The 59,827-nt window shown below is 45.4% G+C and overlaps 1 protein-coding gene across 5 annotated transcripts; it reads right to left on the reverse strand.

The window, feature by feature from the left end:
- Positions 1–302: 302 nt before the first annotated feature.
- On the reverse strand, positions 303–45,426 carry dhx40 (DEAH (Asp-Glu-Ala-His) box polypeptide 40). Of its 5 annotated transcripts, XM_072242879.1 has the most exons (18): positions 45,225–45,426; positions 40,578–40,723; positions 38,852–38,971; positions 35,678–35,911; positions 33,805–33,871; positions 32,193–32,324; positions 31,856–31,955; positions 28,108–28,194; positions 20,312–20,494; positions 18,402–18,482; positions 15,291–15,448; positions 12,412–12,526; positions 11,048–11,156; positions 10,802–10,896; positions 4,568–4,637; positions 2,296–2,512; positions 1,294–1,406; positions 303–601 (listed from the first exon to the last, which is right to left on the reverse strand). In XM_072242879.1, the coding sequence occupies exons 1-17, from the start codon at positions 45,400–45,402 to the stop codon at positions 1,294–1,296; spliced, it is 2,205 nt and encodes a 734-aa protein (XP_072098980.1). In that variant the 5' UTR covers positions 45,403–45,426; the 3' UTR covers positions 303–601. The 5 variants fall into 5 exon arrangements, with proteins under 5 accessions (XP_072098980.1, XP_072098979.1, XP_072098981.1 ...); XM_072242878.1 differs by having other exon boundaries at positions 303–1,406; XM_072242880.1 differs by lacking the exon at positions 45,225–45,426 and adding an exon at positions 42,941–44,407 and having other exon boundaries at positions 303–1,406.
- Between the last annotated feature and the right edge of the window lie 14,401 nt (positions 45,427–59,827).

The following is a 59,827-nucleotide window of genomic DNA, read 5'->3' on the forward strand; positions in this document are numbered from 1 at the left end:
ATTTAGTGAACTTAGTCAAAAGTTCATGAATGTGAATGTTGGCAGAGATCAGAGCGGGGCCTTGCTGATAGAATTCCCAGTCAAGGTCAGGCGTTATAGATCAAGGAAGGATCCATTATCCGGTTGTGCTACAGAACCCATATCCTTGACCGGCACAAGTGAATTAAGAAATTTATGAAGTATTTTATAATAAACCACACAAAAATCATACATTGTATCCTCAGTGGTATCAGGCCTGCTTGCTCCAGTGGTGAAAGGGACAGTTCCAAGTTTAAAACTCCAATAATTTCAACTGTTGCGGATTAAGGGTTGCATCTCATTTTATTGAAAATAAAACATTACAAAAGTTACCTTAAAGTATATTTTTTCATAATTTATAAAAAGTTATACAAATAAATCAGACAAAAGTGATTCATTTAACACAGCATCTATTCATACACCACACTGAATGGCTCCGTATTTCATCACTCCTCTTTCTCCCACTTCCCCGGAGTCCGACAGGACGGTGCACCATCGAACATGTAGTTCCGATCACCAAACCATGACACCAACAGTAAAGGTAGGTCAGTTGTGAAGTACCTCTGTGCAGTGTTTCTCTAACCTGGTTAAAGTATTCAGATGGTAACAGGGTCACATTTCATGAGCCATAACAATGGGGCCTTTAGGTAACAACATCCAATATTATTAATTTGTAAGTTCTGGAGCTTTAAGATGGTTTTCATCTGCGGAAAAGGATTTAAGATTCAGCTCATATTTCTCGATAAAAGGGCTACAACATTTGCATGTGGTCTGTCAATATTTGCTGAAGTAACCGAGTCACAGAACACTACAGCACAGAAACAGGCCCTTTGGCCCATCTAGTCCATGCCAAACTATTCATCTGCCCACTCACCTGCACCCAGACCATAACCCCTCTATGTCATGTGTATTCCCTGACACAGCGACAGCAGTATAATCACAGTGTGATGAATTGACAAATGTGCATTATGATTGTAAATACTAGTCCTTGAGATAGGTTGGTGGGGGATAATTGGATCCTCAGACTGACAGGTAAATCCTGTGCCAGTGTCTGATAGTCGCTCCCCCACATTCCAACACCACCACATGCAAAGTATTCATATTCTCAACTCCACAATGCTTCAAGAGATTTGCCTTTAGCCCCTGCGGAAATGTAATCCCCCCTCTACCAAGACCGTAGAAGGGTCTGAACTTGCACCCCATGCGCCTCCCGGTCCAGGATTGGGGTCATGGTGCCTGTCCAGTGACAACCTTGCTCCAGCCTCACTGCCCCACCTAGTTCTGTGCCTTGTCCAGCTTGCGCTGAAGGTATCGAGCCCGAGCATCTGATATGGACTTCTCATCGTTCCTCTTTTCCAGCTTCCTCAGAACTTCTTCCAGAGCTTCCTCTGCAAGAGGGGGAGAGAAGGAGGGAAGGTCAAATACCCTTATTTAAAACCAGAAAGCAGCAGAGAGCTCAAATGGGAAATAACTCCTTCAGTTCTGATGCTTGTAAACCATACAAGGTCAATACCTAAGGATTTGCAGGGGTTAGCACATCACCTTACAAGGCCAGCTGTAAGACTGGGGTTCGATTCCTGCTGTAGTCTGTACATCAGATAATGAAAGAGCAGTGGGTGCCTGGAATGCACACTGCCTGTGATGGTGGTGTGGGCCTCTTCAAGAGGCTCATAGATAAGAAGATGACGACGTACAAAATGGAAGGAATGGACCTTTATGTAGGCAGAAGTGATTACTTTGGTTGTAGGCAGAAGGGATTAGTTTAGGTCAGCATTGGGTGGGGCAACACAGTAGCGTAGTGGTTAGTGCAACATGATTACAGCGCTAGTAAACTGGGTTCAATTCTGCTGTCGTTTGTAAGAAGCTTGCACGTTCTCCCCGTGACTACATGGGTTTCCTCCCAAATTCCAAAGACATATGGGTTGGTAGGTTAGTTGGTCCACGGGTGTAATTGGGTGGTACAGGCTTGTTGGGCTGAAAGGACCTGTTAATGTGCTGTATCTCTAAATAATTTAAAAATGATTAAATGATCTGATTTGTCTGGCCACAGGCTTGTACTGTTTGATGTTCCATGTTTAAGAAGGCAACTCATTTTCTCGAGAGTAACCATGGCAACCAATACTGGCCCTGCCAGTAGCACCCACGATGTGAGAAATATCACCAAAGGCTCAGGGACGTTGAACACGCTCTGCATTGATGGCGATGAGAGATCATAACTCAACGAAGGTCACTCTCCCCAAGTGAAGACAGGAGGAGATGGTGGTGGCAGATGCTCACCTGATGTTCTTTTGCTCTGCTGCTGTCGGCCCACATCTCTGGGCCCCTCATCCCTCGCCACCCTGCTCAGCTGGTACACATCCACTTCATGCAGCTTGGGCAGCAGATCCTTCACCCACTCGTAACGAATGGGGCACAGAGTCCGCATGTAGATCTTGGACGTGACCATGACATCGTGAAAAATAACCCAATCAAGTTGGTTCTCCTGGTCAAACAGCTGAAAACAGAATACAAGGGTGAGGCTTCATTTTCAATCATGTTCGACTTTGCCCCTTAGTATAACGTAACATCCTCAGGGAGAACCAACTGGTTGCCTCATTGTAGGAAGGATGCAGAGGTTTATCAGGACGCTATCTGGATTAGAGAGCATGTCGTATGAGGAAAGGCTGAGGAACTAGGGCTTTTCTTTTTGGAGTGAAGGAGGATGAGGTGACTGGATAGAGGTGTATAAGATGGTAAGAGGCATAGACAGAATGGATAGCCAGAGACATTTTCCCAGGGCGGATATGGTTCATACAAGAGAATGTCATTTTAAGAGGGTGGTGAGAGTGTGGAACGAGCTGCCAGTGCAAGTGGTGCATGTGAGCTCGATTTCAACACAAGAGAAGTTTGGATAGGTATGTGGATGGTAGGGGTATGGAGGGTTATGGTCCGAATGCAGGTAGATGGGGGTAGGTTTAGAACGGACAAGATGGGCTGAGGGGCCTGTCTCCGTGCCGTACTTTTCTATGACTCTATGATTGGAGGGAAGTATAGTGGGGATGTCAGAAGTAGTTTTTTTTTTACACAGAGCGTAGTGGATATGTGAATTGCGCTGCTGGGGTGATGGTAGAGGGAGATACATTAGGGACATTCATAAAAAACTCTTGGAGAAGCACATGGATGAAAGAAAAATTGAGGGCTATGTGGGAGGAAAGGTAGGATTAACCTTGGAGTAGGTTAAAAAGTTGACATTTTTGAGGCCGAAGGGCCTGTACTGTGCTCTACTGTTCTATGTTATATGTTCTACTGTCCTAGAAATGGACTCTTCCCATCTTTAAACTACCCCAATCTGTCACGCCCTCCAGTCTGGTCTTCAATAATTCCCCAGTTCTTTTGCTCCATCACTGCCTGCTGTGCTTCAGTGGTCTGTTCCGTCTCTCCACCACCAGGACTCAGGGGGTGAGGGCAAGGGGTGGGATTCATTGTGTTTAATTCAACAAACACAATTCAGAAGATGCAGACAAGCATATGGTGTTGCAATTTGGGAGGACAAACCAGGGTAGGACTTACTCCGAGGAGTACCATAGAACAGAGGGATCTGGGAATATAGACCCATAATTCCTTGAACGTGGCATCACAGGTAGAAGAGAGTCATAAAGCGAGCTTCTGGCACGTTGGTCTTCATAAATCAATGCACTGAGTACAAAAATTGGGATGTTATGTTGAAATTGTATGAGACGTCGGAGAGGTATAATTTGGAGTATTATTTCTGGTCACCAACATACAAGAAAGATATCAATCAGATTGAAAGAGTACAGAGAAGATTTACAAGGACATTGCCAGGACTGGAGGTCCTGAGTTATAAGGAAAGGTTGAATAGGTTCGGACTATTCACTGGAGTGTAGGAGAATGAGGGGAGATTTGATAGAGGTATACAAAATTATGAGGGGAAATGCAAGCAGGCTTTTCTACTGAGGTTGGGTGAGACCAGGACTAGAGATCATAGGTTAAGGGTGAAAGGTGAAATGTTTAACGGGAACATGGGGGGGAGCTTCTTCACTCAGACGGTGGTGAGAGTGTGGAACGAGCTGCCACCGGAAGTGGTTGATGCGGGTTTGATTTCAATATTTAAGAGGAGTTTGAATGCGCATATGGATGAGAAGTGTGTTGTTCAATTACACGTTGATGGGACCAGGCAGAATAATAGTATAAAAGTTTGGCACAGACTAGATGGGCCAAAGGGTCTGTTTCTGCGCTGTAGTGTTTGACAATGCTCTAGAAGTACCATGGCTTTACTCTATTGAGGGATGGGCGGTGTGCAGCATTGTTGTTCGGTTGCCTGATTACTCAGTGGGTGAAGACACCCATAGGCAGAGGAGATGTCAGCCAAGAGGGTCTAGGCATCAGCTGAGCCAGGGAGATGCAATAATCAACAGGTTCCTGTCTACGTTCACTCCCAGTGGGACAAGCTCGGGTTCAGCTGTCAATATCAACCGCCTGTGTCCCACCTGCTGGAAAACATGCAGGCAGAATTAAACTGTAGACATAAACACTATAAACAGCTACATACGACAGAGGAAGGGTGGATGTGGACAACCGATCCATGACCATCCATCGTGTGAAAGGCTTTACCGACAGACCTGCAAAGAAATAGGACACATTACTTTACGTGACCATATGAGGTCCATCAGTGAAAAGTATCCAGGCACCGGGAAGCCCGAATCAATGTTAGGACTCGTGGAGATTATTCCATGTCTTCCACCCCACTGGACTAATCAGCTCCCATACTGTAAACAGACGCCAGATTTCTCTACACAACCAAATGTCTCTGCTGACAAATTACTCCCCGTAGCAACACAAGTCAAGGTGCTACTGAGTGACGAGGGCGTTTGGTCCTGTTCCTGCACCAATGTTCAGATGTTTAGCTGCTGAGATTAAACAAGCCCAGGGCTTGCTGGCAGCAAAAATCCTTCATGAAATACAAGTAGTTCTGCTAGAACCATATCGTTGCATTCCTCAGAAACCTTAGAATTGGGTTTCAAAAACAATTGTGACAATGGGAAAATGGGGGGGGGGCTAATTCATGCAGAATTTTCATGTACCTTTCAAGAGTCTCTTAAAACACCCTATTGTATCCGCGTGTAGAGGTTCAGAGGGATCTTGGAGTCCGAGTTCATAGGACACTCAAAGCTACTGCACAGGTTGACTGTGTGGTTAAGAAGGCATACAGTGTATTGGCCTTCAGCAACCGTGGGATTGAGTTCAAGAGCTAATGCTACAGCTATATAGGACCCTGGTCAGACCCAACTTGGAGTACTGTGCTCAGTTCTGGTCGCCTCACTACAGGAAGCATGTGGAAACTATTGAAAGGGTGCAGAGGAGATTTACAAGGCATCTGCCACTTCTCAGCCCAGTTTTGCATCCTATCGATGTCCCGCTGTAACCTTTGACAGCCCTCCACAATATCCCCAACACCTCCAACATCTGCGTCACCAGCAAATTTACTAACACATCCCTTCACTTCCTCATCCAGGTCATTTATAAAAATCATGAAGAGAAGGGATCCCAGAACAGATCCCTGAGGCACACCACTGGTCACCGACCTCCATGCAAGTATGACCCATCTACAACCACACTTTGCCTTCTGTGGGCAAGACAATTCTGGATCCCATGCCTTACTTCCTCAATAAACCTTGTATGGGGTACCTTATCAAATGCCTTGCTGAAATCCATATATATCTACTGCTTGACCTTCATCAATGTGTTTAGTCACATCCTCAAAAAATTCCATTAGGCTCGTAAGGCACGACCTGCCTTTGACAAAGCCATGCTGACTATTCCTAATCATATTGTGCCTCTGCAAATGTTCATAAATCCTGCCTCTCAGGATCTCCTCCATCAACTTACCAACCACTGAAGTAAGATCTCACTGGTCAATAATTTCCAGGGGTATCTCTACTCCCTTTCTTAAATAAGGGAACAACATTCGCACCCTCCAGTCCTCCGAAATCTCTCTGCCCCCATTGATGTTGATGCAAGGATCATCGCCAGAAGCTCAGCAATCTCCTCCCTTGCCTCCCACAGTAGCCTGGGGTATATTCCGTCCGGTCCCGGTGACTTATCCAACCTGATGCTTTCCAAAAGCTCCAGCACATCCTCTTTCTTAATGACTATATGCTCAAGCTTTTCAGTCCGCTGTATGTCATCCCTACAATTGCTAAGGTACTTTTCCATAGTGAATACTGAAGCAAAGTATTCATTAAGTACCTCCGCTACCTCCTCTGATCCATACACACTTTCCCACTGTCACACTTGATAGGTCTTATTCTCTCACGTCTTATCCTCTTGCTCTTCACATACTTGTAGAATGCCTTGGGGTTTTCCTTAATCCTGTCCACCAAGACCTTCTCATAGCCCCTTCTGGCTCTCCTAATTTCATTCTTAAGCTCTTTCCTGCTAGCCTTATAATTTTCTAGATCTCTATCATTATCTAGTTTTTTGAACCTTTTGTAAGCTTTTCTTTTCTCCTTGACTTGATTCTCAACAGTCTTTGTACACCACGGTTCCTGTACCCTACCATCCTTTCCCTGTCTCATTGGAACATACCTATGCAGAACGACATACAAATATCCCCTGAACATTTGCCACATTTCTGCAGTACATTTCCCTGAGAACATCTGCTCCCAGTTTATACTTCCAAGTTCCTGCCTGATGGCTTCATATTTCCCCTTACTCCAATTAAGTGTTTTCCTAACTTGTCTTCTCCTATCTCTTTCCAATGCTATGGTAAAGGAGATAGAATTGTGATCACTATCTCCAAAATGCTCTTCAGAGACCTGACACCTGACCAGGTTCACTTCCCAATACCAGATCAAGTACAGCCTCTGCTCTTGTAGGCCTATCTACACACTGTGTCAAGAAACCTTCCACCCCCACTAAACCCCTTGGCTCTAGGGAGATACCAATCAATATTGGGGAAATTAAAATCTCCCATCACAACAACCCCATTATTATTGCACTATTCCAGAATCTGTCTCCCTACCTGCTCCTCGATGCCCCTGTTACTATCAGGTGGTCTATAAAAAACACGCAGTAGAGTTATTGACTGTTTCTAATTTCCACCCGCAGAGACTCTGTAGACAATCCCTTCATGACCTCTTCCTTTTCTGCAGCCATGACACTATCTCTGATCAACAGTGCCAAGCCTCCATCTCTTTTGTCCCCCTCTCTGTCCTTTCTGAAACATCTAAACCCTGGCCCTCTAAGTAGCCATTCCTGCCCTGAGTCATCCAAGTCTCTGTAATGGCCACAACATCGTAGCTCCAAGTATTGATCCACCCTCTGAGCTCATCCGCTTTGTTCATGATGCTTCTTGCATTAAAACAGACACATCTCAAGCCATCGGTCTGAGCACATCCCTTCTCTATCAACTGCCTACCCTCCCTCTCACACTGCCTACAAGCTTTCTTCATTTGTGAGCCAACCGCCCCTTCCTCCATCTCTTCAGTTCGGTTCCCACCCCCCCAGCAATTCTAGTTTAAACCCTCTCCAACAGCATTAGCAAACCTCCCTGCCAGGATATTGGCTATAATTTTTTTTCAATGTATTTTGTTACTCCAAGATAAAAATGCTTAAGGCTATATATGCTTCAGTCCTGATGAAGGGTTTCAGCCTGAAATGTCAACTGGTTATTCTCCTCTACAGTCTTTGCCAGTCCTGCTCTGTTCCTCCAGCATTTTGTATGTATTGCTCAAGTTTTCCAGCGTTTGCAGAACCTTTTGTGTTTAAGGCTACATATTACGTTGTTTGATAGAGATTAGTTCTGATTTCTTAAGGTTGTTATAGCCGAGCCTGGTAATAGGAACAAGCTCCCACTACCTATTAAATGCTCCCAATAACATGGATCTCAAATAGCCTCTGATAACCAAGTCCAGCTCCTGGCCTTCATGCGTGACTTGGCTACTAAGCCAGGTGGAACCATTTCTACTGACAGGAGAAGGGGAAAAGGTGGGTTACCGGTGCCTTGCTTTGGGCAGATGGGGCTTGTCAGCTGTGGTTCACTGCTCATTTAGGAGAAGGAAAACTGTGATGTCAAACCTCCACTGCCTTGCAGCTAAACCCACTCATGCAGAAGGCTTTGGGAGTAAATCCCCACGGGAAGAATCTGCAGCTGCAGTCCCTAAGGCAGTCCTGCACTGCACTCAGTGCTGACTGGCAACTCCTGCCACGCTGCTGCTACCAGACTGTATCGGTCTCTGCCCTTTCTTTGGATTCATCAGGTGCGTGGAGCAGAGGAGACTGCCACATGGGCAACAGCTTGCTCTCCATATTGTACTGCCCAGGCTTGAGTATCCCGACAGTTAGGACGCAATATCCGTGGTCAACTATGAACGACGGAGGCCTTAGAGATGGGTTCCACAAGTGTCAATGGAAGTAATTGCTTGGCAATTTCCAAAGAAATTCTCTAGAGTCGCCTCCAGCAGTGAAACTGGTAGCCTGTGTACTTAAGAGACAATGACGTCTGATTACTACGGGGCTATGTCCTGATCAAAAATGTGTATTTGTAATAACCAATTTGCCTGCATAATACAAACAGTGTTCTCTAATCCATCAATCAGTTTATATGCAATTCACGTTTTAAATGTTCTAGCAGAATTTTCTGTGAGTTAGGTGATCAGTAAGAGCAGAGTGGGACCATACAGAAAAGCCCAAAACATGCCAAAATTTTTGCACCAGGATTCAGACAGACCACTGCTAACGACAGGGCTTTCCACCAACACCTGCTACTCATACCAACTACCACACTTGAGCTAAAGTAACTGGGGTGGACAATAACCAGATAAAATGCGGAAGTCATACAAGTGAGCAGATTTGGGCCCCTAATCTTAGAAAGGATGTGCTGAAACTGGAGAGGGTTCAAAGGAAGTTCACAAAAATGATTCCAGGATTGAACAGCTTGTCATATGAAGAGCGTTTGATGCCTCTGGGCCTGTATTCACTAGAATTCAGAAGAATGAGGGATGACCTCATTGAAACCAATTAAATGTTGTTTCCTATGGCGGGAGAGTCTAAGACCAGAGGGCACAGCCTCAGAATAGAGGGGCTTCCTTTTAGAATGGAGATGAGGAGGAATTTCGTTAGCCAGAGAGTGATGAATCGGTGGAATCCATTGCCACAGGCAGCTGTGGAGGCCAACTCTGTATGTATATTAAGGCAGAGGTTGATAGGTTCTTGATTGGGCAGGGTAGGAAGGGGTACAGGGAGAAGACAGCAGAGTGGGATTGAGAAGAACAATGGATTTGCCATGATAAAACTGCAGATGGACCTAACGGCCTAATTCTGCTCCTATATCTTGTGGTCTAAGTGATCAATTACCCCTGCGGGTTCTTTTACCTTAAGCTCTCTGATCAATTCTGGCTCATTGCAAAACACCCAATCAGAATAGCTGATCCCTGAGTGGGCTCAACCATGAGCTGCTCTAAAAAGCCATCTTGTAGGCAATCTAGAAATTTCACATCCTGGAATCCAGCACTAACCCGATTTTCCCAATCTACCCACATACTGAAGTCCCCAATGACTATTGTAACATTGCCCTTTTAGCATGCATATTTTTAATCTCCTGTTGTTATTTGTAGGCCACACCCTTGCTACTGTTTGGGGGGGTCTGTATACAACTCCCATCAGAGTCTTTTTACCTTTGTAGTTCCTTAGCTCGGTCCACAATAATTCAAAACATTCCGACCCTATGTCACCTCTTTCTAATGATTTGATTTCAGTTTTACCGACAGAGCACCACCGCTCTGCCTTCCTGCCTGTCCTTTCAATAAAATGTGTATCCCTGGTCATTAAGCTCCCAGCTATGATTCTGTGATATCTACAACATCATGCGCTAATGCCGGCCGGTTTAGCCAGCAGAGCGGCGGACACCCCCGCTGAAATCTGGAGGAAAACACACAGAGGATGCAGAGAGGGATCACAAAGTCGAGGAAAGAGGACCGGGTCGAGACGACAGAGACTTATGGAGAAGAGGAGTTCGGTAGGTAATAAAATGGACGAGATCACGGCGCTAGCCAGGTGTTTGAGAACATTTCGGGAGTGCAGTGTTATGTGCTTCACTGGAACAGGGCTGCACGAGGACATTCCCGATCAAAACTTCTCCATGGACGGCTTCCAGACCGTTCCGGCTGACTGGAAGTGCACTGAGAGTGGTAAGTGTAAAGGAATTGGGTGCTTACTGTTCTGGTTAACAACAGATGGTACAATCCGGGTCATATTACGATCGAGGAAAGTGTTTGTAGACCGGATATTGAACTTCTTACTGTTGGACTTTGGCCATATTCCACTGAGATACAATACTGGGCGGCACGGGAGGTCGTTCCTGCCTGTGGCCATCGAACTTGCAGCTCCTCCCGTGGAGGGTCAGACACCCTGAGCCAATAGACTGGTCCTGGACTTATTTTCCATCTGGCATAGTTTGCATTTTGTTGTTTGATTGTTTGTGGTTTTTGTATTGCTATATTTACGCTCTATTCTTTGTTGGTGCGGCTGTAACGAAACCAAATTTCCCTCGGGATTAATAAAGTATATCTCTCTATCTAGACCTGCCAATCTGTAACTGTGCTGCAAGTTATTTTACCTTATTCCGTATACTGCACGCATTCAAATGCAACACCTTCAGTCCTGTATCCACCCTTTTTGATATTGTGCACCTTTTACCCTGAAGGTATATATGACAAATAAAGCTAATCTTTACAAAGATTCCCCAGACAAGAGACAAAGGGACTAGGGCTGAAACACTAATTACCTTCTGGCAACATTGGAGAAATATCCAACACACAAACATCTCCTCAGCAGCTCATTCTTGGAGCCACTGTACGTCTCTGAGGGAAAGTCCTTTCTCTGTAAATAACAACAGGGACGTCATTCTGGAGTTGCGCCCAAAAGGATGGGAGAGCAAGGCGAGCGAGAGATGCAGTGGGAAAAGGTGAAGGAGAAAGCAAAAGCATTTTAAATTGAAATTCAAGAAATGTAAACTCTTGGGCACACGAACCTGTTTCATTTTCCTGAGTATCTCCTGGAGTTGGGTCTCCACACTAAACGCAGTCTTCATCGCTCGCCAGTGGAGCCAGTATTTTCGGCACCAGGAAGATGGGGAGTCACTGCGGGGGGGGGATATAACACGTGAGTGACGGGAAATATGCGCCAGAAGTGAAAGAAGTGTCCCCAACTTTCATAGGATGACAGCAGTAAACCAGAAGTCATCCATTTCATCAAAGTCATTTGGAGACGATTCTGCTCAATTGTTCACACTTGTGACCCCAGACACTAAGCACTGCGTCTACTCACGAGCTACGTCACCCACTTCAGAGATATAAGTGTATAATTTAACCAGCTACTACCAATGCAGGACTGAGGAAGTGTTATGCTATCAGAGGTGCAATAGTCATAGAGATACAGCAGAGAAACAGGCCCTTCTGCCCACTGTTTCCCTGCTGTCCATCAACCACTCACTTACAATAACACTATTTTTTATTTATTTTACCTTGTGCTCATCAACTCCCCCAGATTCTCGCTCACCTACAAATTCAGGATAACTTACAGTGACCAACTAACCAATGAATGTGGCGTGGCAAAGTAGCGGTTAGAGTAACTCTTTACAGAGAGGTATGTACAAGATGTTAAGGGACAGCCAGCTCCATTTCCCCAGGGCTCAAAGTCCCCGTCGTGGGAAGTGGAAACGGGCTGAGGCCGGCCAACAAGGTTCTGGTGAAGCTGTATAGGGCAATCTCCTGTACAGCATGATAGTGTAGTGGTTAGCACAATACTTACAGTACAGGGGAACCGGGTTTAATTCCCGCTGCTGCCTGTAAGGAGTTTGTACCTTCTTCCTGTGATGGCATCAGTTTCCCCCGGGTGCTCCAGTTTCCTTCCACAGTCCAAAGACTTGCTGGACGGTAGGTTAATTGTCATTGTAAATTGCCCCGTGATTAGGCTCGGGTTAAATTGGAGGATTGCTGGACGGCGTGTTTCAAAGGGCTGCAAGGGCCTATTCTGCACTTTATCTCAATAAGTAGATAACTTGTAGGAACGTTGATGAACTCCAACCTTACCATCGACTTTTGGACAATGGAGACAGGAGGTCACCAATGGCCTATGCTACACTGGCAACTTAGGGCCAAGAAGAAGAGGAAGAAATAGGTAATGCAAGAGGGCTTAATTTTAAGGTGATTGGAGAAAAGTATAGGGTAAGATTGATTTTGGAGTAGGTTAAAACATTGGCACAACATCATGGGCCAAATGACCTGGACTAACAGGCCCCCTAACTTTTACATCTCCCAGTCCCAAGCTCTTCAAGAAGACCAAGCTGACCCACACTGCTGAGACCCTCTCCTCAACTTCCCACGTTGGCCATACCTTGCCTTGCATGTCTTGAAGATGTTGAGTAATGTTAAGAAGTCATTACTGCCGCCAGCCTCCTGAGCCAGCTGCTGGTGCCTCAGCTCAGCCTCCTTCTGCTTGTCTGGGTTCCCTGTTGGGTCAAAGCACTGAACCTCAGTAGCTGTCAGCTCTGCAGCTCAATAAGCCGCCCCACATTTTACAACACTGTGCAAAAGACTTAGATATATACACATACACAGACACACACAGACATATCTAGGGTGCTTGGGACCTTCGCATAGTACTGCAGTAATTTGATGTACTTTAAATAAATTTATATAATTTTATGTATTACACTGCACTACTGCCACAAAAAAAAACTAAACAAATTTCATAACATATGTGAGTGATGATAAACCTGATTCTGATATGGGTCTCTATTGTGGACTGAGAGTAGAAAGGGGACAGGGACTCATGGTTGGGAAAAGGGGAAGGGAGCGGGAAGCACCCAGGAGACATTCTGTAATGATCAATAAACCAATTGTTTCGAATGAAATGACTTTGCCTGGTGTCTCAGGACTGGGTGTGTCTGCACCCACACCACTTCCTGCCCCAGCATTCCTCTGCCACCTGTCCCACACCCCTCCCACGGCACTCCACCCTCACCATTCTCAACATCCTTTACTCCTGCCACAATTACAAACTTGCTCTCTACTCCATGTTGACAGATACCGCACTGTTACTGTTACAAATACTGTACTGCTCTGTGCTCAATGTTCCAACTGGTCAAGCCCCACAAGACTTCAGGGTCCCTTCATTGGCTATTTCTTGGGTTAATACCAAAGATCAGAATCTGAAGGTACATCAGAAGTCCAGAAGTTGAAGCCTGATGGCCCAAACCCTGGATCTACAAGTTTGAAGTCTACTTGAGAAGTTACGAGTCCTGATGACCATGAGTCCACTGGAGGCCTATCCTAGGGTTGGAGGACTGCCCATGTGGGTTGTACGGAGGAAAGGGGCTTCTTTTGCTGAGGTTGTTTTGTTGTTTGTTGTGTTCTGTGTTCTGCCGAGCATCGTGGGTATGCTATGTTGGTGCTGGAATGTGCGGCGACACTTATCAACTTCCCCCAGCTCACCCCTAGGTCCTGCCAGTCAACGCAAACCATGTATTTCACTATATGTTTTGACATACATGGGATAAATAAATGAGTCTGAATCTGATTTTTGCACTCAAGGCTCTAATGCTCACTAAGGTGTCTACTGGGGTGGTAAACACTATTCTTCGCACAGAAAACAGGTTAGGGAATCCAAACCGAAGGGGTTCAGCCAGACCTTGCCTGGGCCTGTCCACCCCCAATGCATACAAGCAGCTGCAGTCACAGTCACTCGACAGTGATCATGACTTGTAACCCAGTCTGACCCAGCTCCCCTCTGAACCAAATGACTGAGGACATCTGTTGCAACACCACTGTCACCCAGGTTCAGCTGATAACAATGCATGATCTACCAAAGTTCATCAGCTTTAACTGGAATCTCAAGGCAACTGCCCACAAGCAAAATCACTGTTGAAACAAATAATTTATGCTCAGTGGCCACTTTATTAGCTACCTCCTGTACCTAATATAGTGTCTGTTCTTAGTCTTCTGTTACTATAGTGCAACCACTTCAAGGTTTGATGTGTTGTACATTCCGAGATGCTCCTCTGCACACCGCTGTTGTAACACCTGGTTATTTGAGTTACTGTCACTTTCCCGTCAGATTGAACCAGTCTGGCCATTCTCCTCTGACCGCTCATTAAAAAGATGCATTAGCCCACAGAACTGCTGCTCAATGGATTTTTTTTGTTTGTTTTTTACACCATTCTCTGTTACTGTTGTACATGAAAATCCCAGGAGATTCTCGAACCACCCTGTCACGCACTGACAATTATTCCACAGTCAAAGTCATTTAAATCACATTTCTTCCCCATTCTGATGTTTGTTCTGAACAACAGCACAAAGATCTGATCATGTCTGCGTGTTCTTACGTATTGAGTTGCTGCCATGTGATTGGCTGATTAGATATTTGCATTAACAAGGAAGTGTACCTAATAAAGTGGCCTCTGTGTTGGACTAATATAATAGCAATTTGTTGTCATACTGAAGAATGAGCGGACTATCACACACATCCTGCCAGACAGTGATTCAAGACCTGCTCCAGAGACTCGAATAACTAACCTATAGTGGTACTCAACTACTGGAATAACAGAAAAACTGGATGAAGAAGCTTAAACAAGATAGAGTCACAGAACACCACAGCACAGAAACAGGCCCTTTGGCCCATCTAATCTGTGCCAAACTTTTATTCTGCCTAGCCATCCGACCCTCACCTGGACCATAGCCCTCCAAACTTTTCCATCCATATACTTATCCAAACTTCTCTTAAACTTTGCAATCAAACCCACGTTCACTATTCCACACTCTCACATTCTCTGAGTGAAGAAGTTCCTCCCTGTGTTCCCCTTAAATATTTCACCTTTCACCCTTAACCGATGACCTTTCACCCAATTTCAGTGGAAAAACCTGCTTGCGTTTACCCTATTTTGTATCCATCTTATCAAAACTCTTCTCATTCTCCTATGCTCCAGGAAATAAGGTCTTCACCTGTTCAACCTTTTCCTCTAAACTCAGGTCTTCAATTAGAAAATAGATTATAAAACAGAATTATTCAAGATCTAGCAGGAGATTCTCTAAGTGACCTGGGCTACGTTCTCCCCCTCAATCAAAACTCAGATTAAGATGGCCACCCATCAGAATGGTCCGAGTGCACACCGTGTAAAATGGCTGACACCTTCACTTGTGTATCACTAACAGCAAGAGCATTGAGAGCACATACTAAAGTGTTGTACAAACCATTTCAAGAACTGCTCCTCTTACCTGGTCGAATGAAAACATTTTCCACAGACAGCATCGCAGCCACTGGAAGCAAAAGGCACTCACAATCCAGTGCAGCTGCTTTAATTAGAGCCCGTGTCATAGGTGGTGGGAGAGGAAATTCCACCATCAGCCGCCCGAGCTTGGTCACACAACCTGCCCTGAGAGAGGGAAGGGGAAAGAAATGACCAGTAAAATCTCTGCAAAGACCAAGACTCCATCAGCCCTCTCAGGTGAAGGTTAAAAATCCCACTAGACCATTGTGAATATAATTGTCATAGGCCACATGGTTACACCATAAGACGAAAGACATTATAAGAGGACTCCAAGCGGACTACAATAACGGGGTATGAAACCTCCTCTGCCCAGCATCCTGTTAGGAAATTTACATTTGTTGGAGAACAAGATTGAGGACCTGGAGGCTGTATTGGAGGGAAATGAGGGATTGCTGCATTTTGTGTTTCACAGGGACATGGCTCACTCCAGACATGAACGATTCGCAATCAAACCCAACGGCATCTCAATAGAACAACGTACCGAACTGCTGATTTGAAGAAACCAAGGGGTGGGGGCTTGTGTTTCATGATAAACACTTTATGGTGCTCGGACACAATGGTCTTGTTGCACTCTTATTCTGCCTGATCCGGAGCAACTAATGATTAAGTGTCAACCATTCTACTTACCAAGAGTTCTCCTCCGTAATCCTGACTACAGTTCACATGCTGCCAATAGTCAATGTTAAGCAAGCACTCAAGGTACTGAAGGCCACCATCAGCAAACAAGAAACATCCTACCTAAGTGCCTTTCAAATCATTGCCGGGAGCTTCAATCAAGCTTATTTGAAAAAACTCTCTGCCCAATTATCATCAACATATTATCTGCAATACCAGGGGTTCCAACACATTTGACCAACATGATACTAACATAAGGTACACCTACTGTTCGATCCCTAAACCACATTTTAGGAAATCTGATTATTTGTTTGTCTTCTTCCTACCTGCATACAGGCAGAGGCTGAAAGGCAAGGCTCCAGAACCAAGGACAATGAAGAGGTAGTCACAGGAGGCAGAGCAGAGGCTATAAGAACGCTTGGAGTTGGTAGACTGGACCATATTCAAGGATTTATTAGAGGATCTGAACGAATACACCATGGTTGTCACGGACTTTATAAAAAGAATCATTCAGTCATCTCCAACCAGAAGCCCTGGATGAATCATGAGATCTGCAGTTTGCTGGGGGCCAGATCAATAGCATTCAGATCTGGTGACCAAGAGGTCCAAGTACAATCTACAGAAAGTCACCTCACATGCGAAGTGGCAATTCTGGATGAAACTTGAATCACTGAAGAATGCTCGACAGCTGTGACAGGGCTTGAATGCTATCACCTCTTATAATGTAAAATTAAGCAACATAGGTGACAACAAAGTTTTGCTCCCAGATGAGCTCAATGCCCTTTATTCTCACTTTAACCATCAACTCATGAAGGCATCTTCACAAATTCCCAGAGTCCTCAATGACCCTATGATTTCAGTCTCTGAGGTCGACGCACGAGTTTCCTTCAGTAGGGTAAACCCATGGAAAGCATCCGGATCAGATGGGATACCTGGCCAAGTATTAAAGACCTGTGCTGGTCAACTGCTGGAGTGTTCACTGAGATCTTTAACCTCTCACTTTGGGAGTCTGAGGTACCAAGCAGATTTCAATTATACCGGTGTCTAAGAAGTATGTGATAACCTGCCTCAATGACTATCATCCAGTAGCACTTACACCCATCGTGATGAAGTGTTTTGAGACATTGGTGATGAAACATCTGGGCAACAAAGATGCATACACTAGATGCTCTTTATTGACTACAACTGGGCATTCAATACCATCATCCCCTGAATACTAATCAATAAGCTTCAAGACCATACCTCCCTGTGCAATTGGATCCTCGATTTCCTCACTTGCAGACCCCAGTCAGTTCAGATCAGCAATAATATCTCCTCCAGAATCTCCATCAGCACAGGTGCACCACAAGGCTGTGTGCTTACCCCCTGCTCTGTCGCTTGACACTTATGACTGTGGCTCAGCATAACTCCAATATCATATTCAAGTTTACTGACGATACCACTGACATAGCCAAATCAAAGGTTGTGATGATTCAGCATATAGGAGGGAGATTGAAAATTTGGCTGAGCAACCTTTCACTCAAAGTCAGCAAAACCAAGGAGTGGTTATTGACTTCAGGAGGAGGAAAATGGAGGTCCGTGAGCCAGTCCTCACCGGACGATCAGAAGTGGCGAGGGTCAGCAACTTTAAATTCCATGGTGTTATCATTTCAGAGAGCCTAGCACACCACCAGGTTTAAAAAAAATTACCCCTCAGCCATCAGACTCTTAAACCAAAGGGGTTAACTTCACTCAATTTCACTGAAATATTCCCACAACCTATGGACTCACTTTCAAGGATTATTCATCTCATGTTCTCAATATTTATTGTTTATTTATTTACTATTAATATTTCTTTCTTTTTGTATCTGCATAGTTTGTTACTTTTAGCACACTGGTTGTCTGCCCTGTTGGCGAGGTCTTTCATTGATTCTATTATGGTTCTTGGATTTATTGAGTATGCCCACAAGAAAATGAATCTCTGGGTTGTATACGGTGACATATATGTACTTTGATAATACTTTATTTACTTTGAACTCATGCTGGCGCCCAAAGCGTGGTGCCACTTGCGGGCTGCCTCCCACACATCCTCAGACTGTGTTGGTCATTGACACAAATGATGCAGTTCACTGTATATTTCAATATAAAGATGACAAATAAATCTAATCTTTAATCCTGTAAGGGGAGGATGAAGGCAGGTTCAACTTGCCTCAGATTTGCGTTATACAGGAGGGATTAACAATAAATAATTATTTTTTAATTTAAGAGGAAGCATCATAAATACAACAGATTGCTTAGCAAGAGAACTGTAACATGCTGGCGTGGCTTATTTCCTTTAGATAGTACAGTCGGAGGTTGTGGGCTCGAACTCAACTCCGGGGCACATCCTGTGCAGTATTGCAGGAGCAGCACAATATATTCTTCTGACCGGTTGCCTAAATGATTGGGTCTCTCATTCACCCACCTGTCAATGGCGTCATTCTGGTAAAGCTGTTTCAGTGCCTCCAGGATGTGTCTCTCCTCCGGCCTGTCAAGGTATGAGAACCTGGAGAGCAACCAGAAGATCCTCAATTAGGAGATGAGAGATTGCACCTCGATCGGTGATGGACTGAACTGCAGACTGGTGGAGGAAAGGTTCACCTTAAGTTTAATTGAGTTGGCCTCAAGGGAGACCAATATCCTTGCAGACAGGTTTGCTAGAGCTGTTGGGGAGGGTTTAATTTAATTTGGCAGGGGGATAGGAACTGGAGTGATAGGGCTGAGGATAGGGCAGTTGGTGTACAACTAGATGCAGTGTCGTGAGACTGTGAGGAAGAACTGGCAGACGATAAGACAAAATTGCAATCAGTGGGATGAGTTGAAATGTAACAGGGGGGCAAAATCAAAAAGAATGATGAATACAGGACTGTTATATTTGAAGGCATGAAGTGCACACAGCAAGGTAAACGATCTTGTAGCGAAGTTAGAGATTGGCAGGTATGACATTGTGGACATCACTGATTTGTGGCTGAAAGAAGATCACAGCCGGGAGCTTAACATCCAAGGATACACACTGTATCAACAGGACAGGCGAGCGGACAGAGTGGGTGGGGTGGCTGTGTTGATAAAAAATGAAATCAAATCCTTAGGAAGAGGTGACATAGGATCAGAAGATGTAGAGTCCTTGTGTGCAAATGGGACTAGCTTAGATGGGCATCTTGGTCGGCATGGACCAGTTGGGCCTAAGGGCCTGTTTCTGTGCTGCATAACTAAGTTGCCAGCTACAAGGATTGTCAAAGCAGAGAAAATGTGACAGGCAGAGAGTTTGCTACAAAGGAGAACTCCTGAACTTAGAAAAGCAGACAGGGAAAGGCCATAAGACATAAGAGCAGAATTAGGCCATTTGGCCCATCAAGTCTGCCCTACCATTCCATCATGGCTGATTTATTATCCCTCCCTACTCCACTCTCCCGCCTTCTCTCCATAACCTTTGTGCCCTTGCAGGTCAATAACCTATCAAAGTACAATTATTTATCAAAACTGTATGCATCAAACAATCCTGAAATCTGTCTTCCCCATAGACAGCCACAAGACAAAGAACCAATCCGTTCAAGAAAAACATCAAATCTATCAACCTCTGCTTTAAACATACCCAATGACTTGGCCTCCACAGCCATCTGTGGCAATGAACTCCACAGATTCACCACCACCACCAGGCTAAAGAAGTTTCCCCTCAAATCTGTTCCAAAGGGACATTCTTTATTCAGAGACTGGCCCTCTGGTCCTAGACTCCCCCATTATAAGAAACATCCTCTCCACATCCATTCTATCTAGGCTTTTCAGTGATTGGTTTCAATTCTCCTTCGTTCTGATGAATAAAGCTCCAGCCAGCTTGACTTTGCTCTATAACTCAGTCACTCCAATTCTGGCAACGTCCTTGTAAAGTTATTCTGCACTCTTTCCAGTTTAATGGCAGCTTCCTTGCAGCAGGGTGAAGAAACCTGAGCATAATACTCCCATGTGGCTTTGCCAACATCTTCTACAACTGCAACATTACACTCCAACTTCTATACTCAACGCCCTGACTGATGTAAGCCAACGTGCCAAAATCCTTTCCCACCCCATCTATCTGTGAGGTGCCTTAAAAAGTGTAAACGCAAGAGACTTGGCAGAAATCCAGAGCAACACGCACAGAATTCCGGAGGAACACAGAACTTCAAGCAACATCTACGGAGAGGAATAAACAGTCAGTGTTTCAGCCGAGACACTTCATCAGGGCTAAATACCTGGTCTGCTTCACATTTCATCCCTGTGTAGAATTACAAAGGCAAGGCAACATCCATCATCTCTGAGGAAGGCAGTTAAAGAGCAGAAATTGTATCTGAACAACGTTACCCAATAACATTGTTGACACCCAGGCACTTGAGGGTGAGGACCACTGATGTTAGACTAACTCTCTGGATCTCTGGGACCATGTGATCTGGCATGCACTTCTCCCAGAATTCTTTGCTGTAGATCCTATAACACTTTCCAGCAGACGTCCTCCCAGCTCGACCAGTCCGCTGCATGGCCTCACTCCTGCGGAGGCAACAGGGAGCAGTTAGGCTTTGAACTGGAATAAAACTTTTTAATCTTCAAAAACTTTGGCACCGTACTGAATGCAAATAGATGCAAGTAAAGTTAGAGTGGTGATCATAAGGCTTTAGCTCTTAGAGGCTTCTAAGAAGACAGACTTCACTCAGAGAATGGAAAGTTCAAGTTTATTTCCTTCTCTTCGTTATATCTGCTCAGATCGGTTGAGGTGACAGGCAGGAGAGGGCAATGGTCCTCTTGCGGGATGAGGGAGCTGGAACTGATAAACTCCAGATCATTCAGGAGGCTGAAGGTGTGATAGGACGTATAGAGGTAGTTACACCCAAGGTGCAGGATGCAGGAAACTGGGTAACAGTCAGGAAGGGAAAAGGGGTTAAAGAGCCAGTGCAGAGTACCCCTGTGGGCATCCCTCTCAACAACAGGCATATCAGTTTGGATACTGTCGGGGTGGTGGGGGGGGTGGAATGAGCTAACAGAGGAAAGTCACAGTGCTCAGGTCTCTGGCACTGAGTCTGCCTCTGTGACTTAGAAGGGAAGGGGGAGAGAAGAGGTACACCGTGATGACAGGGGATTTGTTAGTTAGGGGAATGGACAAAGGTTCTGTGGGCAAGAACGAGATTCCCAGATGCTGCTTCCCGGGTGCCAGGGTCCAGGATCTCTCCGATCGAGTCTCGAGCATTCTTAAGTGGGAGGGTGAACAGTTAGAAGTCATGGTCCATGCAGGTACCAATGACCACGGCAGGACAAGTGATGAGGTTCTGCATAGGGAGTTAGGTGCTAAGTTAAAAGGCAGGACTCTAGGGTTGTGATCTCAGGACTACTACCCATGCCACGTGCTAGTGAGGTCAGAACTAGGAAGATGATATAGTTTAATATGAGGCTAAGAGGTTGGTGTAGGAGGAAGAACATAAGATTTTTGGATCATTGGTCTCTCTTCCAAGGAAGGTGGAACCTGTACAGAAAAGACAGTTTGCTCCTGAACTGGAGGGGGACTAATATCCTAGTGGGAAGGTTTGTTAATGCTGAACCATAGGGTTTAAACTAGAGTTGCAGGGGGATGGGAACCACAGTGCCAGAACAGTTAGTATAGAGGTTTTGGAGGTAGATGTTGGTAAGATCTCAGACAAAGTTAGGAATCAAAAGGTTGAGCATGGTGCAACAAAATCGAAAAGGGTGAATACAGGACTGAAGGTGTTTTATCTGAATGCACGCAGTATACGGAATAAAGTAGATGAACTTGCAGCACAGTTGCAGATTGGCAGGTATGATGTTGTAGTCATCACTGAATCATGGCTGAAAGATTATAGCTGGGAGCTTAATGTCCAAGGATACACATTATATCGAAAGGATAGGCAGGAAGGCTGAGGGGGTGGTGTTCCTCTATTGGTAAAAAAATAAAAACCAAATCATTAAAAAGAAGTGACATAGGGTCAGGAGGTAACGAGTCATTGTGGATAGAGCTAAGGAACTGCAAGGGTAAAAAGATGTTGATGGGAATTGTATACAGTCTCCGCAAACAAATTACAATGGGAAATAGAAACTGTATGCCAAAAGGGCAATGTTACAATAGTCATGGGGGTCTTCAATATGCAGATAGATTGAGAAAATCAGGTTGGTGCTGGATTACAAGAGAGGGAATATCTGGAGTGCCTACGAGATGGCTTTTTAGAGCAGCTTGTGATTGAGCTCACTCCAGGATCAGCTATTCTGGATTGGGTGTTGTGCAATGAACCAGAATTGGTCAGAAAGTTTAAGGTAAAAAAAACCTTCAGGGACAAGTGATCATAATATGATTGCATTCACCCTGAAATTTGAGAAGGAGAAGCTAAAGTCAGATGTATCAGTATCGCAGTGGAGTAAAAGAAATTCCAGCTGCGTGACAGCAGAGGTGGCCAGAATTGACTGGAAAAGAACACTGGCAGGGATGATGGCAGAACAGCAATGGCTGGAATTTCTGGAAGCAATTCAGAAGGCAGCCCAAAGAGGAAGAAGTTTTCTAAAGAGAAGATAACACAGCCATGGCTAACAAGAGAGGTCAAAGACAACATAAAAGCCAAAGGAGGGGATATATAGAACAAAGGTTAATGGGAAGTTAGAGTATTGGGAAGCTTTTAAAAACCAACAGAAGGCAACTAAAAAAGTAATTAAGAAGGTAAAGAGATGGAATATAAAAGTAAGCTAGCCAATAATATTAAAGAGAATACCAAAAGTTTCTTCAGATACATAAAGTATAAAAGAGAAGCAAGAGTGGATATTGGACTGCAAAAAAATGATGCTGGAGAGGTAGTAATGGGGGACAACGAAATGGCAGACAAACTGAATAAGTATTTTGCATCTGTCTTCACTGCGTAAGACACTAGCAATATTGTGGGAATTCTAGTTGTCAACGGGCATGAAGTGTGTGAAGTTATTATAACTAGAGAGAAGGTTCCTGGGAAACTGAAAGGTCTGAAGGTAGATAAGTCACTTGGACCAGATGGAGTACAGCCCAGGGTACTGAAAGAAATGGCTGAAGAGATCGTGGAGCCATTAGGAATGATCTTTCAAGAATCACTCGATTCTGAAATGGTTCCGAAAGACTGGAATATTACAAATGTCACTCCACTCTTCAAGAAGCGAGAGAGGCAGAAGAGAGGAAACTATAGGCCAGTTAGTTAGTTAGTTAGTTAGTTAGTCAGTGGTTGGGAAGGTGTTGGAGTCGATTATTAAGGATGATGTTTCAAAGTACTTTGAGGCACATGATAAAACAGGCCGTAGTCAGCATGGTTTTCTCCAGGGAAAATCTTGCTTGACAAATCTGTTGGAATTCTTTGAAGAAGTAACAAGCACAATAGACAAAGGAGAATAGATTGATGTTGTGTACTTGCATTTTCGGAAGGCCTTTGACAAGTTGCCACACATGAGGCTGCGTAACAAGCTACATGCCCATGGAATTATAGGAAGGATCCTAGCATGGATAAAGCAGTGGATTACTTCCTACAAAGCCAAACCCAATAGCATGAATGGTAGCAATGCTTCATTACCAGATGAACTCAAAGCCTCCTATGCCTGCTTTGAAAGGGAGAACACAACTACAGCTGTGAAGATCCCTGCTGCACCTGATGACCCTGTGATCTCTGTCTCAGAGGCCGATGTTAGGCTGCCCTTAAAGTGAAAAAACCCTTGCAAGGTGGTAAGGCTCTGAAAACCTGTGCCAACCAACTAGCGGGAGTATTCAATGACATTTTCAACCTCTCACTGCTACGGGCGGAAGTTCCCACTTGTTTCAAAAAGGCAACAATTGTACCAGTGCCTAAGAGAATAATGTGAGCTGTCTTAATGACTATCACCCAGTAGCACTCACATCGACAGTGATGAAATGCTTTGAGAGGTTGGTCATGACTAGACTGAACTCCTGCCTCAGCAAGGACCTGGACCCATTGCAATTTGCCTATCATCACAATAGGTCAACAGCAGACGCAATCTCAAAGGCTCTCCACACAGCTTTAGACCACCTGGACAACACAAATACCTACGTCAAGATGCTGTTCATCGACTATAGCTCAGCATTTAATACCATCATTCCCACAATCCTGATTGAGAAGTTGCAGAACCTGGGCCTCTGTACCTCCCTCTGCAATTGGATCCTTGACTTCCTAACCGGTAGACCACAATCTATGTAGATTGGTGATCACATATCCTCATTGCTGACGATTAACACTGGCGCACCTCAGGGGCATGTGCTTAGCCCACTGCTTTACTCTCTGTATACACATGACTATGTGGCTAGGCATAGCTCAAAGACCATCTATAAATTTGCTGACGGTACAACCATTGTTGGTAGAATCTCAGGTGGTGACGAGAGAGCGTACAGGAGTGAGATATGCCAACTAGTGGAGTGGTGCTGCAGCAACAACCTGGCACTCAACATCAGTAAGAGGAAGGAGCTGATTGTGGACTTCAGGAAGGGTAAGACAAAGGAACACATACCGATCCTCATAGAAGGATCAGAAGTGGAGAGAGTGAGCAGATTCAACTTCCTGGGTGTCAAGATCTCTGAGGATCTAACCTGGTCCCAACACATCGATGCAGTTATAAAGAAGACAAGACAGTAGCTATACTTCATTAGGAGTTTGAAGAGATTTGGCATGTCAACAAGTACACTCAAAAACTTCTATAGTTGTACTGTGGAGAGCATTCGGACAGGCTGCATCACTGTCTGGTGTGGGGTTGGGGGGGGGGGTGGAACTACTGCATAGGACCAAAAGAAGCTGCAGAGGGTTGTAAATCTAGTCAGCCCCATCTTGGGTACTAGCCTACAAAGTACCCTGGAAATCTTCAGGGAGCGATGTCTCAAAAGCAACGTCCATTATTAAGGACCTCCAGCACCCAGGGGATGCCCTTTTCTCACTGTTACCATCAGGAAGGAGGGAAAGAAGCATAAAGGCACACACTCAGCAATTCAGGAACAGCTTCTTCCCCTCTGCCATCCGATTCCTAAATTGACATCGAACCCTTTGACACTACCTCACCTTTTTTTTAAATATACAGTATTTCTGCTTTTGCACATTGTTTTAATCTATTCAATATAAACATACTTCAATTAACTTATTTATTTATTATTATTTTAATTTTTCTCTCTCTTCCATATTATGTGTTGCATTGAACTGCTGCTGCTAAGTTAACAAATTTCACATCACATGCTGGTGATAATGAACCCGATTCTGATGATTGGCAGAAGGCAAAGAGTGGGAATACAGGCAGCCTTTTCTGACAGGCTGCTGGTGTCTAGCGGAGTTCCACGGGGGTCTATGTTGGGACCAAGTCTTTTTACATTATATTCAATGATTTAATGATGGAATTGGTAGCTTTGTGGCCAAGTTTGTAGACAATATGAAGATAGGTGGAGGGGCAGTTAGTTTTGAGGAAGGAAGAGAGGATACAGAAGGACTTAGACAGATTAGGAGAATGGGCAAAGAAATGGCTGATGGGATACAGTGTCAGGAAGTGTATGGTCATGCACTTTGGTAGAAGAAATTAAAGGGTTGACTATTCTCTAAGTGGAGAGAAAATACAAAAAAAATGAAATACAAAGGGATTTGGGAGTCCTTGTGCAGAATTCCCTAAATCCTAATTTCCAGGTTGAGTCTATGGTGAGGAAAGCAAATGCAACATTAGCATTCATTTCAAGAGGACTAGAATATAAAAGCAAGATGTAATGCTGAAATTTTATTAAGCACTGGTGAGGCCTGGCTTGGTGTATGGTGATCAGTTTTGAGCGCTTAATCTTAGAAAGGATGTGCTGAAACTGAAAAAGGTTGAAAGGAGATTCACAAAATGATTGCAGAATGAATGGCTTGTCACATGAAGAGCATCTGATGGCTCTAGTCTGTATTCAGAAGAATGAGGGGGACCTCACTGAAACCAATCGAATGGTGAAAGGCCTTGAAAGAGTGGATGCGGAGAAGATGTTTCCTATGGTGGGAGAGTCTAAGACCAGAGGACACAGCCTCAGAATACAGGGGCTTCCTTTTAGAACGGAGATGAGCAGTAATTTCTGTAGCCAGAGGGTGGTGAATCTGTGGAATTCTTTGCCACAGGCAGCTGTGGAGGCCAAGTCTTTATGTATATTTAAGGCAGAGGTTGATAGATTTTTGAATGGTCAGGGCATGAAGGGATATGGGGAGAAGGCCAGAGATTGGGACTGAGAGGAAAATTCTATCAGCCATGATGAAATGGTAGAGCAGACTTAATGGGCCAAATGGCCTAATTCTGCTCCTATATCTTATGGTCTTATGGTTTTATGGCAAACTGTACTTATGTCCAGACACTGTTTGGATTTTCCGTAGAGAATCAGGTTTTGTTATCACTGACATCTGTCATGAAATTTGCACTTTTGCAGCATGTCACTGCAAGGCATAAACGTTGCTATGTTACAAAAATAATACTGTAAAAGATGAATAATGAGGTAGCAGACACACACACAGGGTTTGGATCATTAAATTAATATGCAAAAGGTGTGTTTGGGAAGGGGGTTAATCATAGGGATCTGGAGCATGGAAACATGTTTTGGCCCTACTGGTTCATGCTGACTAAGATTTCCACTTGCCCAGATCCTTATAAACTTTTCCTATCCATATTTGGGTGGCAGGGTGGATATACATCTCTACCAAAGGAGGTGTAAGGCGCTCCATCCATTGGCTAGCCTGCAGCTTGCCCTTGGGCAAGGTGTGGCACTTGCTTAGCCCCCGCCAGGGTCACGTGAAGCCACGAGAGCAGGTGGTGGATGGGCGCATGAGCAGCCGGTACATATCACAAGTCCTGGTTACGAGACCACTGATGCCAGGCAGACAAGCCGTGAAGAGTATTGACAATGGCTGGGGTCACCCATCCTGTAAAGACACTGCCCAGAAGAAAGCAATGGCAAATGACTTCTGTCGAAAAATTTGTCAAGAACAATCATGATCATCGAAAGACCATGATCGCCTATATCATACAACACAGCACATAATGATAATGATGATGATATCCATGTAGCTGTACAAGTTCCTTTTAAATGTTGTTAACGTACCTGCCTCAACTACTTCCTCGGGCAGGCTCAATCCATAGATTGCCACTCTCTAGTAAAGAAGTTGCCTCTCAGGTTCTCATCAAATCCCTCCCTGTTACCTTAAACCAATATCCCCTAGTTCCTGATTCCCCAACCCTTGGAAAAAGACTGTGCACATTCACTCTATCTATGCCCCTCACGATTTTATACATCTCTTGCAGATCACCCTAGAAAAGCCTAAAAGCACGTAACAGCGGGCTCAAAGAGCAGCTTCTATCCCCCTGTTATCAGACTCTTCAACGGCCCTTTTGCAAGAAAAGATGGACTCTTAACCTCACAACCTACCTCAATATGATCTTTCACTTTATTGTTTATCTGCAATGAACATTTTCAGTAATTTTTACACGGTATTCTGCATTGTTAAAGATTTACCTTGTTCTAGATCAGGGGCTTCCAACCATTTTTATGCCATGGACCAATACCAGGGTCCATCGCCCCCCACCTATTCTAGATTAATGCAATGTGAACAATTTGATCTCTGTAAACAGTATGCAAGACAAGCTTTTCACTGTATCTTGATACACTTGACAATCATAAATCAATATCAATAATAAACCAATAACTCTCACTCTCCTACTCTCCAATGAAGACAGTCCCAACCTGCTTGATAACTCCAGCCCTCCAGTCTCAGCAATATCAGTGTAAGTCTCCTCTGTGCTCTTACCAACATAATGGCATCCTTCCTAGAACAGGGTGACCAAAACTGAACAGAACATTCCAAATGCAACCTCACCAGCTTCTTGTACACTGCAACATGGCATCCTGACTTCTATCTTCAGTTCTCTGACTCCCAGCATGCCAAAAGCCTTCCTCATACACAGTCTATCTGCAACACCATCTTCAGCACCAATGAAGGTTCAGTTTGGAACTCAATAGGAATGTATTGATGGGATTTGTCACCCGAGACTTTATTCATAATGAAGAGAGATGCCAAATGGTAGGATTCACGGAATGCCGAGTCTGCAGCTGGTGGGTTTACTTAAAAACAATAAGTTTTTTAAAAACTCACTTTGAAATGGGAACAACCTCCAGAGCGTCGAGTCCAACAAGGGGATTGTGATTCAACTGCTTCACGAAGCCACAATCTACAACATACCTGTGATGAAAGAGACAAAGGAAGAACTCGTTAACACCAGCAACCAGTCAAAAAGGACAATGGAGCGGCACCAGTCCAGGTTCAATTCCCGCCATTGCTTCTAAAGAGTTTGTACGTTCTCCCCGCGACTGCATGGGTTCCCTCTGGGTGCTCCAGTTTGCTCTCACAAAGGCGTACAGTTAGGGTTTGGGAGTTGTGGGCATGCTACGTTGGCGCTAGAAGCATGGTGACACTTCCCCAGCACAAACTTCGTTGCTATGATTAGATGCAAATGATGCATTTTGCCATATGTTTTGATGTATACCACATGTGATAAACAGAAACCCAATTCTGTCAAAAAATTCTGCATACTGCTAAGGATTAAATCCTCCTTCCCTGGTTCCTGCTCTGTTCTCAGCTGTACATTCCGAGTTGTAATTCTGGGGCATAACACCTAGAATATATCATCCATAGACAGAATGGAGGCACAAGAGACTCCAGATGCTGGAATAGAGGCCAAAAATAGAAAGCTGGTGGAACTCAGTGGATCAGGCAACATCTGTGGAGAGAAATGAACAGTTGACATTTTAGGTCGAGACCCTTCATCAGCAATCAAGATGGCAACCTGATGAAGGGTCTTGACCCAAAAAGTTAAAATTGCTTCTAACTCCTGGGTACCAACATATCTGAAGATCTATCCTGGGCCCAACATATTGATGCAATTACAAAGAAGGCACAGCAACAGCTATATTTCATTAGGAGCTTAAGGAGATTTGGTCTATCACCAAAGACTCTTGCAAGTTTCTACAGAAAACATTCTGCCTGGTTGCATGACCGTATAGTGTCTCTAATGCACAGGAGTGGCAAAAGCTGCAGATGATTGCCTCCCCATCATCTTCAATAGGTGCACCTGAAGAATCCATCATGAAAGATCCAGGACATACCACCTTTTTGTTACAGGAGCCTGAAGACACACATGTTTTAGGAACATCTTCTTCCCCTCTGCCATCAGATTTCTGAACAGTCCATGAAACCATGAACACCACCACCTCCTCACTTTTTGCATCACATATTTTTTAATATTCCTTATTATAACTTACAGTATTTTTTATGTACTACACTGCACTGCTGCAACGGAACAACAATAAACACTTGCCAATAAACCTGATTCTGACTTTCGTCCACCAATGCAGTCTGACCTGCTGAGCTCCTCTGGCTTCTGGCTCGATAGACAGAACTTGCCTCTCTAATGTACTTTGCACAACTCTGGGCTCCTCTGTGCTTCCAGCCAATGAAGCTTAGTCACTGTAGGAAAACAGGACTGTCAATTTGCCAACAAGCAGCATTCTTGAATGAGAATCAGATAATGACCAAATAATTACTTTTAGTGATGTCCATCGAAGAATAACTGTGGGTCAGAATATCGGAGACATTCTCCAAGTTATGTTAAAATGACAAACTGGGACCTTGGTTAAATTCTTCAAGTTCAAGTTTAATTGTCATTCACCATAACCATGTAGACAACCAAACGAAACAGTGATTCTCCAGGACCAACGTGCAAAACACAGTACATACAGTCACACACAGCACATATAGTTACGATCCAGCACGTACTATCACAAAATGATACTAAAACAAGTCACTGAGTGGCAGGGCTTGTAGATTGATGATACATAGTTTGCTGACCTGGAGCCATGTTTCTCCAAGAACAAGTATGCAGCAGTTCCTCATCTCGCACTGGGTCAGCTGCAGATGAAGGCAATCTAGCTTGTCTTCCAGGGAAAACCACTGGTGAGCAGCCACTAATGGGACAGCCGGACTGCAGGAGCCACCCCCAAACTCAGCAAGGATTCCAGCGCACCTGCCTTGCCTCTGTTCTCTCCAACACTCCTCCTCTGCTTTATGGTCATGGGATGAAGGCCTTGTCCATACAACAATACAGATAATGGCAGGATACTTGGTAGTGTGGAGGAGCAGAGGGATCTGGGGGTACATGTCCACAGATCACTGAAAGTTGCCTCACAGGTGGGTAGGGTAGTTAAGAAAGCTAATGGGGTGTTAGCTTTCATAAGTCGAGGGATAGAGTTTAAAAGTCGCAATGTAATGATGCAGCTCTATAAAACTCTGGTTAGGCCACACTTGGAGCACTGTGTCCAGTTCTGGTCGCCTCACTATAAGAAGGATGTGGAAGCATTGGAAAGGGTACAGAGAAGATTTACCAGAATGCTGCCTGGTTTAAAGAGTATGCATTATGATCAGAGATTAAGGGAGCTAGGGCTTTACTCTTTGGAGAGAAGGAGGATGAGAGGAGACATGATAGAGGTGTACAAGATAATAAGAGGAATAGATAGACTGGATAGCCAGTGCCTCTTCCCCAGGGCACCACTGCTCAATACAAGGGGACATGGCTTTAAGGTAAGGGTTGGGAAGTTCAAGGGGGATATTAGAGGAAGGTTTTTTACTCAGAGAGTGGTTGGTGCGTGGAATGCACTGCTTGAGTCAGTGGTGGAGGCAGATACACTAGTGAAGTTTAAGAGACTACTAGGCAGGTATATGGAGGAATTTAATGTGGGCCTTATATGGGAGGCAGGGTTTGAGGGTCGGCACAACATTGTGGGCCGAAGGGCCTGTACTGTGTTGTACTGTTCTATGTTCTATGTAATCCGGGGCCATGCAGCTCCCCTACAGTCAGTCCCGCCAATGAGTTAATGAACCAAACTTACAGTATTTTGTATTATCAATGTTCAGCAAGGTCTTGGGATCACAAGTAAAACCACTTGTTGGACCTGGACAGGGTGTTGCAATTAAGTGCACACCCTCTATCGTAACAGAGGTCCCTAACTAACTAACACACAGTCTGGTAGTGCTCTCTGTTGCACTGATGTGTCAGCATGGACTGTGTGCAAAATAACTCTACCCTTCTGTTGGCAGCGCTCCCCTGCCACTGACAGACAAGTCAAACACCCTGCACTGTAACTTGGCAGACTTATGATCAGAGTTCTGATAAAGCAGTCATCTACTTTCTGAAATTTTTCAGTAAGAAAGCAGCTACTTTGCACAGGAAGGTGGCTCTGAGAGAGAGGAAGTTGCCCAGAGGCTCCCTTATCATTTGGGAAATTTGTTTATAGGGAAATTTGTTTATATGGAAATATGCAGACAACAGGACCAGTCAGGGCACTGATTTCACTACTGTGACCAAATATGTATGAACGCTTGGTGTAGATGCACGCTGTTTTCCCAATGTCACTTACTCAGAAAAATTAGCAGATGGTGGCTGGGAACTATACGATATTTTTGGGAGAGAGCTAGGATTAAAGTCATGACTAAGATTAGCTTTATTTCTCACATGTACATTGAAACATACAATGAAACACACCACTTGCGTCAACACCAACAGGGGCAGTCCACAAGTGTGGGCAAGTTTCCAGCACCAACATAGCACGCCCCACCACTTACTAACCACCCATACGTCTTTGAAATGTGGGAGGACACCACAGCACCTGGAGGAAACCTGTGCGGTGATTTGGAGAGCGAACAAACTCCTAAGAGACGGCAGCATGAATTAAACCCCGATGTTACAGCTAGTGCTGTAAAGCAATCTGCTAACTGCTATGGCACTTGCAGTGAAGATAACAGAGCATGATTAGGGTCCAGCTGTAGCCCTTAGTTTGCACTTTCTTACCGTATTCCGTCGATAGTCAAAGAAGTGGCTGCTATATTTGTAGCAACAATGCATTTCCTGATGCGAGGTGCTGCAGGAAGGAAAACCTTTTTTTGTTGATCTGAAGGAAAAAATAAACACTATAAGGAATGAGAAAAGGGCATGTTAATTAAAAGGGCACTTTTGCATTTGGAAACAGTTCAGTTAGCTTAACTACTGACTTGCGACGGGAACGGGAAATATACTTTTCTCCAGAATTATCCAGCAAAGGTTCAGTAGCCAATGAAAGTGTTGTTTTCAGAGTAAATCCGTCCCAGTTGAACGGATGTGAGGTGTGTATTTTTGCAGTTGGTTATACCTGTTGACATACAGCCATAGAGGGGCAGGATGAGCAGCCCCTCCACTGATCCATCTCTCACATCATATTGGTAATCAATCGATTCTCCTTTCTGGAAAAGCAAGTCACATGCCCGTTCAATCTCAGACTGTCCTGTACAAATAAAACATACGTCAGACTAATTCAATCCAGCACTCATTCAATCGTCAAGGCTTACAGCGCAAGGAAGCTGTGGCAGTCATGTGTGATCTTGCAACCTGTACTTTCTATTACCCTGCGTGCTCGTCTTCCTCCAACAACCACCCAGCTCACAGATGGAATCCCTTGCATGTAGTTATTACCCCTCAATGATAAGGCTTTTGAACCAGAGGGGATAGATTCACTCACTCCACACTGAACTGATTGCATAATCTCTGGAGGACTCTACAACTCATGTTCTCAATATTTATTGTTTTTTTTGTATTTGCACAGTTTGTTGTCTTTTGTACATTGGTTGTTTGTTTGTCTTTGTCATGTGCGTTCTTTCATTGTGCTATTGTGAATGCCTGCAAGAAAATGAATCTCAAGGTAGTATATGGTGATATATATGAACTTTGATAATAAATTTACTTTGAACTTTGAATTAGCCTCTATAATGTTTTCACCTTGAAGAGGAGATTCCCTATACTTCGCCTCTTTAGATCAATTCAAAATGGTTTTAAATTTCTGGCCTCTGGGCAACACGGTAGAATACTGGTTAGCACAGTGCTTTACAGCGCCAGAGATCACCAACTGGGGTTCAATTCTCACCACTGTCTGTATGGAGTTTATAGGAACTTGCCACAACTTGGCAGGTTAATATCTACAAATTAGTGATTCACTTTGGAAGGTTGAACTTGAAGGCAGAGTACAGGGTTAATGGCAGGATTCTCAGCAGAGGGATCTTGGGGTCCATGCCCATAGATCCCCCAAAGTTGCCACACAAATTGATAGAGTGGTTAAGAAGGCTAACAGTGTGTTGGCCTTCAATAGTCAAGGATTGAGTTCAAGAGCCGCGAGTTAACGTTGCAGTCCTATAAATCCTGGTTAGAGCACACTTGAAGTATTGTGTTCGGTTCTAACACCTTTAGAGAGGGTGCAGATGAGATTTATCAGGATGGACTAGATCAGAGAGCATGCCTTATGAGGATAGGCTGAGTGAGCTAGGAGTGAAAGAAGAAAACAGGTGACTAGTTAGAAGTATACAAGATAATAAGCAGTATAGATCAAGTGGACAGCCAGAGACTTTTTCCCAGGGCGGAGATGGCTAATGCAAGGGAGCATCACTTTAAGGTGATTAGGAGGATGTCAGAGGTAGGATTTTTTCACACAGGGTGGTAGGTGCGTGGAATACACAGTCAGGAATGGTGGTAGAGGCAGCTGAATTAGGGATATTTAAGAGACTCTTCAATAGGCACCTGAATGAAAGAAAAATGGAGTGCTATGTGGGAGGGAAGGATTAGATTGATCTTAGAATGGGTTAAAGGTTGGCACAACATCATGGGCTGAAGAGCCAATGTTGTATGAACAGAAAATAGTACAAAATCTAGCAACTAATCTCCCTGTCCCCCTCGCCTACAATGTGTAGAAAGTATCTGTACCACCTGCCTATTACCTGTCAAAAACACCAGGATGTCTCCTTCTGACTCATTCATGTGTATATCCAAAGTGACATTTACAACCTAGAAAAACAGAAACGATATGATATTACAAGTAAGCCAGTGTGGTTTAAAAACAGCGATTACAAGGTGCCTTCTAGATCTTTGCAGACAATTACCTCAGTCAGCAGGCAGCTATTTAATGCACCAAGGTCAAAGAATAAGACAAACCACTCACAGACATAAAGAGCCATTTTCTCAAAGGATAAAAGTTGACGATTTTAAAAAGGACATGCAGTTTCCATAGAGGAACACAAGCAAATATGTTATATCTAACCTGAAGGAGACATTAGGAAAGGTAACAGAAAGTCTGGCCAAGGGTAAGTATAATCTTACCAGAAGAGAGGTTAGGGGGTTTAGGAAAACAATGCAAGTGATTTTTCATAAACTGCAGACAACCGAGACGCAGCATAGAAAATGGAGAATGCACAGAGGGCAGCATGGTAGTGCAGTGATCAAGAATTGGGGTTCAATTCCCGCCACTGTCTGTAAGGAGTTTGTAACTTCTTCCCATGATCGCATGGGTTTCCTCCAGACACTCCAATTTTCTCCCATTGTCCAAAGAACTATGGGTTAGGGTTAGGGTCAGTAAGTTGCGGGCATGCTTTGTTGATGCCAGAGGTATGGTGACACCCAAGGGCTGCCCCCAACACATTATTGTGAGGAATTTTTTATGCTTGACCAAATGGCTTAAATGGGATGACAGAACTGATGGATTTGTGACCAGATTTGCAGACCATATAAAGATAGCTGAAGGGATAGGTAGTGTTGAGGAAGCAAGCTGTCTGCAGAAGGACTTGGACAGATTAGGAGAACGGGCAAAGATTGGCAGATGGAATAAAGTGTATGGAAGTATATGGTTATGCACTTTGTTAGAAGGAATAAAGGCATTGTTACTTTGCAAACAGGGTGCATATTCAGAAATCGGAACTATGAAGGGACTTGGGAGTCCTAGTGCAGGATTCCCTAAAAGTTAATTTAGGGAATTAACTTGCAGGTTGAGTCAGAAGTAAGGAAGGCAAATATTCTTTTCAAAATATTCTTTTTAGCATTCTTTTCAAAACAACTAGAATATAAGGATGTAATGCTGAGGCTTTATAAGGCATTGATCAGAACGCATTTAGAGTACTGTGAATCCCTTATTTAAGAAAGGATGTGCTGGCATTGGAGAGGATCCAGATGAGGTTTATGAGATTGATCCTGGGAATCAACGGATTAACAAATGAGAAGCTTTTGATGGCTCTGGCCCTGTACTCAGTGGAGTTTAGAAAAATGACGGGAGGTCTGATCGAAACCCATTGAATATTTAAAGGTCAAGATATAGAGTGGATGTGGAAAGGATGCTTCCATTAGTCGGAGAGTCTAGGACCAGAGGGCACAACCTTAGAATACAAGGACATCCCTTTAGAAGAGAGATAAGGAGGAATTTCTTTATCCAGAGGGTGGTGAATCTGTGGAATTCATTGCCACAGCTGGCTGTGGAGGCCAAGTCATTCAGGATAATTAAAGTGACAGGTTCTTCATTGGTAAGACTGACAAAGGTTACGAGGAGAAGCTTGGAGAATGGAGTTGAGAGGGTTAATAAATCAGCCATGATTGAATGGTGCAGCAGACTCGATGGGCTAAATGGCCTAATTCTGCTCCTATGCCTGATGATTTAGCCTCTAAGAATGTACCTTCCTTTTGTTTCTGCACTGGATTACTAGACTGGGCCATCTCTCTGACACAGGAGTGCTGGCTGCTTACACAACAGCAGAGGTCAATTTGGGACCCTGCAGTTCAACGAGGCTGTGCCTGCATGGACACACCCCGGAGCGTGATAACAATTACCTCTTTAACAAGTCCTGTGCCATGCTTATCCTTCGGTCCAATCAGGTTGCAGAATAGTTCCTTGACAGGATAAGCCCTGCCTGACACATGGTACACAGGACAACCATGCAGGAATTCTGACAGCTTCTCTGTCTCCAGTGTGGCTGACATCACAACGACCTTCAGGGGAGCCTTGCGTACGGGTGGCGATGTGCCCTGGGCCGACAGGGACTTCAGCAGGCCAAAGAGAATGTCCTGTGGGAAGAGAGGGCTACATTAGTGGGAGAAGCCCAGCAAACCCTGGCAATGTCCACACACCATAAAGATTTTAAAGATTAGCTTTACTTGTCACAGGTACATTGAACTGTCGCTATCAGGTGTGGGGACGCATGCCCGACGAGGGTCACCAGTTGGAAAAAGAACAGATGGTAAGACACAACAGTATGTTAGTGCAAGGGGTTTTATTTAGAGTCAGGTGGGAAAAAAAGAGCAAAAGCTGCCCAAAAGTTGTGAAGAGAAAAGGTATTTACAAATAGACAAATGAAAGCAAACGTATTAAAATTTACAAATTTACAGAGGCTTTCTCCACAACACACTTTATCGTTAACTTTCCAATATAACTATTCACCAACTATCAAACCCAACCTCCACAGCCCTCAGCAAAGCCAAACTGAGAGTTCAAACCTGCCTGCGTTGGGTGGAGTGCGACTGCTCCCACTAACACAGGCATTATTTTAGGACGCCCCAAACTGTCCCTTGGGTCTTTTGAAGACGCTCTGCTGCCTACAAAGCAATGTAACAATGTGAGTGAAAATAAATGAAACTGCTTGGAACACCAGTGTCTGGAATCCTTATTTTTATGAGTTATAAACCAGTAGAGCACATTAACTGCAGGGATTGTTTTGATTAGCCAAGCTAGCAATTGTTTTACTGTTGGCACGTGTGTAAACGGTGAACTGCAGAACAGGAGGAGAAAGTACGTGAACTACTGGGGAAACTAGACCAGGGACAGGACGAGTGACTAACTGGGCAAAGGGGCAAGGTTAGCGGGAGAGTTAGCATGGCCAAACTGTTCTGACACAGAAACACAGTGAAATGCACCGTTTGTGTCAAATCAAGTCAGCGAGGATTGTGCTGGGAAGCCCACAAAGTGTTGCCACGTTTCCAGCGCCAACATAGCATGCCTACCACTTACTAATCCGAACCATATGCCTCTGGAATGTGGGAGGAAATTGGAACATCCGGAGGAAATCTACACGGTCATGGGGAGAACATAAAATCCCCTTAAAAATAGAATTGGGAATCAAACACTGATCTTACAGCTGGCACTGTAAAGCACTACACTAACTACTACGTTACCACGCAACCCCAGAGCAAGTGGCCATCAGTGTCCGCGATCCAAAATGCTGCAGCTGATGACTCATGACAGTTCCCCCACTCATGAAAGGCACCCCCCTAACTTTTATTCCCACCACTTTCGGTAAAGGGTACCCGTAAAAGAAGCAAAAATCCTACACCGGGGGTAAGAAAGGAAGATTCACAGACATAGCATTTTACAGCGTCAGCAACTGGAAAATCGGGGTTTAATTCCTGCTGCTGTCTGTAAGGAATTTGTACATTCTCCCTGTGTCTGCATGGGTTTCCTCTGGGTTCTCCAGTTTCATCCCACAGTCTAAAGACATACAGGTTAGTAGGCTAATTGGTGTAATTGGATGGTGCGGGCTCGCTGGGCTGGAAGGGCCTGTTACCCAGCTGGATCCTTAAAGAAAATAAGAGAATCCATCGACGGGAATTGGGCGTGACTGAATCTGGATGAGACTGGATATCTCCCTCAAACAGCCCACTGCCTCCTGAGACCTGGGCTCATTCAAGAGAACTGGTTTTAAAGTGACTGACCCTAGGAATATGGGCATCGGTGGCAAGTTAGGCGCACTCACTGCCCGCACCTGTAGCTCATGGAAGGGACAGGGAGTCCTCATGAACTTTTGCACTTTAGTCCCAGTCTGTGGATCAATTCCTGCTGTGGAATAGTGGGAGAATTGGAAAGGAGACTGGAGATAGTGGTGTGACCACGCCTCTGTGTTTCTCATTCCTGGTGCTGTTTGTCCCTGGGCCCAGCACGTAAAAGTCATGACAAAGATAGTACGGCAGTGCCTCTACTCCCTGAGAAGTTCGCAAAGATTTGGCATGACATCTAAAACTCTGATCAACATCTATAGTGGAGAGTATATTGACTGGGTACATCACAGCCTGGTAGGGAATCACCAATGCCCTTGAATGGAAAATCCTACAAAAAGTAGTGGATATGGCCCAGTTCGTCACTGGTAAAGCTCTCCTCAGTACTGAACACATCTACACGGAGTACTGTCGCAAGAAAGCAACGTCCATCATCAAGGAGCCCTGACCATCCAGGCCATGCTCTCTTCTCGCTGCTGTCATCAAGGAGGAGGTACAGGAGCCTCAGGACCCACACCACCAGGTTCAGGAACAGTTATTACCCCTCAACCATCAGGCTCTTGAACCAGAGGGGATAACTTCACTTCCCCCATTACTGAAATGTTCCCACAACCTATGGACTCACTTTCAAGTACTATTCATCTCATGTTCTTTGTAATTATTGTTTATTTATTTACTTACAATTATTATTATTTGTGTATTTGTTGTCTTTTACACACTGGTTGAATGGCCAGGTTGCTGTGGTCTTTCATTGATTCTATTACGGTTATTGGATTTACTGTGTATGCTCACAAGAAAACAAATCTAAGGTTTATACTGTATATGTACTTTGATAATAAATTTACTTTGAATTTGGAAATTAAGTAAAGGATGGGACCAATACTGATAGGATTTCAGATTCTGATTCCGATTTCTTTATCACACATACATAAAGCATACAGCACAGTGAAATGTGGCGCTGTGTTAATAACCACACACCAAGGGACGTGCTGGGGGCAGCCTGCAAACGTCGCCACACATTTGAGCTAACGTAGCACTCCCAGTATGTTGAGCTGAACATAAACAGCAACAGCAGCAAACAAGCCACTCTCCCACCCCCACTCACACACACAGACAGGACTCCAACCCCAGGAAAGGCTGCCTCCAGGCCTCCTGTCTTTGGCCAGACAGCAAGTTAACTAGAGAAATGGCATTAACCAAACAGACCTACTTCATAAGAATGTTGAAGTGTTACTTAACAGTGCTGAGGCTCCTCTCGTGGGCTTCATCCAGAATGACCACGCTGTACTTGTTGAGACCAGGGTCCTGCAGAATCTCCCGTAGCAGGCAGCCATCAGTCATGTACTTGATCACAGTGTCCTGAGTCAAAAGGAACAGCTGTTATGTCAGCAACACACACAAAATGCTGGAGGAACTCAGCAAGTCAGGCAGCGTCTATAGAGGGGAATGAGCGGTCGACATTTCAGGCTGAGCCGCCTTATCGGGACTGGAAAGGAAGGGGGAAGATGCCAGAGTGAAAAGGAAGGGGGAGGGGGAGGAGTACAAGATAGAAGTGATAGGTGAAGCCAGGTGAGGGGGGAAGCTGATGAAGAAAGAAGCAGGGAGGGGGGCTGGTGAAAAAGGTAAAGGGTTGAAGAAGAACGAATCTGATAGGAGAGGATAGTCATAGTCATACTTTATTAATCCCGGGGGAAATTGGTTTTTGTTACAGTTGCTTCATAAATAATAACTAGTAATAGAACCATAAATAGTTAAATAGTAATATGTAAATTATGAAATAAATCCAGGACCAGCCTATTGGCTCAGGGTGTCTGACCCTCCGAGGGAGGAGCTGTAAAATTTGATGGCCACGGGCAGGAATGACTTCCTATGACGCTCAGTGTTGCATCTCGGTGGAATGAGTCTCTGGCTGAATGTACTCCTGTGCCCAACCAGTACATTATGTAGTGGATGGGAGACATTGTCCAAGATGGCATGCAACTTAGACAGCATCCTCTTCTCAGACACCACCGTCAGAGAGTCCAGTTCCATCTCTACAACATCACTGGCCTTACGAATGAATGGATAGCAGAGCACAGGAGAGAGGAAAGGAAGAGCAGCACCTGAGGGAGGTAATGGGCAGGCAAGGAAAGGGGTGAGAAGGAAATGCAAATGGAGAATAGAAAATGAGGGAAGGGGATGGGGAGAGAAATAAACAGATGTTTGATAGTTCTCTCATGCCATCAGGTTGGAGGCTGCCCAGATGGAATGAGGTGCGGCTCCTTCAACCTGAGAGGGGCCTCATCATGGCGGTAGAGGCCACGATGGACCGAAATGTCGTAACAGAAATGGGTCTGATTTCAGTCCTGATGGGGGGGGGGGGGGGTCTTGGCCATAAACAGCGACTGCTCATTCCCCTCCACAGATGCTGCCTACCTCCAGCACAGAGGGAGTCCATTCAGCCCATCCGATGCATGTTCTACAAAGCCTCCCCTGACCTTTTCTCTTTTCTTCATAGACTTCTATTGGGACTGAAGACATAAGAACTGGCGGGGGGGGGGGGGGGTGATGAAAAACATTTTGCCCCTTGGACTTGGGCACGAATGCGTTGGGGATCTGCAGGAACTGAAAATCACTATTGTAGACTAATGAGGGAGATAGAAGAACAAATCTGTCTTGAAGTTTCTGACCTTTACGTTATATTTGAATGCTGAAGGTAAATGACACGTACAAAGAGCAGGCGACAAATGCAGACAGAATGATACACACAAATAGTCAAAGAGTCACAGGGAGACAGACTCACATATCAAGACAGGGACTGAGACAAAGCAAGCACTATAAATAATCAATCAGCTTTCACAAGCACTGCACACAACCTTCCACTCTGATCCAATTTCAACCGCGCTGGACTGACTACCTATCACTTTCAGTGCAGGCGGGTTTCAAATCGAACCAAAGGCACCCTGACCCTTGGGTGACTCCTCACCTCACAGGTGCAGTCATCGAAGCGCACCTGGTAGCCCACCGTCCTGCCCAGGTCGCCGCCCATCTCCTCGGCCACTCGCAGGGCCACCGAAATGGCAGCAACTCGCCGGGGCTGCGTCACCCCGATCACCCCATGCTGTCCTAGTCCTGGAAGGGAAGCGGGGAAAAGTAAGGTAGAAAGGACAAGGCCATCCTTCCCCAGAAAACACAAAACCCCTTCGTTGGACGCCCCTCACTTTCATTTCTTGAGACACAGGATGGAATAAGCCCTCCTGGCCCTTGGAGCCGTGCAACCCAGCAACTCCCAATTTAACTCTCGCCTAATCGCAGGACAATTTACAATGAGCCATTAACCCACCAGCCGGTACGTCTCTGGACTGTGGAAGGAAACCGGAGCACCCGGAGGTAGACCCATGTGGTCATGGGGAAGACATACGAATACATTCTACAGACCGCGGCAGGAACTGAACCCCAGTCGCTGGTACTGTAAAGCATTGCGCTAGCCTTTACGTTACCGGCTGTGGTCACCTGTAGACAGACAGGACTACAGAGACCATTGCAGGTGAAAACCAGCCGTTCTCAGTCAACGGTATCATCTGGGGCTCAGGGTGGTTACACTCTCTCGCCGACATCATTAGGGTTGTGAATACATGACGTACTCCAGAGCAAACAATACAGGCCAACATTCCTACTACAGCACCAAGGAAGTCCTCCTCAGCCCAAGCAGCAATCTTTCCGATGTGACGTTAAACCAAGGGTCCGTTTCACAGTGTGTCACTGCTTCTGGAAGGCAACACCTATCATCAACGATCCCCACCATCTGCTCTATGCCATCTTTTAACAATCACCATCACACAGGAGGGACAGAGGCTGCAGGGTAGCACAGTAGTTGGCGTAATGCTACTACAGTGCCAACAACCCGGGTTCAATTCCGCCGCTATTTATAAGGAGTTTGTATGTTGTTGCCTGACCACAGGGGTTTTGTCTGGACGCCTGTTTCTTCCTACCCCATAGAGATGTAAGGGTGAGTAATTTAATTGGTCACACCAGTGTGACTGAGCAGCGTAGGTTCGTTGGGCTGGAACAGCCTGTTACGTTGCTGTATCCTTAAATAAATAAATAAAAGCCAGAAGTTCCACAATACCAGCTTCATCCCTTCAACCTTTTCTTCCTTCAACACCCAGCAAAGCCCGAATCACTAATTTGGCAATGCCATGAGCACTCTGAATTAAAACGTTCTTTTTATTTCATGCTAATTGTGCTCTTTCATGCATAATTTGTTTAACTCATGTTTTTCTTGTGAAAGATTCTAAGATGATGGTGGTGAGGAGAGGGCGTATGGGAGTGAGATATGCCAACTAGTGGAGTGGGGCCGCAGAAACAACCTGGCACTCAATGTCAGTAAGACAAAGGAGCTGATTGTTGACTTCAGGAAAGAAAAAGGAACACATACCAATCCTCATAGAGGGATCAAAAATGAAGACAGTGAGCAGTTTCAACTTCCTAGGTGTCAAGATCTCTGAGGATCTAACCTGGTCCCAACATATCAATGCAGTCATAAAGAAGGCAAGACAGCGACTGTACTTCATCAGGAGTTTGAAGAGATTTGATATGTCAACAAATACACTCAAAAACTTCTATAGTTTACTATGGTGAGCATCCTGACAGGCTGCATCACTGTCTGATATGGAGGTTACTGCACAGGACCGAAAGAAACTGCAGAGGGTTGTAAATTTAGTCGGCTCCATCTTGGGTACTAGCCTACAACGTACCCAGGACATCTTCAGGGAGCGGTGTCTCAGAAAGGCAGTGTCCATTATTAAGGGCCTCCAGCACCCAGGGCATGCCCTTTTCTCACTGTTACCATCAGGTAGGAGGTACAGAAGCCTGAAGGCACACACTCAGCGATTCAGGAACAGCTTCTTCCCCTCTGCCATCCTAAATGGACATTGAACCCTTCGACACTATCTCACTTTTAAAAAAAAATTTCTGTTTTTTGCACAATTTTTAATCTATTCAATCTACATATACTGCAATTGATTTACTTACTATAATTATTATTTTGTGTTTTTTTTCTTCTGTATTATGTATTGCATTGAACTTCCGCTGCTAAGTTAACAAATTTAACGTCACATGCCGGTGATAACGAACCTGATTCAGGTTCTGTGCCTGCGATGCTGCTGCAGGCAAGGTTTTAATTGACCTGTGCATATGACAGTATACTTTCCCACTTTGCCACTACTCAGTAGCATACAATTGCAATCAGTAGATCCTTCAGCCCTTCAAGACTGCTCTGCCATTCAATAAGATACTGGCTGATCTCCAGTCTCAATACGATATTCCCAGATTCCTCATAAACCTTACCACCTTTCATCTATCCATCTCCTTCTTAAAGATATTCAGCAAGTTGGGGCGGAACAGTAGGGTAGTGGTTAGCGCATCGCTGTACAGCGCCAGCTGTAAGACTGCAGTTTGATTCCTGTTGGTGTCTGTGAGGAGTTTGTACGCTCTTCCCGTGACCACATGGGTTTCCTCCAGGTGCTCCTGTTTCCTCCCATGTACCAAATATATAGTTAGGGTTAGTGAGGAAGCTATGATGGTGCTGGAAGCATGGTGGCACTTGCGGACTGCCCAGCACAAACCGCGTTCATGCGGTTTGAAGCAAACAACGCATTTCACCGAATGTTTCATTGTACGTGTGACAAATAAAGTTAATCTTTTGCACTCGGGTGAGGAAATTTTCAGGGCCTGGAGACTCATCAGATTCCAGTCCCCCAGAAGTCCTCAGCTCAATGGGGCAACAGCTAGCACGACTCCCTTACAGTTCCAGCTGGATCTGGTCTTTCTGTGATTTGACTATGTGGAGTTTGCACACCGTCCCAGGCGTGCTGGTTTCCTCCAACACGGGAGCCTGCTGGTCAGCACGATGCTATTACAGTTTGGGGTGTCGGAGTCCAATTCCAGCATCCTCCGTAAGACAGTTTGTACATTCCTCCCATATGCACAGGGGTTTTCTCCCACAGTCCAAAGATACACCAGTTAGTAGTCATTGTAGATTGTCCTGTGATTAGGCTGGGGGTTAAATTGATGGATTGCTGGGCGGCACGGCTCGGATGGCCAGAAGGGCCTGTTCCACAGTGTATCTCTTCATAAATAAATATTCTAAAGATGGGCTATCTTGTAGATTAATAGGCTACTGTTCATTTTCCTAATATAATGAGCGATGGGAGAATCCAGAGGTTTGATGGAGAATGTGTTAAGGAAACTAAGAGGGAGAGTGTGTACGCTCTGAGAGTTGTCAGAGTCGATGGGCCAAATTATTTCCTTCCATGTGATTGGAAAATTGAGAACAGCTACTGCAGCACTTTGATTTAAAGTGATACTAATATCCTTGAACTGGGTGGCGGGGTGGAGATACATCTCCACCAAAGGAGGTGAAAGGCTTCCCTCTGCCAGCCTGCAGGTCACCCCCGGGGCAAGGTGCAGCACCTCAGTCCCCCAATCGGTCTCACATGAAACCATGGGACCAGGAGGTGGATGGTACCCTGGCTGTGCGACCACTGATGCCAGAGACAATCTCTGAAAAGTATAGATCATGGCAGGGGTCACCCATCCTGTAAAGTCACTGCCCAGAAGGCAGCAATGGCAAACCACTTCTGTAGAAGACTTGCCAAGAACAATCATGGTCATGAGACCATGATCACCCACACCATACAACACGGCGCATAAGAATGATCTTTCATTTTTGTTCCATTCGACTGAGACCTTTCACATTTCCAGGAAATTATCTGTGATCCCTTCAAAGGAGACAAAGCCAAAGGATTTGGTTAATCACTTGCAACACACATAAAATGCTGGAGGAACTCAGCAGGCCAGGCAGCATCTACAGGAAAAAAGTGCAGTCGACTGTAACGTCAGCCCAAAACCTTGACTGTACTTTTTTTTCCCACAGATGCTGCCTGACCTACTGAGTTCCTCCAGCATTTTGTGTGTGTGGATTTCCAGCATCTGCAAATTTTCTCTTGTTTGTGGTTAATTTCTTTTCCATTTCTTTATTCCCCCTATTATAAGTTCTCTGTTTGTGACTGTGAGGATCTACAACTGTCTTATTTTAAATGTGAGCATTTACAATCTGCTTTTAAGATCCCCGCAAGTTTACTCTCACGGTGTATTTTCACTCTCTTGCTCAACCTCCTGGTCTATGGTCGCTGAATTCCAATCTGTTCGCAATCCTTGGGCTTGCTTCTTAAAACGAGTCTGCTTTGGATCTAAACTATCTTTTTGCTAGCTGTGTTCGGATCATTTATCCTTGTGTGTTTTGGGGTGCCTGAGAGGAATGGATAACTACTGCATTTTCTTGCCCCCTTTCTTCAGTGTTTGGCATCGCCAATTCACCATCCTTTGAAGGAAGCTGCACAATCTGTTGTAGCAAAGCCACCCTTTATAGCTCTCCAACGTTTACATGTAGGGTCCCAGACTGGACAGTGAAAGGTCATTCCCTTCTGGTCATCACCGGACACATAATTGTGGAATCTCGTTGTCCTGCTAGGGACTCTCCCGACTTGTAGTCAGCGGTTCGAGCAGCACCTGCGGAGGCAGCGGGACCGTCCCGGGGTAACCATGGTGGGCCCTGCGTCTCCGGCCTCACCTGCCCGGTGCAGATACTGCGGGAACTGCGTGGTTTTCCCACTGCCCGTCTCTCCGGTCACTATGAGGAACGGATGCTCCTGAACCGCTTGGACCAGCTGCTCCCTGTGCCTCTGGATGGGCAGCGGCCCGGACCGAGGCCCGCCCCAGTCGTCTCGTCCCCTGCTCTCCCGGTACATCCACACCCCGAGGCCCGGGCCTCCGCACGCCGAGCCCGCTGACGTCATCACGCCATTTACCCTGGGGAGGGACGCCGCGCTGCGGCAGGGTCTGGTTCCGCGCAGCTGCTCCCCCTCCTGTCTAATGCCGGAACAGCATCCCTGCAACTTACAATGTTTATTTGTTACTGTCGCATGTATTAGTAATGCACAGTGAAAATTTTTGACGTCAGAGAGATTGCAGATGCCGGAAGCCTGATCAACAAGCACATAAACTCTGGGGGAACTCAGCTGGTCAGCCAGCATCTATAGAGCAAATTAAAAAATAGTGGATGTTTCAGGCTGAGACTCTTTATCATCAGGACTCAAAGTGAGGAAAACTTTGTTTTGCATGCCATCCATACAGATCATTTCATCTGCAACAGAAAAGCAATAAGAAGATCCAGAATACAGTGATTACAGTTACAGAGGGATGGGGATGGAACTGGACTCTCTGACAGTGGTGTCTGAAAAGAGGATGCTGTCAAAGTTGCATGGACAATGTCTCTCATCCACTACATAATGGACTGGTTGGGCACAGGAGTACATTCAGCCAGAGACTCATTCCACCGAAATGCAACACAGAGCGTCATAGCAAGTCATTCCTGCCTGTGGCCATCAAACTTTACAACTGCTCCCCTAGAGGGTCAGACACCCTGAGCCAATAGGCTGGTCCTGGACTTATTTCCTGGCATAATTTACATATTACTATTGAATTATTTATGGTTTTATCACTATTTAATTATTAAAGGTGCAACTGTAATGAAAACCAGTTTCCCTCAGGATCAATAAAGTATGACTATGACTATGACTATGACTATGACTATGGCTATGACTAAGTGTGGTGTAGGCAGAATAGAGCCCCACGTAGTCATAGGGGATAGTGCAACACTATTACAGCTAAGGGTGTTTCGGAGTTCAGAGTTCAAGGAGTGGGTGGAATTGTTAATTTGGGAAAGTATTAGAGCCATTGCCTGCCTTTATTGTTGAAAATTTTGATTGTTAATAAGTCTTAACTCTTGACCAAGGGTTGAGAGTAAACACATGATTTACTGTAAACATCTTTCATTTGTAAATGAACAGAGAGTCAATGCAAAATTTTTATTGTTAATAACTGTATTGAATAAGGACTCACAGTCAACGAATGGTTTTCTTTTCTTGTATGTAATTATTTTTATTTTGTAATATTTCTGAATAAAGTATTTTTGGAAAAAAAAAAGTTCAGCTCCGGTGCCGTTCTGTAAGGAGTCTGTACGTCCTCCCTGTGGAATGTGTGGGTTTTCCCTGGAGCTCCAGTTAAGTGGGTCTGTCGGGAGGTCTTCTCCGCACTGTTATCAATAAATAAATAAATAAATACCTAAATAAAATCCAGGATCTAGTTACAGATACAAAGGAAGTGCTGGGTAGGCAGCCAAGAAGCCACAAGGAGGTAGGCTGTGAGATCAACAGTCCCTCTGATCAAAAGTTGTTTTCAATCTCAACGCTGAGTTTGTTGTCAAGCACGTGCTTGCACAGCTGTAACGACAAACCTGCTTCTATTGTGTCACTGACAATGAAACATCAACATTCACAAAGTATTATTCAAGGTCGAGCATAATTAGAACAAAAAATGTCCACAGGCGTGCAAAGTTTTGCAATACTGATGAAGTGATTAGGAAAGGTACTTGGCATCCGGAGTTTCTCTGGGTAGTGGAGGATTTCCCTCCACACCTCTCTGACATAGTGGGGAACCGCGTACCAGGCAAGTTACAGCAGTGGTTTGCAATCGCCCTCTGCCAGGTGAATTTCCAAAGAGATCACCAGCTCGTAACCCAGCACGGATGGAAAGCGTGCAGGGGAGCCGGCTGGATTTGAACTCGGGACCTTTCGTCCTGAAGTCCGACACTGATGCCGCTACGCCACCAGCCAGGTCGATGAAGTGATTAAGATCATGAAAAAAAAAGTTATTGGTGATTTCTTTAGTCCTTGAACTTTTTCGATTTTAGTTCAAAAGTTGAAGGAAGTATGTGCTATCAGGAGAGGTTGGACAAACCTGGGTAGTTTTCTCTGGAGGCCGAGGGGAGACCTCACAGAATGATAACCAGGTAAGCAGTCTTTTTCTCCCCCAGGACTTAAGTGTCAAAAACTAGAAAATATCAGCGTGAGGGGCAAAGTTTAGAAGAGATACGTAGGCAAGCGCTTTTAACACAGAGAGTAATAGGTGCATGTAATGAGCTTCCTGGGTAGTCGTTGAAGAAGGTACGATGGTCTTGCTTAAGATATTTTTAGATAGACACACGGATATGGTGGGAATGGAGGGAGATGGATCGTATGCAGATTGAAGAGATTTAGTTTAATTTGACACGATGTTCTGCGCAGGCGATATGGGCTGAAGTGACTGTGCTGTAATGTTTTATGTAAAGCATCTCCTCAGAGGAGAAGGATTCCGACTCCCTTTGCAAATGTAAAGCATGGACTAATTTCCTTTACATTTCTGGTTTTCTCCTCGTCCTTTTCCGGGCCCCCAACTCCTTGCCCCATCCACGTGAGAATTATTCTGCTGTGAGTCCCCACCAGCTGTTTGACTACGTCGGTCCTGATGGTGAAGTCATCCATATCAACAAACAACAGACAATAATGCTTATCCCTCACAAATCTCCCACAGAGTTACCAGGAGCATAGCAAACGCACAGAACCACAGATTTTGACGGATGGTGGTCTTGCTCCCCCCCTCCCATTCCAGGACACACGCCAGAAGTGCTGCGTTCACAGAGTGCCCAGCATTGTCAAGGACCCCTCCATCCATCCCACAATCTCTTTGACCTCCTACCGTCAGGCAGAAGGTACCTCTGTGTAAGAACAAGGACTGTGAGGCTGGGTAACAGCTTCTTCCCCCAGGCTGTGAGACTTCTGAGCACCCTGCTGTCACCCAGTACACATTATTTATGACAGCGCCAGTAGCGTTATACTGTTGTACTGTATATCTAACTTAGGATATGTCATAAATGCACCCTCTGTAAATCTACAGAATACTTCCTTCTATCCGTCAATATGATTGTGTTAGAATTATGTTATGTGCGCTGTGTGATATATGTACTGTGTTTTGCATCTAGGTCCCTGAGAATCACTGTTTCGTTTAGCTGTGTACACGTGTACAGTTGAATGGCAATAAACTTGAACGGGAGCAAATAAGGAGCTTTTTAAAAGGAGAATAACCTTGAGGTCAGGGAGGGAATTCCAGAGTGATGAAGCCACAGCTGCAAAGCCAGGAAGAAGGAAATGTGAGAACTGTAGCAGATTAGGAATCTTAGAGAGTTGAGGGCTGGAAGAAATGTTGAGAAAGATGAGCCCATCGAATCATGGAGCACCACTGCACAGAAACAGGCCCTTCAGCCCATCTAGTCCATTCCTCTACCTAGCCCCAATGACCTGCATCTACACCACAGCTCTCCATACCCCTCCCATCCCTGTACCTATCCAAATAAAGAGTCCTTGGAAGTGAGTCCATGGAGTTCAGTGATGGGGCAAGTGTAATTGAGTGAAGTTATCCCCTCTGGTTCCAGAGCCTGATGTCTGAGGAGTAATGACTGTTCCGGAACCTGGTGGTGTGGGTCCTGGAGCTCCTGTACCTTCTTCCTGATGGCAGCAGCGAGAAGAGAGCGTGACCTCGGTTGTCAGGGTCCCTGATGATGGAGGCTGCTTTCCTGCGCCAACGCTCCGTGTAGATGCACTCAATGGTGGGGAAGGCTGCAGCCGTGATGGACTGGGCCGTATCCACTATTTTTTGTGGCATTTTCAGAAAAATAAGGAAATGCAATTGAATTGATTAAAAACCATAAACAAAGACTGACAAACAACCAACGTGCAAAGGAAGGCAGATCCCGTAAACACAAAATAAATGATGCTGAGCCCGTAAGTAGTGGAGTCCTTGAATGTGAGTCTGTGGGTTGTGGGGACAGTTCCGAATTGTGGTGAACTGTTACTCACGCCGGTTCAAATGTTCAGAGTAAACTTATTATCAAAGTACGTATATATGTCACCATATACAACCCTGAGATTCATTTTCGTGGGCGTTCACAGTAAATAGAAGAAACACAATAAAACTAATAAAAGACCGCACCCAACAGGTGAACAAACAGCCAATGAGCAAAAGAAACTGTGCAACCTCAGAAAGGAAAAGAAATAATAACAATTTATTATTATTAAAATAAGTAATATATATCGAGAATATGTGATCAAGAGTCTTTGAAAGTGAGTCCATAGATTGTAGGAACAGTTGAGTGATGGGGCGAGTGAAGTTATTCCCTCTGGTTCTGTAGAGTTGATTTCTTATCTTACCTAGCGTCCAGCAGGCTGCCCTGGAACTCCTTGTCCGCTTCGTTGCCAATTTTTTGACAGCGCAAGCTCCTTGCAAAGTTTTCCGACGTCTCGACACTGGAATGCCAGACGTTTCCCGGTGACTTTGTAGCTGATGACAGGGCCGGCCGGCAGAGGTCTCCCCCTACCCACGTTATCCGCAGAAGGAGCAGGGCTGAGGAACTTGACTCCTCGCCTGGACCCGCGTCCGTGGATTTGTCCCATTCGCGGGCAGATGTACCCCTCAGGCACGCCGGCATTTCCCCCCAAACCTGGCCGCAGCGAACTGACATCTCTAAACCAGGCGGCGCTGCGCTCTCCCGGCTCTTCGCCGCCTCTGTCCCTCCGACGGAGCGGCGGTCCCCCTCCGATAGTGCCGCCATCCCCCCGGTGCCTCTCGTCTCCCCTTCCGACAGCGCGGCGCTCCCTCGCCCCTGCAGTCACCTGTCATTGACCCTTCAACAGCGCGGCGCTCCCTCCTCAGAACGGCACGACAGCGCGGCGCTCCCTCGTCCCTGCCCCTCCGCTCCGGCAGTCCCCTGTCATTGACCCTTCAACAGCGCGGCGCTCCCTCGCCAGAGCGACACGACAGCGTGGCGCTCCCTTGGCCCTGCACCGGGGAGCATACCAACCTGTGGCCCCAGCCGAGCTCAGGACCCGTCCACGGATCTGGGTTTGCGTGACGGCTCTCGCCAGAACCAGAGAACAGTAACGGCGCGGATAGAGACCGTTCGGTCCATAGAGGCTGTGCTATCTACCACCGGAGCAATTCCTTTAGAGAACTTCACTGTCGTTACCCTGTTCTGACAAGGCACACAAGATACTTGAGGAACTCAGCATTTTGTGTGTGTGTTACTCTGAATTTCCAGTATCTGAAGAATCTCCTGTGTTTATGAATCTCTTGTTTACACAGGTCTGTTGTACAACTCAATTCAAGGGCATTTGACAATGGGCAGTAAATATTGGTATTTCCCACTGAACTCCACACTCCACCAATGCACTCTAACACCCTTAAAATAATGAAACCTCTCAACTGTTGAACACAGAAAGAATATTTCCAACTGTGGAGAAGAACTTTATTTGAAGTACAAAGAGTCAAGGGACTGTACGTGCTGGAATTTGGAACAAAAGTAGATTCCTGTTTGAGGAGATTTGGTATGTCACCTAAGACTAGTAAATTTCTACAGATGTACGGTGGGGAGAATTCTGACTGGTTGCATCGCCGTCTGGTGTGGAGGGGCCCCTGCACAGGGTCAGAGGCTTGTAAACTCAACGCTAACCTCCCTGGTATCAAGGGTATCTTCAAAAGCTGACGCCTCAGAAAGGCGGCGCCAAACACGAAGGACTCTCACTGCCAGGACGTGCCCTCTTCTCACTGCTGCCATGGGAGAGGAGACACGGGAGCCAGAAGGTACACACTCAGTGCTTTAGGAACAGCCTCTCTCCCTCCGCCCTCGCATTTCTGAGCAGTCCTTGAACGCCACCTTGTTATCTTGCTCTCCTTTTGCGTTATCATTTATTTCTGTGTATTTCCTATTGTACCCTGTAGTAATTTGTTACGTGTTGCACTGTACTGCAAGCACAGCACAGCACAACACAACACGCCATTGGTAATAAACCTGATTCTGATTCTGTGCCATATATCCTATGTAAGTCAGCCACGAATTGCCTCAACTAGCTCTCCTTCACTAACCTTTGCCTACTCAAAACAAAGCTTACTTTGTCTTTGATAACACTTTCTGTTAATATATCCACCAGCATTGTCACTTTGCATTTTCCTAATTTAACCCCCTTCTTTATCTCGAGCAGTTAAAAAATTAACAACCCTCCTCCCACCATCACCCCACCCCTGATGTCACTCCAGTGTGCAATAGCCGCCAATATTTTCTATTGGTAATAGCACACATCCCAGCCACACCCAGGAATGATCAACTTTCAATCTGCTTTTATTTCCTTTCGATAGAGAAGGAGGCTATTCAGCCCATCGAGGCTATCCGGCTCTCAAAACAGCCCCATCCTCTATCTCATTCACCCTGTCACCTATTCATCCTTCAACATCCAACTGACCCCCCTCACCACCAGGGGCAATTTAAGCAGTTTACACACTTACACACACACACACACACACACACACACACGCACACACACAAACTCACTCGCCCTCGGGATGTGAGGAATTCAGAGCTCCCAGGGGAAATCCTCATGGTGACAGAGAGAATGGGCGAGCTCCCAAGATAAGAACGCTGGTTGAACGCCCAAGTTGGTAAAGTCTGTCATTAAATCTATTACGGTTATTATTTTATTTCGGATTTATTGAGTATGCCCGCAAGAAAATGAATCTCAGGGTTGCATATGATGACATTTGTGTACTTTGATAATGAGCGTACTTTGAACTGTGAACTTTGAACCGAACCCGTGTTGCCACCTGTGTTGTTCTGTTGAACACTTGTTGACGCGCTATGTTGGTGCCAGATCATGTGGCCCCCAGCATGTCCTTATGTTGTTCATGGACCATTGCAGAATTCTGATGGCCGAGGGGAAGGAGCTGGTCCTAAAACATTGAATGTGGCTCTTCAGATTCCTGTACCTCCTCGCTGATGGGAGGGAATGTCTCAGATGGTGAGGGTCTTTAATGAACGATGCCACCTTCAACAGGCAGTACCTTTTGAAGATGTCCTCGATGATGTTGACTGAGTCCACAAGCCTCTGCTGCTGTGTCCAGTTTGTGATATTTCCAGTACGGAGAAGCTGGGTGGGAGTTTCACTGTAGAGACGTGTGCTGATAATTTAAATGGAGTGTTACTGAAGAGCACCTGGACTGTCAGAGGTGCCATCTTTCAAATGAGTTGTTAAACCACGGCCCTGTCTGCTCTACCAAATGGAGACAATTTGAAAACTGGGGGCGTTCTTCCACTGTGTGCCGGAGTCAGCCCCTTGACCAATGTCACTGAATCAAATGGAGTCATAGAGAAGTACAGTGCAGAAACAGGCCATTTGGCCCATCTAGTCCATGCTGAAACTATTTAACTGCCTGGTCCCATCATTCTGCTCTGGGACCGTAGCCCTCCATATCCCTACCATCCATGTACCCATCCAAACCTCAAACGTTGGAATTGAGCTCATATGCATCACTTATGCTGGCAACATTCAACACTCTCACGACCCTCTGAGTGAAATTTCCCCTTAAACATTTTACCCTTCACCCTTAACTCATGACCTCTGGTGTAGTTCCACCCAACGTCAGTGGGAAAAGACTGCTTGCACTTACCCTATCTATAGCCTTCATAATTTTGTATACCTCCATCAAATCTCTCAATCTTCTACATTCTAAAGAATACAGTCCTAACCTATTCAATCTTCCCTTATAACTCAGGTCCTTCAAACGCAGCAGTATCCTTGTATATCTTCTCTGCACTCATTCAACCTTGTTTACACCTTTCCTGCAGGTAGGTGACCAAAACTGCACACCGTGTTCCAATTAGGCCTCACCAATGTCTTATACAACTTCAACATAACATCCCATCTTCTGTATTCAATACACGATTTATGAAGGCCAATGTGCCAAAAGCTTTCTTTATGACCCTATTTACTTGTGATACCACTTTCAAGAATTATGACCCTGAATTCAACCGGACTGGAGTCCATGCAATCGTATAACCTTTGACTGCCATGTTTCTGACATTACAACAGTGACTACGCACCTTTGCAAGTCTCGTGGTCCCAGAGCAATCCAGAAAGCTCACTAACGTCTCTGCTTTCTGAGGAGGCTGAAGAGAGCTGGATTACGCACATCCATAATCACGTCATTCTACAGACGTGCAGTAGAGAGCATCCCAACAAGCTGCATCACTGCACGGCACGGAAACTGCACTGCAGAGTACAGGAAGTCTCTACAACTGGTCGTCAGAAGAGCCAAATGCATCACCAGCGCCAGCCTTCCCACTATCAAGGACATACATACAGAAAGGTGCCTCAAAATGGCCAGTTACAACATGAAGGATCCCACCCACCCTGCTCATGGACTGTTTGTCCCACTCCCATCAGGGAGGAGGCTATGTAGCATCCACACCAGGACCAACACTCAAAAACAGTTACCTTCCTCAAGCAGTGAGGCTGATCAACACCTCCACACCCCTAACCACCACTACTTTATCATTTCCTGTCAGTTACCTTATATATAGACACTCCTGGCCTAGCATCACTTTATGGACATACAATCTACCTATGTATAGAAGCTGGCCTATGTATTTATACTTATTATGTTTTTTTTATTATGTGTTTTTTTAGTGCTGCTTTGGATCCGGAGAAACAATTCTTTTGTTCTCCTTTACGCGGTGTGCTGGAAATGACATTGAAGGATCTTGAATCTCGAAACTTGAACTGGAAGTTACTAAGTGAACCGGGTTAGGACTCAAGACCAACCCAAGTGTAAGGTGGTGTGTCAGAGGTGACAGAAGCCGCGTGGACGAGCGGAGTTCAGAAGGACAGAACCCACTCTCCTTTTCCACTCCTGGTTTCCCAATTAAACAGAGAATCCATATTGGGTTTCTTAGTGACGCCGAGTTCCCGCTGTCTGTCACATCAGAGGAGAACATCTTTCACTTCAGAACATTAATTACTTAAGACACAAATCTAATTAGGTGTGATCAACAGCCTGAAGTGTAACTAAAACACCCAGTGATCTCACTGTCTGAGTGGCTATATCCATCAAGCAATGTTCCAGCCTGTCCCAGTTTACAGATCTCCCCAGGTTTGCATTCAGTGAACTGTTCGTAAACACAGAAAACCTGCAGCACAATGCAGGCCCTTCGGCCCACAAAGCTGTGCTGAACATGTCCCTACCTCAGAACTACCTTAGCTTTACCCATAGCCCTCTATTTTTCTAAGCTCCATGTAGCCATCCAAAAGTCTCTTAAAAGACCCCATCATATCCGACTCCACCACCGCTGCCGGCAGCCCATTCCACACACTCACCATTCTCTGCGTAAAAATCTTACCTCTGACATCTCCTTTGTACTTACTCCCCAACACCTCAAAACTATGTCCTCTCGTGCTAGCCATTTCAGCCCTGGAAGAGCCTCTGACTCTCCACACGATCAATGCCTCTCGTTATCTTGTATATCTCTATCAGGTCACCTCTCATTATCCGTCGCTCCAAGGAGAAAAGGCTGAGTTCACTCAACCTATTCTCATAAGGCATGCTCCCCAATCCAGGCAACATCCTTGTAAATCTCCTCTGCACCATTTCTATGGTTTCCACATACTTCCTGTAGTGAGGTGCCAGAATTGAGAACAGTACTCCAAATGGGGTCTGACCAGGGTCCTATATAGCTGCAACATGACCTCTTGGCTCTTAAACTCAATCCCACAATTGATGAAGGCCAATGCACTGTATGCCTTCTTAACCACACAGTCAACCTGCACAGTAGCTTTCAGTATCCTATGGACTCAGACCCCAAGATCCCTCTGATCCTCCACACTGCCAAGAGTCTTGCCATTAATGCTGTATTCTGCCATCATATTTGACCTACCAAAATGAACCACCTCACACTGATCTGGATTGAACTCCATCTGCCACTTCTCAGCCCAGTTTTGCATCCTATTGGTGTCCCGCTGTAACCCCTGACAGCCCACCACACTATCCATAACACCCCCAACCTTTGTGTCATCAGCAAATTTACTAACCCATCCCTCCACTTCCTCATCCAGGTCATTTATAAAAATCATGAAGAGTAGGGGTCCCAGAACAGATCCCTGAGACACACCACTGGCAAACGGCCTCCATGCAGAATATGACCCGTCTACAACCACTCTTTGCCTTCTGTGGGCAAGCCAGTTCTGGATCCACAAAGCAATATCCCCTTGGATCCCATGCTTCCTTACTTTCTCAATAAGCCTTGCATGGAGTACCTTATCAAATGCTTTGCTAAAATCCATATACACTACACCTATGGCTGTACTTCATCAATGAGTTTAGTCACATCCTGAAAAAATTCACTCAGGCTCGTAAGGTATAACCTATCTCACAGCTACCTGGAGCCTACAGACTCTCACAGCTACCTGGACTATTTCTCTTCTCACCCTGTCTCTTGCAAAAATGTCATCCCCTTCTCGCAATTCCTCTGACTCAGCCGCATCTGCTCTCAGGATGAGGCTTTTCATTCCAGGACGAAGGAAATGTCCTCCTTTTTTAAAGGAAGGGGTTTCCCTCCCTCCACCATCAATTCTGCTCTCAAACACATCTCTCCCATTTCAAACACATCTGCTCTCACCCCATCATCCCACCACCCCACTAGGAATAGGGTTCCCCTTGTCCTCACCTACCACCCCACCAGCCTCCGGGTCCAACATATTATTCTCCGTAACTTCTGCCACCTCCAACGAGATCCCACCACTAAGCACATCTTTCCCTTCCCTCCCCGCTTTCCGCAGGGATCACTCCCTATGCGACTCCCTTGTCTACTCGTCTCCCCCCCCATCCCTTCCCACTGATCTCCCTCCCGGCACTTATCCTTGTAAGTGGAACATGCCCTTACACTTCCTCTCTCACCACCATTCAGGGCCCCAGACAGACCTTCCAAGTGAGGCGACACTTCACCTGTGAGTCAGCTGGGGTGATATACTGCGTCCGGTGCTCCCGATGTGGCTTTCTATATATTGGCGAGACCAGTCGCAGACTGGGCGATCGTTTTGCTGAACACCTACGCTCTGTCCGCCAGAGAAAGCAGGATCTCCCAGTGGCCACACATTTTAATTCCACGTCCCATTCCCATTCTGGTATGTCTATCCACGGCCTCCTCTACTGTAAAGATGAAGCCACACTCAGGTTGGAGGAACAACACCTTATATTCCGTCTGAGTAGCCTCCAACCTGATGGCATGAACATTGACTTCTCTAACTTCCGTTAATGCCCCACCTCCCCTTCGTACCCCATCCATTATTTATCTTTTATTATTATATATATATTTTTCTCTCTCTCCTTTTTCTCCCTCTGTCCTTCTCGCTATACTCCTTGCCCATCCTCTGGGCCTTCCCTCCCCCCTTTCTTTCTCCCTAGGCTTCCCGTCCATCCCATGATCCTCTCATATACCTTTTGCCAATCAACTGTCCAGCTCTTGGCTCCATCCCTCCCCCTCCTGTCTTCTTCTATCATTTCAGTCCTCCCCCTCCCCCTCCCCCTCCCACATTCAAATCTCTTACTAACTGTTCCTTCAGTTAGTCCTGACGAAGGGTCTCGGCCTGAAACATCAACTGTACCTCTTCCTATAGATGCTGCCTGGTCTGCTGCGTTCACCGGCAATTTTTATGTGTGTTGTTTGACAAAGCTATGCTGACTATTCCTAATCATATTATGCCTCTCCAAATGTTCATAAATCCTGCCTCTCAGGATCTTCTGCATCAACTTACCAACCACTGAAGTAAGACTCACTGGTCTATAATTTCCTGGGCTATCCCTACTCCCTTTCTTGAGTAAAGGAACAACATCCACAGCCGCAAAGGGGGAGAAGATGGCGGCGCGACACAGCACCCAGCGGCCACTCCGGTGATGAATATCTGTTGTCTGTCAAGTAGGATGCTGTGCACAATCCTGATTTGATGGAGATGGACGTGAGAGCACGAAGGAACATCTGGTGAAACTTCTGAAATGCCTGTTTCGCTGCCGCTGCTACTGTGTGATCCTGAATCTTGGGAAGGGAAGGCCCCGAGTCCTTGGCTTTGCTTGTTGCTCGGCGGCCGGGGAGGCGTCGAAGCGCTCAGCAGAGATGGTGCTCGGTGTCGGAGGACTGGTTGGAGGCTCTAAGTTTTCGGACGGACTCAGAGTCGGCTGTGGTCGGGTGCTTCCAGGGTGCTGCATCGGCAAGTTTGCAGTGCTGGAGGATCATGGCAGGGAGAGTTTCTCCCTTCTACTGTCTGCGTGAGATGATGGGCTATCAGGACTTTGAGACTTTTTTTTACAGTGCCCATGGTCTGCTCTTTATCAAATTATGGTATTGCTTTGCAACTATATGTTATAATTATGTGGTTTTTGTCAGTTTTAGTCTTGGCCTGTCCTGTGTTTCTGTGATATCATACTGGAGAAACATTGTATCATTTCTTAATGCATGCATTTCTAAATGACAATAAATGAGGACTGAGTGACCTCATAACCTAATCTAAACTAATCTAACCCTCCAATCCTCCGGAACCTCTCCCATCCTTATTGTTGATGCAAAGATCATTGCCAGAGGCTCAGCAATCTCCTCCCTCACTTCCCACATCCCGGTGACTTATCCAACTTGATGCTTTCCAAAAGTTCTCGCACATCCTCTTCCTTAATATCTACATGCTCAAGCTTTTCAGTCTGCTGCAAGTCATCCATACAATCACCAAGATCCTTTTCCGTGGTGAATACTGAAGCAATGTATTCATTAAGTACCTCTGCCATCTCTGCTGGTTCATACACACTTTTCCACTGTCACACTTGATTGGTCCTATTCTCTCACTTCTTACCCTCTTGCTCTTCACATGCTTGTAGAATGCCTTGGGGTTTTCCTTAATCATGTCCGCCAAGGCCTTCTCATGGCCCCTTCTGGCTCTCCTAATTTCATTCTTAAGCTCCTTCTTGCTAGCCTTATGATCTTCCAGATGTCTATCATTACCTAGTTTTTTGAACCTTTTGTAAGCTCTTCTTTTCTTCTTGACTAGACTTAAACAATAGCCTTTGTACACCATGGTTCCTGTACCCTACCATCCTTTCCCTGACTCATTGGAAAATACCTACACAGGACCCCACGCAAATATCCCCAGAACATTTGCCACATTTCTTCCATACGTTTCCCTGAGATCATCTGTTTCCAATTTATGCTTCCAAATTCCTCTCCAATGCTATGGTAAAGGAGATAGAATTGTGATCACTATCTCCAAAATGCTCTCCCACTGAGAGACCTAACACTTGATCAGGTTCATTTCCCAATACCAGATCAATTACAGCCTATCCTCTTGTAGGCTTACCTACATATTGTGTCAGGAAACCTTCCTCTACACACCTAACAACCTCTACCCCTTGCTCTAGGGAGATGCCAATCAATATTTGGGAAATTAAAATCTCCCACCACAACAACCCCGTTATTATTACTCCTTTTCAGAATCTGTCTCCCTGTCTGCTCCTCGATGTTCCTGTTACTATTGGGTGGTCTATAAAAAACACCCAGTAGACTTATTGACTCCTTCCTATTCCTAACTTCTACCCACAGAGATTCCATAGAAAATCCCTCTCTGACTTCCTCCTTTTCTGCAGCCATGACACTATCTCTGAGCAGCAGTGCCACGCCCCCACCTCTTTTGCCTCCCTCCCTGTCCTTTCTGAAACATCTAAAGTCTGGCACTTGAAGTAGCCATTCCTGCCCCTGCACCATCCAAGTCTCTGTAATGGCCACAATATCGTAGCTCCAAGTGCTGATCCACGCTCTAAGCTCATCCGCTTTATTCATAATACTCCTCGCATTAAAATAGACACATCTCAAACCATCAGTCTGAGTACGTCCTTTCTCTATCACCTGCCTATCCTCCCCCTCGCACTGCCTTCAAGCTTTCTCTATTTGTGAGCCAAACTCCCTTTCATCTGTCACTTCAGCTCGGTTCCCACCGCCCAGCAATTCTAGTTTAAACTCTCCCCAATACCCTTTGCAAACCTCCCTGCCAGGATATTGGTCCCCCTCAGATTCAAGTGCAACCCGTCCTTTTTGTACAGGTCACACCTGCCCCAGAAGAGGTCCCAATGATCCAGAAATCTGAATCCCTGCCTCCCACTCCAATCCCTCAGACACACATTTATCCTCCACCTCATTCTATTCTACTCACTGTCACGTGGCACAGGCAGTAATCCCGAGATTACTACTTTTGAGGTCGTGCTTCTCAACTTCCTTCCTAACTCCCCGTAGTCTGCTTTCAGGACCTCCTCCCTTTTCCTACCTATGTTGTTGTACCAATATGTACCACGACCTCTGTGGCTGTTCTCCTTCCCATTTCAAGATATCGTGGACGCGATGAGAAACATCCCGGACCCTGACACCTGGGAGGCAAACTACCATCT

This window comes from Mobula birostris, chromosome 25, assembly GCF_030028105.1.
Source record: "Mobula birostris isolate sMobBir1 chromosome 25, sMobBir1.hap1, whole genome shotgun sequence".
Lineage (NCBI taxonomy): Eukaryota > Metazoa > Chordata > Chondrichthyes > Myliobatiformes > Myliobatidae > Mobula > Mobula birostris.

Coding starts and splice junctions, on each gene's coding strand:
- dhx40 (XM_072242879.1), bottom strand. CDS start 45,402: ATGTACCGGGAGAGCAGGGGACGAGACGACTGGGGCGGGCCTCGGTCC. Junction 10,897..11,047: donor TACTCAGGAAAATGAAACAG/GTTCGTGTGCCC, acceptor TGTTATTTACAG/AGAAAGGACTTTCCCTCAGA. Junction 4,638..10,801: donor TTCTCCAATGTTGCCAGAAG/GTAATTAGTGTT, acceptor ATTTCTTTGCAG/GTCTGTCGGTAAAGCCTTTC.